The 72,089-nt window shown below is 46.5% G+C and overlaps 1 long non-coding RNA gene across 1 annotated transcript; it reads left to right on the top strand.

Moving 5' to 3' along the window:
* The first annotated feature begins 31,135 nt into the window (after window positions 1–31,135).
* Window positions 31,136–38,514, top strand: LOC115835405. Its single transcript, XR_004030368.1, has 3 exons — window positions 31,136–31,231; window positions 34,224–34,432; window positions 38,290–38,514. It is a non-coding gene; the product is annotated as an uncharacterized LOC115835405 (long non-coding RNA).
* The last annotated feature ends 33,575 nt before the right edge of the window (window positions 38,515–72,089 follow it).

Raw genomic sequence — 72,089 nt, forward strand, 5'->3', positions numbered from 1 at the left:
CTTTGCCCCACACTGTCCTGTGGTTCAGGCGAGTCCGCCTTCTTCCACTCCCCCATCTTCCTGGCAGTTGAGTCACAGTGATTTGTTTAGAGGATGAGCATGTGACCCAGCCAGGGCCAATGAGAGGCTTAGTTAGGATTTTTGCTGAACCTATTAGGAAAGGAATGTTCTCTTTCGCTGAAGTTGGGAAATTCAAGCCTAGAGGTGCTTGTGGCCATCTTGGCTTGCCCCAAAATGAAGCCAACAGAGGAAAAAAAGCTGAGTCAAGAAATAGGGGCCGGGCATGGTGGCTCATGCCTGTAATCCCAGCACTTTGGGAGGCTGAGGCGGGTGGATCCCTTGAGGTTAGGAGTTCAAGACCAGCCTGGCCAACATGGTGAAACCCTATCTCTACTGAAAATACAAAAATTAGCTGGGCTTGGTGGCGCATGCCTGTAGTCCCAGCTACTCAAGAGGAGGCTGAGGCAGGAGAATTGCTTGAACCCTGGAGGCAGAGGTTGCAGTGAGCCGAGATTGCGCCACTGCCCTCCAGCCTGGATGACAGAGCAAGACTCCATCTCAAAAAACAAAAACAGAAAAAGAAATAGGAATAAATTATGGACAACGTGGTGTTTGAGTAACTAAATATGAACATGTCTGAAGCAAGTGAACAGAAAGTATCTCTCTTTTGCTTAAGGTGATTTGAGTTAGATTGTTGTCCCTTGCACTGAAAAGAATCCCACCTAAAGCAGCTGTGGAAAGAAGTTGCCTACATTTTTCTTCATCAGTTTCAGCGTCATCAGCCAACATTCAAAGAACGAAAGAGCTGGACCAGCCAGTAGCTTTCAAGGAGCTCAAGGCTTCCTGATATAGAGGAGCTCCAAGCCTCAGAGGCGAAGAGATTTGCCTAAGACAGCCCAGCCCCTAACATTTTCACTCAGAACAAGATCACAAGTGGGAGACCCACCTACTCTATGTCTAAATATTTAAACATTACCAATCAAACTAACAAACCTTTTTTTTTTTTTTTTTTTTTGAAATGGAGTCTTGCTCTGTCACCCAGGCTGGAGTGCAGTGACGTGATCTCAGCTTACTGCAACCTCCACCTCCCGGGCTCAAGCGATTCTCCTGCCTCAGCCTCCCAAGTAGCTGGAATTACAGGTTCCCATTACCACACCCAGCTAATTATTTTGTATTTTTTTTAGTAGAGATGGGGTTTTACCATTTTGGCCAGGCTGGTCTCGAACTCCTGACCTCAGGTAATCTGCCCACCTTGGCCTTCCAAAGTGCTGGAATTACAGGCGTGAGCCACCATGCCTGGCTGAAACTAACAAACTTTTAAAGATCACATATCCTTCTACCTTGATACGTATGCACACCTTCATTTATGACCTAGAAGACCAGATCCAAGTTCTCAGGCTCCTTGGAATTTTTTCCTGGAACACGGTGGCATGGTGTGAGCCAGCTGCCAGCACATGATACCACCTCCTTTCCCATCCCACTCCCTCCAGCTCCATCTTGCACTGAGAAAGTCCTCACATGCACCTGGGTGCACATCTCGGCCCACAAGTCCAGGTTCTGCTGGCCCTCTCCCCGCAAAAAAGCTGCCCCTTCTTTAGCCTAAGGCTTCAGTATAGTCTGCCCTCAGGAGGATGGACCAAGCAAAGAACCTGGGCAGGTCCCAGAAATAGGCCCAGAACATTTGAGCAGGGAATCCTGGGTATCCAGAGAATGTTCTAAAATAGGGAGGCCCAGGCCTTGAGGGATACATTCCTTAGCCCGGCATTTCCCCCTAAGAAAGGAGCCACACCTGCAGGAGAGCAGATCCTTGAAAGTATGGGGCCAGAGCAGGGCTCCTCTTGCCAGGTTTAAGGGCAGTTCTAGGCTGAGGTCTGTTAAAGCAAACTAAACTTGGCCTGAGAAGGACTCTGTACTTCTGTATTTCAGTCCTTGTGGATGAACTGTAACCTAGCTAAATATGCAGACAAAATTGAAAACCCATCTTAGTAGTATGCACCTGTAACAATAGCTAAGTCTTGACCCATCCCAGCAGCCATACTTCAACCATTCATACACTGCTGAGTGTTCAAACTGTGTACAAATAAGGCATAAGCCAAACTGTAACCAATCCGATCATTTTGTACCTCACTTCCAATTTCTGTACATCATTTCCCTTTTTTCGTCTATAAATCTTCTTCCACCACGTGGCTGCACTGGAGTCTCTGTGAATCTGCTGTGATTCTGGGGGCTGCCCGATTCCCAAATCATTCACTGCTCAATTAAATTCCTTTAAATTTAATTTGGCTGAAGTTTTATCAGGTCACATACAAGTGGTGAGAACTTAGTTTGCAGGCTCCAAGCCATGTGCTGGTTTCTACCCTACTATTTCTATTTTTGTTTGACTACAGTTTCCATATTCTACATTTATATAGAACATTTAAGATCTGGCTTACGTTTGATTATGCAGGGGGCTACTGGGTTGCCAGGAACTTATTCTGTCAGGGAAAGGTGTTTGCATAGTACTTCTGATTGCATCTCTTATGACAAGGTGAGATTCTGTGGTCCCATTGGCTGAAGACATGTTTGTATTACAAATTCATTTTGATAGGAATGGTCCTGAATAGGCACAAGGTACACACCACACACTGTAAGACAGTCCTAAGGGCTAAGTAACTTGTAGAATTGCAACTCAATTTACTTCCTAATTTCTCAAAGCACTCTGAATGATGAATATGTAAACAAAAGTCTCTTTTATCGGCTCTGCTGGGAAAATATAGGCATCTGCAGCTATTTTCAAGATATTCATGCTTCAGGATTATTACAGATATATTACTGGGGGGAATAAGAGTTTAGAATGATGATAGACCTGTGGGATTCAACAAATAAAACTTGGAAGCTCATAAACAGTTTGGATGGTCTGAGTTGGAAGGTGTGACTTTTGTTTTTGCCATTGGGCAAACACTCTGAGTCTTATTAATGTAGAATGTTCTGGGCTGCAGTGGCCCTTGGAGATGGCCAAGTGCATCTTCCCTGTTACATTTATGGCAGGCCTGGGGCCAAGGACATCCAGTCAGCTCCCTACAGATCAAGACCAGCAGGTCTCAGGATCTCAACTACCTAGCCCACACCAATAAACCTGCCTTCCTAAAAAATTTCCAATGGACAGTGCTCAGAATGAGTAAATAAATAGGAAACTAGACAGCTGCTGTTTCTAAGTCCCCAGCTTTGTTACCTCCTGTAATCTGATCCTGCAGATATGCTTCCTGGTAGGACATATCCCAGGAGAGATTCTCCCTCACTCGGCGACAGCTCTTTTTTTTTTTTTTTTTTTTTTTTTTTTGAGATGAAGTCTCACTCTGTCATCCAGGCTGGAGTGCAGTGGCGCGATCTCAGCTCACTGCAAGCTCTGCCTCCTGGATTCACGTCATTCTCCTGTCTCAGCCTCCCGAGTAGCTGGGACTACAGGCACCCGCCACCGTGCCCGACCAATTTTTTTGTATTTTTTTTTTGGTAGAGACGGGGTTTCACTATGGTCTCAATCTCCTGACCTTGTGATCTGCCCGCCTCGGCCTCCCAAAGTGCATCTTTTCTTAACAGAACCCTAATGTCCTGTTTAACACGGGAAGTTGAAAAGGACCACATTAGCACCAAAGATAAACTACACAGAAATACCTCTAAGGAAATAAGCACCAGCCCCTTTTCTGCAGGGTTTGAGAGTACTGGGCAGCATTCTTACCCTGGAATAGCCTCTCAGAGTCAGGGCAGGCTTAAACCACTTCCAGTGTTTGAGGATTCTAATACAGTTATTTGTTTGTTTGTTTGTTTGTTTGTTTTTTGAGACGGAGTTTCGCTCTTTTTGCCCAGGCTGGAGTGCAATGACATGATCTCCGCTCACTGCAAACTCCACCTCCCAGGTTCAACCGATTCTCCTGCTTCAGCCTCCCGTGTAGCTGGGATTACAGGTGTGCGCAACCATGCCTGGCTAATTTTGTACTTCTAGTAGAGATGGGGTTTCACCATGTTGGCTAGGCTGTTCTTGAACTCCTGACCTTAGGTGATCCACCCACCTCAGGCTCCCAAAGTGCTGGGATTACAGGCGCAAGCCACTGCAAGTGGCCTTAGTATAGATTTGATATGAGGAAGAAATGCCAACCCAGAATTATAAAAACTATCATATCCAGGATATTAAATATTTACTTCAACCAACTATAATGCAACATAATTTTCTTGGTTCCCAGATAAGCGTATGATTTATTTTAAAATATTCAGACTGCATCAGAGTCAATACAGCTGTCATAACACACAAGTGTAAAAGTCCTAGTTAACTTTTTTTTTTTTTTCGATCTTATGGGTGGCTCTCTGTGACAGTATTCATAATCTCATTTGGAGGTGACTCCAAGCCTAAACTTGAGGCTGTTTCTGAATGGCAGGTCAATTCACACAGCCCTCTATCCCCACCCCGGGCTTTTGCCCCACTCTTAGACTCATACTGATCCCCGATTTGGGGGTGGGTGATCCGACCTCTGACCTGTGGTATTAGCTTCTGGAGACCCACATGGTCCCTCCAGACCAGGGCTGCTGTTACGCCAGTGGGTTTTCAGCACCTCTGTCTACAGGTACCCAGAAGTCTACTTAAAGAAAATCTTTGCTGCACCACCGTACCCACCGTACAGAATTCAGAAACAGCCCTGGTCATTTATTAACTCACTTTCTTTCTGCTCCTCCTCTTCTTTCTTTCTTTTTTCTTTTTTTTTTTTTTTTTTTTTTTTTTGAGATGGAGTCTCACTCTGTCGCCCAGGCTGGAGTGCAGTGGTGCAATCTCCACTCACTGAAACCTTCGCCTCCCAGGTTCAAGCAATTCTCCCGCCTCAGCCTCCCGAGTAGCTGGGACTACAGGCATGTGCCACCATACCCTGCTAATTTTTGTATTTTTAGTAGAGATGGGGTTTCACCATGTTGGTTAGGCTGCTCTCAAACTCCTGACCTCGTGATCTGCCCGCCTCGGCCTCTCAAAGTGCTGGGATTACAGGCATGAGCCACCGCGCCCGGCCACTCTTCTTACCCTTTTACCAAATCCATGCACCACACTCTTTCCTTCCCACCCCAGTTCTTTCCTAAGCTGCTACAGCGTTGCAAGCACTTGCTAAGTAATGGAGCTAGAATCCCATCAAAAGCAGCTGGGTTCTGCAGCAGTGCTCCACCCACGGAAGGAGACAATGAGTTTGTAAAGAGATCACCGCCATGCAGTTAGGTTAGTATGGAATTTTTTTTCTTGACTTTACTCTTTATCTCCCCATTAGACTCGAAGCTCCATGAGGATAAATGGCAGCTGTTTTGTTCTCTTCTGTCTCCCCACCACCTGGCTGGCACTTAGTACGTGCTCAGTAAATATTTATTTGTTGAATAAACCAACACTTCATAGACTTTTATATCCTGCTATTTCATTTGACGTTCTAGGAACTCAAAATGTCATTAAGTATTTTTCCATAGAATTATATGATCTTTGCGGCCAGGCACGGTGGCTCACGCCTGTAATTCCAGCACTTTGGGAGGCTGAGGTGGACGGATCACCTGAGGTCAGGAGTTCGAGACCAGCCTGGCCAACATGGTAAAACTCTGTCTCTACTTAAAATACAAAAATTAGCCTGGCGTGGTGGGGGGCACCTGTAATCCCAGCTACTGGGAAGGCTGAGGCAGGAAAATTGCTTGAACCCTGAAGGTGGAGGTTGCAGGGAGCCAAGATCATGCCATTGCACTCCAGCCTGGGGGACAAGAGCGAGACTTTGTCTGGAAAAAAAAAAAAAAAAAAGAATTATATGATCTTTGCACACATTAGCTTTAATGACCTCATGATGGCATTTCATTATATTTCCTCTATCAGTATTTTCCAAATTTGAAGATAAGAATAGCCTAAAGTGCCTTTTTAAAATATAGATTCCTGGGCACCATCCCACATGTACAGATTCAGAATTTCCCAGGGAGAGGGACTTGCATACATGGTAAGTACTTTGGGTGATTCCTATTGTCAGGAAAACCTGAGATGTTCCAAAATCTAGTGATTTATCAAGGCTTACTTAATCTACTTCTGTATAGTTGATTTCTTAAAAGTTTGCTTTTTAGCTTATGGAATGATTTCTTTAGGATTTATGCCACAAGTATAATTACTGGGTCAAATGCAGCGAATTACTTTCCAACAGGACTATACAAGTTTGCTGGCTGTGGGAGAGCACCTGTTTCACTCGCTTCAACAACAACGGCATTCACTACCTCTCAACCTTTGTTCCTCTTATATAACTATGTATCTACTTGCTTTCTTTTGCACTGATATAAGTCCTAAGACTGGACGTTTTTCTATGCTTGTATACTAAATGTATCTTCTCTTCTGAGAACTTTCTGACCCTGCTTCTTGCCTGTTTTATTCTTGGAGCCTTAATGTGTTTGTTTTCTAATTTTATGAACATTTTATATATGAGATAGCAATTCTTTGTTTTTCATATTTGTTGCAATATATCCCCCTTTGATGTTGTTGGCCTCTTAGTCTGTATTCTTTTTTGGACATGCAGAACCTACAGAGACACAGACAAACAGACACAGAAACATGCACAAACACACAAACGCATCTTTTCCTTTGTCACTCCTGTCACTTCCTTTGTTACTCCTGTCACTTCCTTTGTTCCTGTATCCCTCCGTGGACAGTCTCTAAGTGTCAGGCTAGACGTCAGGGCTGGAATTGTGAGCACGGGAGTAGAAATGGCAACACTCAGTAGCATTAAAGGCTAGAGACTGAACGATCTCATAGGAAGAAAACGCTAAAAGAGAAGGGGTAAAAAAAAATTCGAGACCCAAAAGGACTCCAACATATAGGGTTTGGGGCTCAGAGACAGGGGGAATTGGCCAAGAAGACTGAGAAAGACTGGCCAGAGAGGTAGGAGAAAAATCAGCAGCCTAGGTTATCATGTAAGTCAAGAGGGGACAATGTGAGGAAGAGGGATGTTCCAGAAAGAGTGTGTTTAGGGATAGACAGGCCTTCACTTTCTCTTCCATTTGTTCCACAGCGTTCAGTATTTAATTGTCTGATCCATCTGTAATTTTCTGGAGAGACCCTGTTTCTACTAAAAAATTAAAAATAAAAATAAATTAGCCAGACGTGATGGTGGCATGTCTGTAGTCCCAGCTACTTGAGAGGCTGAGGTAAGGGGATTGCTTGAACCCGGGAGGTCGAGGCTGCAGTGAGCTATGATTTGTGCCACTGCACTTCAGCCTGGGCAACAGAGCAAGCCCCTGTCTCAAAAAAAAAAAAATTGTTGTTTCCCTAATTGTGAAAGGATGTGGTTTCCTGAACAGACCTAGCTGTCTCTGCCTATCTCTCCCATTCTCATCAGATGCTTGATCCTTGCTTGAGTGCTTGAAATTAAAGTAGAACTGAGGAGAAAAAAATATGGACCATATTCATTTTTTTTTTACAATAAACTATTTTGGTTTTGTTTTGTTTTTTGAGATAAGGTCTTACTGTGCCACCCAGGCTGGAGTGCAGTGGTGCAATCTCAGCTCACTGCAGCCTCAACCTCCCTGGGTTCAAGTGATCCTCCCACCTCAGTCCCTGTAGCTGGGACTGCAGGCACACGCCACCACACCCAGCTAATTTTTGTTTTTGTGGTAAAGATGGGGTTTCACCATGTTACCAAGGCTGTTCTCAAACTCCTGGGCTCAAGTGATCTCATCAGTCTAAGCGATCTTAGATTCTTATAAGGAGCACACAACCTAGATCCCTTAGATGCACAGTTCACAATAGGGATTGTGCTCCTATGACAATCTAATGCCACCACTGATCTAACGGGAGGTGGAGTTCAGGTGGTAATGCTACAGGATCCTTGGGGTGTTGTTTTCCTAGCCAGAAACCTCTGTGGCCAGTGATGTTTTTGCCCCAGTTTTGCTCAGGCCTGCTGGGCCTGGCAGGCTGTACTAAGTTCACACTACTGGCCTGGGTCCCATGCCTGCCAAGGGTGAGTCAGGTGTGGAACAGTGAAGGGTGTGTGAGCGAGTATGGGGTCCGGCCACTGCTCAGTCAGGCATACCGGCTGCTGCCGTGGGGCAGGCAGCTACAGGTGCCAGCAGCACTCTCTGCAAGGTTGTGGCTGGACCAGGTGCACTGCAAGCCACTTCCCTGGCTGGCACTGGGGAATGCAGTGGCACCCAGAAGGTTGCAGACGCCAGGAACCACAGGATCCCAAAGAGGGTGTCATGGCTCTGGCTCAGGGAGCTCCCAGGTCTGGGATCCTGAAGGGCTGCAGCTCTTCTCTCCTTCTCTTCACCCACAGCGTGGCAAGCAAGGGACATGTTTCAGCCCTGTTTGTGTTACAGCAGCTCTTTTAGCCTCACCATTTGGTTGGTCCCGAGTTCTTGTCCTGCAACATGGAAGAATAAGGTATGCGAACAAGTGGAGGGTGAGCAAGACAAAGAAGAGCTTTACTGAGCAATAGAACAACTCAAAGAAGACTCGCAGCGGACAGCTCCTCTGTAGCTAGGGTGTCCTAACAAGTGTTTAGCTCCTAGCAGAGAGGGTAGCTCCTCTCTGCAGGCTGGTTGTCCTGTCGTCTGCAGTTCCCTGCTGAGAGGGTAGCTTCTTTCTGCAGCTGGCTATCCCAGTGTCTCTCCATCCTTTCCTCTGCTCTGGCTGAGCCCAGGGCTTTTATGGGCCTCAGAGGGGAGGAAGTGTGTGCTGATTTGTCCAATGGGCAGCCATGGATGAACCCAAAAATGGCAGCACAAGTCCTCACTCTGGTTCACCAGACTGGCAGCTGGGCCCACAGACTTCAGACCCTCCCTGGCCTAAAGGTGGGGCCTCACCAGGACCTGCCTCCTTCTGCCCAGGAGCTCGTCTGCCTGCTGTGCCTGGGAGGGCAGGGCTCCCATCTGCAAGAGGCCTGGGTCTGCAGCTGCCATTTGGGCAGCTGAAGTGGCACCCAGGGAGCTCCAGCCCCAACTCAGAAGGGGTGGGTCTCCCACTTGTCCCTGGTTCCCGCTGGCTTCATGGAGCACACAGCCCCACCTGCACGTTCCTGCTGCAGCCAGCATGATGGCAGCAGACACTCCAGATGACCTGCCATTACCATCAGTAATGCTTGCTTACCTGCCGCTCACCTCCTGTTCCTAACAGGCCACAGACCTGTACTGGTGCATGGCCCAGCGGTTGGGGAGCCCTGCTTCAAGGAACATCTCCGATCATGACACAGGCTCAGGGAGACACAGACCTGAGGCGAGGGAGAAGGTCTGACAGGCATTTGATTCAGGTGGCCCCATGGCTTTTTGAGTAAATATGTTCTGCTTTCCTACATCAGAGACTTCTCTAGGGACAGCTTCTCTCTTGGTGGAAAGGACAGGACTCTATCACCACGCCAGGTGGTTGTCACACTGTAAGACTCTTCATCTGTGCCCTGAGCTCAGACTTAGCAAGGCCAACAGATTTTGGTCAGTTTTGGGGTTTAATCACCCAACAAATGAAGCAAGTATATACCTAGGGACACCAAAAAATTCTCATAAAATAGTCAGATACTAGTTTAGAAAAACATGTAGTTATCATGGAGGGAATTAGAACTCTGTTGGACTTGCTTTCACTCAGTTTTGAGTTCAACAATGTTTAGTATTTTGGATTATACAGAGGGGTGGCTGGGGAAGGTACACTGTAATGTTTTCAGTATTCAGGACCTCTAAATATATTTTCCCTGCCTTGGTTGGAACTCATGTTTCTGAAGAGGCCTTGCTCTGCTCCTCTGCCATGGTATAGAAGTAAGAATTTGAGACAAGGCACTGTAATCCCAGTGCTCTGGGAGGCCAAGGCAGGAGGATCACGTGAGCCCAGGAATTTGAGGCTGCAGTGAGCTATGATCATGCCACTGACTCCAGCCTGGGCAACAGAGCTTGAGACCCTGTGTCTAAAAAAAAAAAATTAAATTAAATTAAATTAAATTTAAAAAGTAAGAACTTGAATTTAAGGCTTCAGCTAATATCCTAGCTTTGCTCAGGGGATCGATAATATGTACTTTGTAGAGTTTGAAGTAATCTAGGTAAGTAAAGCTTAACAATTGACATACAGAAGCTACTCAAACAATGAAAGCTGGGTTCAATTATCACTAAATAACTAGGCCTATAGTTTTCTTCCATTTCAGGGGTCAGCAAAGTCTTTCTGTAAAAGACCAGATAGTAAAATTTTTCAGCTTTGCAGCCATATGATCTCCCTGTTACAACTCCTCAACTCTGCTGGTATAGTGCAGAAGCTGCCGTAGACAATACATATGCACAACTGAATGTGGCTATATTCCAATAAAACTTTATTTATAGATATGGAGACTTGAATTTCATGTAAGTTTCACATTTCCCCCCACCAACCATTTAAAAATGTAAAACCCGTTATTTAGATCATAGGACATATAAAAACAAGCAGTGGAATAGATTTGGCTTGAAGGCTGTTGTTTGCCACCCTCTGTTCCATGCTAAAATCAGCTCTTCCTTACCAAAGGCAATTATCAATTTTTTTTTTTTTTTTTTTTTTTGAGACAGAATCTCACTCTGTTTCCCAGGCTGGAGTGCAGTGGCGCTATCTTGGTGCACCGCAGTCTTGACCTCCCAGGCTCAAGTGATCCTCCCACCTCAGTCTCTGAGTAGCTGGAACTATAGGCATGCACCACCACACCCGGCTACTTTTTTGGAGAGTTTTGCCATGTTGCCCAGGCTGGTCTTGAACTCCTGAGTTCAAGCAATCCTCCCACCTTGGCCTTCCAAAATGCTGGGATTAAAGGCATGAGCTACTGTGCCTGGCCTTTTTCACTCTTATAAAATATAAATTAAATACCGGAGTCTTTTCATTTTTAGAACTGCGGGGACAGTCAAGTGCCCAGAAATGCAATTGTTAATTTATTTGTGCTACCACTATCCCACATCTATGGAATATCATTTTGATTGAGCTCCTCTGGCCCCATGGGACACTAGAAGCAGTTTGTGGGGAGAAAGGGAGCAGTCCCTTTTGATTTCCCAGTGTACGTGCCCAAATGGAAGCACAGAGTTTCAAAGTCAGGCTTCTCTGCTTGCCAACTGTGTGGTGCTGGAGCAGCTCCTCAGTGTCCAAGTCTGCCATGCCGAGGCTCCCATCTCACCAGGTTGTTGCGAGGACTCAGTGAGACATGGCCCATACCATACCCAGCCCATGGCAGAGCTTCACATGCGCAGCAGAGACCATCCTGAGCATCCAGAGCAAACACCGCACGCGTAGTTTCTGGGTGTGCTGGTCCCTGGAGAAGGGCTCAGGGCTGGGAGGACTCAAGGATATCTTCAGCCCACGCAGAGAGGCAGTGTGGTTAGTTAAAGTGCTTTTCTGGCTTCCATGCAGCAGGTAGCAGGTTCTTATCTCCAACTCCTGAGTAGAGTTGCACAAAAAACTCCAATCTAACCAGCCAGCTCTTACCCATTAGTTCCTGAAAAGTCCCTGCCTCTCCCCAGCCACAGGAAAGAGACAATTTTGGGAGGAAAATCTTTCAGCTGCCTGAAGGAGTTCAATCCTCTTTGAGGCAGCTGTTCTCGTGTCTGCGGGTTGACTTCCGCATCTCACCTAGGGCGCACAGATGTTTGCACAGTTGCCAGTGTTCATTTACTGTTATACCTACACATAGCCATTATACCATGTTACAACATGGTTGTCACATGTGCCAGTGTTGGTGGTAGCATACTACTTCTCTGAATAGCTTTACCATTGTTGTCTTAACATTTCCCTACTGTTGAACATTAGGTTGGGTTTTTTTAGTGTCAAATGCAACGCAGTGATACTATCTTTGTGCCCATAGTCTTTTTATTCTGTTGAACTATTTCTTTCCTTTGGATGGACTCTAAGGAGTACTGCAGTGAGATCAGGCAGGGGGTGTCCCCCTGGCCCTCCTCGGGCTGCGTCCCTCCCACCTGGTGAGGAGTCTGCAGGCCAAGGGAACATGCCCACTGCAAATCCACATCCTCCCTTTTAGACCATTCTCCAGGTGCCTAGGACTCCCAGAAGTCCCTGCCCACTGGCCCCATGCTCATCTCCAGCGCCTGCCCAGCCCTGGTCCCTGAGTCTGTCCTCGCGAGATCCAGTCACACCACCAGTAGACACACTCGGATCTGAGGAGTGGCCACAGGCAGGGGGTAGTGGACAGAGTTTGGACGCATGGCCTAGGCTGTCCACACACATTCACGTGAGGCCCTCTCAATGCTGGACAGACTTAGGAATTGGAAAGACAGTGGGTCTGGGGGCCGGCAACTGGCTCTCCCCATGCCGTCATGTTCCAACACAGGACGCAGAGGCATCTGAGAATTTTTAGCTTGAGCCCTTCCAGGTGGTGGTGACAGTATATTTGCCAAGGCAGGAGGCTAGAACATATTTTCATTTAACAGTTTGTAACCTGATTTCTAACTTTAAACTACTTATACATATGGTATGTGAGGCTCCATTTATACCCTTGCCTGGAACCCTGCAAATCATTAAGAGGAGGTCTGGGTGAAAGGTTGTGACCATTTCTGCAGTCTCTTGCTGTGTCTATATTGCTACGTTGCTTTTCCAAATAGCTGTACTGGTTTACAGTTTATGAATGTACCAGTTTCAGCACACTCTCTCAGGCACTGGGGGTCACAGTTGCTGCCGATTCAGTAGGTGTGAAATCATTTGCCAACATTGTTTGACTCTACATTTCTTTGATCACCTGCAAGAATAATAAAAGCTACTTTTATTGAGCTCTTACTATGTATCAGGCAATCAGGCACTATGATAAGGCACTTTGCCAGTATTTTCTCATTTACTCTTCCCAGGAACCCCTTGAAGTATATATAATTAGGATTCCTATTTTAGAGATTGGAACACAGAGCTTGAAGGAATAAAGAAATTTGCCCAACATTGCAGTTAGTAATTGGGGCAGCCAGGATGAGAAACCAGGTACGTCCGACTTCAAAATCTGTGATTTTCAGTTATGTTACACATGCCTTGCATGTATCTATGTCTTAAATGTACTTACTTTTTGGTGATTGACTTTTAAAAAATTATTTTAAACTTTTAATTTTAGAGTAATTTTAGATTTACTGAAGAGTTACAAAGATGGCATATTCAATTCTTACATACCCTTTATCCAGCATTGCCTACTCTTAGCATCTTACACAATCATGGTACATTTGTCAAAACTAAGAAATTACTATTGATATAATACGCCTGGATGTGGTGGCACATGGCTGTAATCTCAGCACTTTGAGAGGCCAAGGTGGGTGCATCACTTGAGTCAAGAGTTCGAGACCAGCCTGGAAAACACAGCAAACCTTGTCTCTACCCCCTTTCCTCCACAAAAAATTAGTCAGGCATGGGGGTGTGCACCTGTGTAGTCCCAGCTACTTGGAGGCTGAGGTGGGAGGATCTCTTGAACCTGGGTAGTTGAGGCTGCTGAAATTATGCCACTGCACTCCAGCCTGTCTCAAAAAAAAAAGGGTATATTATTGTTATCTAAACTACAGATTTTATTTGGATTTTTGTGAATAGACTATAGTCTTTACCCTTTAACATGAAGAATTTCATGTTACTCTTAAAAATTTGAATAAGTTCTTTATATTTTATTTGATAAGAACCCAAACATAAGTCTCTCTGGTCATATATACTCCCTCAAATCCACTGTTAAATGCATCCTGTTTTCTGACCTTATTCCCTTTACTCTCCTCCTTTTCAAATCTTCCCTCTGTGTCCTCTAGAACAGCGGTCCCCAACTTTTTGGCACCAGGGACCGGTTTTGTGGAAGGCAATTTTTCCATGAACCGGGTTGGGGGCAGAGTGGGGATGGTTTCAGGATGAAACTCTTCCACCTCAGATCAACAGACATTAATTCGATTCTCATAAGGAGTGCGACACCTAGATCCCTCGCCAGTGCAGTTCACAGTAGGGTTTGCACTCCTATGAGAATCTAATGCCACCATTCATCTGACAGGAGGCAGAGCTCAGGCAGTAATACTTGCCTGCCACTCACCTCCTGCTGTGCAGCCAGTTCCTGACAGGCCATGGACCGGTACGGGTCCGTGGCCTGGGGGTCAGGGACCCCTGCTGTAGAACACACAATTTGTTCTGCAGTCAGATTCCTATGTACTACCTCAAGTGTTCAACAGCCGTATGTGGCTGGTGGCTACCATATTGAACAGCATCGATTACAGAACATCCCATCATCTCCAAGTGCTTTGAGACAGCACTAGTCTAGAGGAAACCTTGATATGTGCACACACACACAGTAAGGGGGCATCCTGTGGAGTGACCAGGAAGGTCACCTCACCACAACAGCTTTTGCTGAGCCATTGACACATAGGGCATTAGTGCTCTTGCCTGGGAGAAGGAAAAGGTTCTAGAGGAAGTTAAAGGGGATCCTGTGTTCCTAGACCCCTTCCACTCTCTATTTCAAACCTCTTAGGGAACAAAATGCAGGGCAAGACTCCGCCACCGTGACATTGGACAGGATTTCATTTCTTTCCCAGACAATAAGGCTTTCATTGTATTCCCATTATGCTGTACTTCTGATTTGTGGAGGGAAACCCCCATGTCTCATATGTTAAATCATCTCTATTTATTTAAGGCTGGGAAGGGGCCAAAAGCAGTGGGTCCATGAACAGAGTGTGACCACCACAGATGCCTGCCTGGAGAGCCCTCGTGGAGCCCATGCATTCCCTGTCGATTCCAAACACTCTTTGTTGGGTGACATTTGCACAGATGTTTTCAAATGTTCTGTGTCTTTGTCCCTGGAGCTTGATCTTAACCTCTGCTCACCTATCACCCCACCTGCTGAAGGTCTGCTCATTCAGGGCAGACACCTGACCACCGAGATGACAGCCCCCTTTAGCCAGTTATGACTGTGCTCAGGCATTGCCAAACCCTCCCCATTCCCTTTTTGGAAGCAATAAACAATGGTTAATGTCTGCAGAGTGTGTTGGATCAGAAAACCCCTGGGGCAGCAGCTAGATTCTTAATAAAAATTCACGACGGCCCATAGAAGCAGCAGCTTCTGTGAATGGAAGATTTCACATGAAAAAGACCTCAGAATTCTACTCAACAACAAATGCCATATGAGCCAAGAATGCTCACAATCTTAGGCTGAACAAATAGAAGGGAACATCTACATCAAGAGAGTAATTGTTCCACTATGTTTGGTGCTGGGAGGATCACACCAGTGCAGGGGCGGAAGCAACACTTCAGAGGGGTCTAGAGGGGAGGACTAGTCAGAAGGAAAATGGAAAAGATGGTCAGAAACCATTATCTTTGGATGTGGAAAACATCTTAGCTGAGATTGCTCTGGACAGAATAAGGATTCTAGAAAACCCATCAAACTGAAATTATGATGCGGTGGATATCAACCGACAGGACGCAATCTCGCAGCTTTAAACGTAAAGTTCTGCTTTTGCATTCCAAAAAGTGTACTTGTAAAAGTAGGTGCCTAAGAGTTTCAGATGACCACAAATTTATCATAAGGCAATGGCACAATTTGAAATGTTAAAAATAAAATAATATGCTGGGCGTGCTGGCACATGCCTATAGTCCCAGCTACTCAGGAGGTTGAGGTGGAGGATCACTTGAGCCCGAGAGGTTGAAGCTGCAGTGGGCTATGATTGTGCCACTGCAGTCTAGCCTGGGTGACAGAGAGAGACCCTGTCTCAAAAGATAAATAAATAAATAAATAAATAAATAAATAATAAATAAATAAATATTGTAGACCGGGTGTGGTGGCTCATGCCTGTAATCCCAGCACTTTGGGAGGCCAAGGCAGGTGGATCACTTGAAATCAGGAGTTCGAGACCAGCCTGGCCAACATGGTGAAACCTCATCTCCACTGAAAATACAAAAAAAAAAATTGCTGGACGTGGTGGCACCTGCTTGTAGTCTCAGCTACTGGGGATGCTGAGGCAAGAGAATTGCTTGATACCAGGAGGCGAAGGGTGCAGTGAGCCAAGATCGCACCACTGCACTCCAGCCTGGGTGACAGAGTGAGACTCCGTCTCGGAAAATAATAAATAAATTTTAAAAATTGTAAATGTCCATTACTGATATGGGATGAGCGGGGGCGGCTAACAGTGTCCCCTGTACCTCGCATTTGTCAACTACATCCAGAGAACACCGAAGACCAGTACTTAGTTCCAAGTACCGCCTTAAGAAAAGGGCTCAGAGGAGTGCTATCAGGGTGGTATGGGCTGGAAGTTTGAGTCTGGGGGAAAATTATCAAAGTATTGATAAGTCTCTGCAGATCTTTTAAAAGTCAAAGGGGGAGAGTAAATAGACAATTTGATTTAGACAATTAACTGCTCTTAATTGAGAGCTGAGCAGAGAAAAGAGACATTCCCCTCTTTTCTCCACGTTAGGGGCACTGTGCTAAAGGCACACATAAGTCCATTTCGTCCTTAGAATAGCCCCAGCAGGTAGGTGTATTATCCTCATTTCATACATGAGAAAGCTGTTTATTAAATATGAAGTCCGAGGCCATATAGCTTGTTAAGCGGCAGAACTAGGATTTCAACTAGGATTTGTCATTTGCCTGACACCTAAGTCCCCTTCCTCCAGGAAGTCTTCCCTGATTGTGCCTTAACCTCTCTCTCCCCTGTGTCATCTTTCCCCTCAGGCTCCTCTCCTTTCTCCTATACCAGTTTCTCCTCTGTCTCCATCCACTTGGTTCTGACCCCTTCTCCTCTCCCCTCCCTAGAACCCAACCAACTTTCATCTCTCTCTGTTGGTGAGCCCCAACATTTTCTCCATAGCTGGCCATTTGCCAATTCCCATTTCCACATTTTTACCCTTTAGTGCAGAATTTTATGACTGGTAGATGTACAAGTTATCCAGAAGGACTGAACAAATTAATCAGTACTTCTAGAACATCTAGAACATCTACTAGGCTCAGAGTGTCCAGAAAACAACCAACATTAAAAAAATAACAAAAAAATACCAGGCAATAATCATTTGATTGTTAAATAGTGTGCTCTATGCCAGATTGACTAGTATTCAGTCCCCGACTTCCAGGAACTCCCAGTCTATTGGGAGAAAAAAGACAAAAACGTGCTAACAAATAATTTCTGGTTTGTGGAAATTATTGTGGAGTGACACAATAAGGACACCAAGGGGGAAGAACGAAGGTTTGCAGAGATGCCAAGGATAATGTTCTGGAGGACTTTGAGAGGAGACAATATAGGGAGGGATTCCAGGCAAAGTCTCATTGGAAATAGAGGCTATGGAACTCTGGGCATGAGACCTGCATGTCTCAGAGATGTCAACACGAATGGGGTGATATCTGGTGTTAATCGCAGGATTCAAATTGTCAGCTAAGAACTAGTATGGGTGAGGAAGGGGTGGTGAGCATTGGGCATACGACCCCAGTCACTCGTGCCTGTTATTATTATTATTATTATTATTATTATTTTTGAGACGGATTCTCGCTCTGTCGCCAGGCTGGAGTGCAGTGGCGCAATCTCTGCTCACTGCAACCTCTGCCTCCCAGGTTCACGCCGTTCTCCTGCCTCAGCCGGAGTAGCTGGGACTACAGGCGCGTGCCACCACGCCTGGCTAATTTTTTGTATTTTTAGTATTTTTAGTTTCACCCTGTTAGCCAGGATGGTCTCCATCTCCTGACCTCGTGATCCACCTGCCTCAGCCTCCCAAAGTGCTGGGATTACAGGCGTAAGCCACCGCGTCCGGCCACTCGGGCCTGTTATTAATTAAAACCGTGTATTAGAATCAGAGCACACAGACCTTTTAGAGGGAATTTTGACAGTGCCTGCCGATTAGTTATAGATGCACATTTCATTCTAAGACTGTATATTATGGGAATACCCATTGTTCATTCCAGCACTTTTTTCTTTAATAGTGGAACATTGGAAACATGCAAATGCCTTCCAATAAGGAATGACTTGATAAATGATCAAACATTCATTCAATGGATTATAATGGAGCTGATAAAAGGAAATGAATTAAATATGGATGTATCAACTTGGAAAGATATCCATGATATGTGTTTTTTTAAAAACAATTGTTAATTAATATGTATAGAGGAATATCGTTATGTTTGTGTGTTCATTTAGAAAAGGATCTCAAAAGATAGGTCTCAAACTGTAAACAATGGTAGACTCTGCACCTGGGGAAGTGAAGTGGTGGGAGAGAGGGGAGACTTTTGCTTTTTACTGTATAGGCTTCTGGGTTACTTAAAGATTTTGCAATAAATGTGTAAAACTTTTGTAACATAAAAAAATAAAAATGAAAGAAATACGAAGATACTAGCCTGTAATTAAATTAAGTAAAATAAAATAAAATACCTGCTCCATTTCTTCTCCACAGGGGTCTCCCATCTGCTGAGTCTGAAGAGCCTGAACTGAGAGGAGATGAAGAGGCCGGAACTGCAGCAGGTGACGTCACTTCCTTGGTGCTTCCCATGGCTGAACTGTGGTGAGCAAAGCCAAGCCTTGCAGCCCCAATTGGAGAGGGCCAAGCAAGGAAAGCTAGCCCAGGCTGATGGATCGATTTTCTGTACTTAGACACGCCCCAATCCTTGTCCTTCCCTTTGCCAGGCAGCCCCCATTTCAATAACTGTCTCCCACACCCTCCATCCTTGTCCCAGGATGCCAAGCAGGCCTCTGTCTTTTCCCTCTGATGTCACTCTTGGGGCCTGGTCTCTCCATTACACTGGAAGCCTTTCTTTTTCTTCTTCTTCTTTTTTTTTTTTTTTTTGGAGATGGAGTCTCGCTCTGTCACCCAGGCTGGAGTGCAGTGGCACTATCTTGGCTCACTGCAAGTTCCACCTCCCAGGTTCAAGTGACCCTCCTTCCTCAGCCTCCCGAGTAGCTGGGACTACAGGTACCTGCTTCCATGCCCGGCTAATTTTTGTATTTTTAGTGGAGATGGGGTTTCACCATGTTGGCCAGGATGGTCTCCATCTCTTGACCTTGTGACCCACCCACTTCAACCTCCCAAACTGCTGGGATTACAGGCGTGAGCCACCGCGCCCAGCCCAGAAGCCTCTCTTCTTACCCTGCACAGATACACACAGAACATCAGAAGCTAGAACCACAGTATTAATGAGCTATTCACTGTATAAACACAAAGGCAAGTAACACATATACTGGAGCAGTGCCTGGGGATACACCATCTCGGAGCAACTACACACACTTAGGAAATGCACCAAAAAAATTAGGCTTCTTTTCTTAATGTTTTCCTTGTAGCTTCTTCCTGGAAAGCACAAAAGGGCCATCTCAGCTTTGGCCTGGACGTTCCTTTTGCCAAGTCTGTGTGGGAGAATCTGCTGCATGTGGACCTTTCTCTCCTCACTCCCAAGCTCAAGTCTTTCTTACTTGACTACTTATGGCTACATTAGAAATATAGTGGGTCTGGTTTGGGAGGCTGAGGCAGGAGGATCACCTGAGTTCAGGAGTTCGAGACCAGCCTGGCCAATATGGTGAAACCCCCCGTCTCTACTAAAAATACAAAAAATTAGCCTGGCATGGTGACAGGCACCTGTAATCCCAGCCACTTGGGAGACTGAGGCAGGAGAACCGCTTGAACTTGGGAGCCAGAGGTTGCAGTGAGCTGAGATCACACCACTGCACTCCAGCCTGGGCACAATAGAAAAATTATATCTATATATGGTCTGGGAGGAGCATGAAAAATACTTGAGATCACGTGTTGGCCCTTCTAACTAGGAAATATTCGTGTTAGTGTTTGCATCCATTCCTGGAGTCTTTTGCATGCCTTCCTCTCCTGCATTTTCTCATGACTCTATTCCTTCTTCTATGTCAATACCTCCTTTCTATACGACAGTTACTCTCTAGGCTTCTCTGTGAACTTGAATTTCTTTTCTTTTCCTTTTTTTAAGAATGTTTCAGTGGCTGGGCACGGTGGCTCACGCCTGTAATCCCAGCACTTTGGGAGGCCGAGGTGGGTGGATGACAAGGTCAGGAGTTCGAGACTAGCCTGGTCAATATGGTGAAACCCTGTCTCTACTAAAAATACAAAAATTGCCTGGGCATGGTGGCAGGTGCCTGTAGTCCCAGCTACTCTGCAGGCTGAGGCAGGAGATCGCTTGAACCTGGGAGGCGGAGGTTGCGGTGAGCCGAGATCGCGCCGCTGACTCCAGCCTGGGCGACAGAGCAAGACTCTGTCTCAAAAAAAAAAAAAAAAAAGTTTCAGTTAGACCATTTTAAACAAAACAAAGAGGGTCTCAAAATTCTCACCGACTAAAGTCACCCATTCCCATTAGTATTCAGATCTAGCTCCAAAGTCATCCCAGCCGATCAGCACTTAGAGCCTCACTAGTTATAATTCATTCACAACATTGACCACATGAAACTGGTTCTCAAATTTTCATCTCAGAACCTGCATTACACTCCTGAGTGACAATCGCAAAGCTCCACTTCTCCAGCAGGCGACCCTCAACAATGCTCTACCGCCTTGAAACTGTGAGGGAAACTGTCTTCCCACACCATTCCCCTGAGCAAGCACAGAAAATAGAAAGCCAGGGAAGAAAGGGAAGAACCAGTCTAGGAGCATTTGGGCATCTGGACGGAAAGGGAACCCGAAGCCCCAGGAGAGCAAAGGAACTCATCTGAAGTGAAAAGACTACACGAGAACCCATCTTCTACCTGGTCATCGAATACATGTCCACCTTCAGTGTCCAGCAGGAATGACAGACTGAACCCTCACTTCCCTTACCTGATGCCATGCTCACCTCCCTGTGCCTGAGCTCTTAGAAATTTGAGATGTGGCTGGGCGCGGTGGCTCACACCTGTAATCCCAGCACTTTGGGAGACCGAGGTGGGCAGATCACAAGGTCAGGAGTTCCAGACCAGCCTGGCCAACATGGTGAAACACCGTCTCTGCTAAAAATACAAAATTTAGCCGAGCGTGGTGGCATGTGCCTGTAATCCCAGCTACTTGGGAGGCTGAGGCAGGAGAATCGCTTGAACCCGGGAGGCGGAGGTTGCAGGGAGCCGAGACCGTGCCACTGCACCCCAGCCTGGGTGACAGAGCAAGACTCTGTCTCAAAAAAAAAAAAAAGGAAATTTGAGATGTAGTGTTCAGAATTCTCGCCTGTTTAGAGCTAGCTATGCAGCTGTTTAAGGTGTGGCCAAAGCTGCAAGTGAATAAAAAGGTTTCTGAGCAGCCAAGGTATTAATAAATGATACATAATTCATCCACTGAAGCTTAATACCCATATTCAAAGGCGAGCCTCCCAACCTCTCTCCCAGAGCCCATTCACTCTTGCATAACAGGCCCAGGCTGGGGTGCAGTGACGTTATCATGGCTCACTGCAGACTAAACCTCCTGGGCTCAAGCAATCCTCCCACCTCAGCCTCCTGAGTAGCTGGGAACACAGGCATACACCATGCCCAGCTTATTTTTTTTATTTTTTTATTTTTTTTAAGAGACAGGGTTTTACCGTGTTGCCCAGACTGATCTCAAACTCCTGAGTTCAGCAGTCCACCTGCCTCGGCCTCACAAAGTGCTGAGATTATAGGCCTGAGCCACTGCTCCCAGCCCCTTTTTAATTTTTTAATTACTAGGGGATATAATAGGTATATATATGGGGTACATTTGATTGTTTCTTTTGCTGTGCAGAAGCTTTAGAAACCTATCTTTTTGCTTCACCATTCTTAGCATGTGGCTTTCATCTTCAAAGTCAACTCATAATCACAAAATGGCTGCTGAAATACAAGTCATCACATCTAAATTCCAGTCAGCAGGCAGGAGGAAAGGGAAACAGCAAAAAGGCATTCTTCTCAATCCCTTTCAAACAGCTCTAACGGCGCTTTAATCAATTTTTCTTACATCTCATTTGCCATCTCTCTGTGCAAGAAGAATGGGAAATGTAGCTTATTACTTCCCCCAACAATACAGGGGTTCTGTTGGTAAAGAAGAAAAGAGATATTGGGAAGGCAACTACTATAACCAGACACCATGGATGATGTAGAGATAAGTAAGACACAGCTCTGCCTTGAAGGAGCTCAGGCTTTAGGGAGAATACTTTCCTTCCAAATGGTTAAAATAACAATTATGTCTCAAGACACGAACTTTCATCTAAATGAAGAGACGCAGTAATTTAGTGCAGCTCTTTCCCAGAAGGTTCATGACTGCTGAGACTTTTGCTGAGTTTGCTTTGTTTGTTTGTTTGTTTTATTTCCATCAGAATCACATTTCTGTCTATGCAATCTGCCCAGGCGCTGCTCCCATCCAGGGGCATTTACACTCCTCGTAACTCTGGGGTAGGAAATGGGAGAGTGTCTTGCTGATAGCAAATATCTACAGCAGTTCTCAGCCAGATTTCCCTGAAAGACAAATGGCATGCAGAGGCAGAAGGCATTGTATTCCTGTCTGTCTGCCCCACCGCCCCGCCCCATAGGCTGATCCTAATCTCAGTTAGGTTGTGAGCGTCAGTGGCTGTGTCTCTTCTTTTGTGGCAACTTTATAAAGAGAAGAATCCTCCACGAGGGGTGGGACCCTTTTAGTGTGCATTATGTGGCTCCAACTCCAGACACACGAGAGAAGCATTTTTCTCTCTCTGCCATTTTGAGTAAATTTGAGGTTTCCTTAGATAAGGTGAATGTGGTACACTTTGATGGTTTTCTGTCTCAGAGGAAAGGGATGGATTTTAAGCTGGTTTATTCTATTTCTATCTTGGCCAGGGGTAGGAATTTCCCTTGAGTAAGACAGGAATAGAGGAAACCAGCTTAGACTCCAACCCAAACCACCCGAACAAGGGGTGAACACCTCACTTCTGGCACATTGTACCCCTGCCATCCACCTGTGCCATCTGCCTCTGATTCATCAGGGCCATCCTGTAGGTTCAGTGATAGGTGGCCCTGGAGAAAGAGTAGAGTACCACAGACTGCCTGGGGCACATCAGTGAGAAGTGGGACCTGGGGACACAGGAGGAACATGAGCAGAGTCCAACCAGACACCCACACAACTTTGAGAATGAATCACACATCATTGCAGGTGCATCTGACCCCTTTTTCATTCATTCGTCTTTTACTGAGAGCACTCCTGCTGGGCAGCAGATCAGACATTAGACATACAAAGTCCCTGCCTTTGTGCAGTGGAGAAGAAGTTACAAGGAGAGCTTGGTGCCCAGCTCAGTCCCTCATGCCTTTAACCCCAGTACTAGGGGAGGCCGAGGCGGGAGGATCGCTTGAGCCCAGGAGTTTAAGACCAGCCTGGGCAACATAGCAAGACCCCTTCTCTAAAAAAAAAAAATTAAATTAGCCAGGTGTGATGATGCATGCCTGTGGTCCCAACTACTTGGGAGGCTGAGGTGGAAAGATCACTTCAGCCCAGGACATCAAGGCTGCAGTGAGCTATGATCGCACCACTGCACTCGAGCCTGGGCGACAAAGCAAGATCCTGTGTGGAAAAAAAAAAAAAGAGAGAGAGAGCTTGGTGGGAGCTCAAAGAGAAGCCCCACACTCAGACTGATGGTCACAGAAGCCTTTCTGGAAGAGATCTCCCAGACTGGGTTCTGAAGAATGGATGAGGCAAGCAGAGAAGGGAGTGAGACAGAGGTTTTGTGGGTCAGTTAGATTGGAGTCATGCCTCCAACCAGCTGAGAATATATGGATCTGGTCAGGAGAGAGTTGGGGAAATGTCCCAAATCCTACCTTCCTTTGCTGCACCCCATAGCTCTGCGGACAGAATGTGGTTGTCCCAGCAGTAAACACACACAAGTTTCCACTCATGAGCAGAAAGTGCCATAAGAAAGAATGAGATGCCTTAAAAAGACAGGGGGGCATTATCTTTGGAGGTTTTCTTATCACTTACAGCAGGGAAACAAATCATTTTCATATGCACTTCTTCAGGAAACCCTGATAGGTACTAACTGTATTTGACTCATAATAAATCAGAGGACAGGAGAGGGAAAGTGACTTTCTCAAGGTGACCCAGCCAAGTACTGACAAAGATGGAGCCAGGTTTTGGTTTTCCAATTCATGGGTCAGGCCCAACAAGGGAGTTTAACCTAGTGGTTAGTGAGTACATGGACTATGGAGTCAAGCGAATCCAGGCTTGAATCTCAGCTCTACTACCTACTGATCTCTCTGAGCCTCAGTCTTGTTGTCTGCAAATTTGGGATAATGATTCCACCTTCACACAGGGATGCTGTGAGGCTTGAGTGAGATAATACAAGTCCATAACGCACTTCAGACTGTGCCTGGTATTTGAAACTATTCCATTATTGTTGCTGTTATTCACTAAAACACCTGGAGGGGGCCCTGTTGAACAGCTAATCTTAGGAACACGGCATGAGGACTGGGAGTTAGAGGGAGGGCCAGTCAATGGAGTGCAGACTGTGGACTGGCTTTTTTTTTTTTTTTTTTTACCCCAAGCATCAAAAAAGCTGAGTTCATCCTCCCTCCAAAACTGAATGCAAACCAAGTCCTGGTCCACAACTGGGGGTTGAGGGAGAATTTAAACTACCCTCTAGTGGGCCTGACTGGTACTTGTGCCAGCGTAAGTGGATACAAGCTGGGCTGCTGGGTTTCGGACCCTTTGGGCTCAGTGACTCGGGCCACACTCGGGCCACACTTCCCAGTCCTGCTCTTCCTCCTCCCTTTCAGCACAATCCAGCCCCTCCAGGGGTCAGACTCTGTGGCCAGGAGTGGGGCAGCTTTTGGCAGGAGATCAGAGCCGTGGCCTCGGGCAGGGGCGTGGACAGGAGCAGGCAGAAGGGGTCCCAGCCATGGGCGAGGGAGGTGGGAGAGAGGGGGAGAGACATCCCTCTGGGGTCTGCAGAGCCAGTGCCCAGGCAGGCCGAAGGTCTGACTCAGCCTGGCTCCTTCTTCTGGGCCCTCATCACATGTTTGTGGTCTGGACCACAGGCCCCAGCGACGACAGTGTTTGACCATGGACTACACAGCAGACAACTCCTCCATTCCATTTCTGGTACAGTCCTGTAGGATTTCTTGAAATCTTGTTCATGTGGTTGCTATGGACCAGACACTCTTTCAGTTCTAAAGTTCAAATGTAGCTTTTTCTTTAGAAAAAAAAAAAAAAAAAAACTGCCACAATTCAAAGTGAATTTTTTTTTTCTATAAAAAGGAAAAACAAATAGTGCCTTTTTAAAAAACCATAGCCCAAACTGGAACACTGAAATATGAGACTGATATGTAAATATGCATACCCTCTCATAAAAATAGGGTGGTTTTGGTTTATTTACTTTCCCCCTTCATTTGTTGAATGTCATTGAAAATCCACCAAAAGCCATCCTGTAATGAGCAGAGTGAACGCAACACTATTCACACCTCTCCCTGTTTACAGCAGATAATTTTTTTTTTTTGAGACGAAGTCTCGCATTGTTGCTCGGGCTGGAGAGTAGTAGCGCGATCTTGGCTCACTGCAACCTCCGCCTCTCAGGTTCAAGCGATTCTCCTGCCTCAGCCTCCCAAGTAGCTGGGATTACAGGTGCCGGCCACCACGCCCGGCTATTTTTTTTTGTATTTTTAGAAGAGACAGGGTTTCACATGTTGGCCAGGCTGGTCTCGATCTCCTGACCTCATAATCCACCTACTTCGGCCTCCCAAAGCGTTGGGATTATAGGCGTGAGCCACCATGCCCAGCCAGCAGACAATTTTTAATACAGGGAATGGATATCGAGCCACTTACAGGGGCATGGTTTGTTGTTGCAAAAATTATCCAGTTACCCATTCTTTATTTTCTAGTAGGGAGGTGAATTTCCAAAGTCCCAAACAGCTGAAGTGGCCTGAGGGAGACAGTGCTCCAGGATCTACCAAAGGGTTTTGAACGAGGGGCACATGGGGAAGACTTGGAGGTCTGTATCCTCCTCAAAGAGGCGCTGTGATGGTGCTTCCCCCAGGTGGAAGCTGGGAACTGCCCCCTCAGAGGCGAGGCAACTGCATTGCAAGGGGTTCAGGTGCTGTTCCCCGCTTCTTCTCTGTGTGGTTCTGACCTGGTTATTTAACATTTCTGAGTCTCTGTCAAATGAGAATATTGCTATCCACTCAAAGGTGTGCTACAAGGACTAAATGAAAACATGCTTTTGCAGCCAAGGAGGAACGTGGATACTCACTGGGTTACCCATGGACAGGAGTGGCCCTCTGGTAGTTGGGACATTCATGTTTTTTAAATCTCAAACGGATTTGAAAACAGGAGCAAGAATAACCAAGAGCAGTGGTGAAATGAAGAAAAGGGAGCATCTTGTAGTGCCACCAAGAAAGAAAGTGATCACACACACAGAGAGAGAGAGACAGAGAGAGAGAGAGAGAGAGAGATATGGGGGTATGCAAAGGTGCAATGGAGCCCATTGAAAGAACCCCCCAGGGTCAAAGCAGGAACAATTTGAACAAATAAATCAATAAAGTTGCATTGGATTACAACCCAAAGCATACAATAAATACTCATGGGTCCATACCATATAAATACTTGACTGAATAAATTAATACATTTATTAACAATTTAATAAATTTAAGAATGTGCAAGAGACAAATTTCCCATGCAGACGAATTCTACAGAACCTCTGTGGATACTCCATTCTCTAAGAGGTACAGCATGATTCCCCACCTCGCAAGTGTGAGCTGTGTATGGGGGCTTCCTCCCAATGCATACAGCCAGGAAAGAGAGGCTAAAAGGAATGACTTGACAGAGGAGGAACCTGACACACATTCCCTCAGCCAGACGCTCCAGGCCAGCATCCACAGTGATAAATCATGCTGATAGCATGCAGCTTCATTGCAACAGGATGAAAATGACACTTTACCTCTGCCATCTTCCTCGAAAAAACCCATAACCCCAGTACGAGCAGGAGTAAAACATCAAATACATTCCAGCAGAGGGGCGGCCTACAAAATACCTGACCAGCAATCCTCAAAACTGTCAAGGTCTTCAAAAACAAGGCAAGTCTGAGAAGCTGTCACTACCACGAGGCGCCCAAGGACACCAGACGACCCAGTGTAATGTGGGATCCTGGATGGGATCCTGGGACATGAAAAGGACATTAGGTAAAAACAAAGCAAATCTGAATAAACTGTGCACTTTAGTTAATAATGATGTATCAATAGAACTGTATTAATTCTAACAAATGTACCATACTGGTATGTAAGATGTTAATAACAAGAGAAATTTGGTGAGAACACAAAGCAAGGTATATAGGAGTTGTCTTATCTGCTCAATTTTTCTGGAAACTTAAAACTGTTCTAAAAAACAAAATCCATTAATTAAAAGAAGAAGGAGGAGGCGAAGGAGGGTTCGTTCTTTCTTTTGACATGTCTCAATAAAGGGCTGGCCTGAGGGAGGCCGTGGCCAACATGCCAGGTGTGGTGGGCTCAGACGAGGGAAGATGGGGTATCCTTTTACACACCAACGTTGTGCAAAGGTGGGCAGACCTCTGAGGGGAGCCAGGGAAAGGAGTCTGCGTCAGTGACCCAAGTCCACAGACTGTTTGCCTCACGTTCAACATCAACGTACAAGGCGAAGCATTTTGGGATCGTTAAACGTAATTCAGCAAAGGAGGAAAATGTCTTTGCCATTTATAACCATAATGCTCTTCTAAGGAAGGGACATCCTGTCCTATAAAGATCCTTTTGTTCAGCCAAGCACCTCCATGGATTCAGATATGCCTGGAGCCAAATTTGGAAGATAACAGGGAAGACTGGAAGAAAAGAGAGAGGAAAAACCTAGCAAAGTGGCAGAAGGCCGGGGGCTCCACAGATGAAGGGCAGTGAGAAGCCCTCCTGGGAGACTGGCTGAAAGGGTTTCTGCAACAGGACTCAAAGTGGTGGCTTTAAGTCGTCTGCGCTCAGTTCCACCACGTGAACTTACTGGGTGGCCCACAGCTCATCAGTACATATTCTGCTGACACGACAGCCCAGGGCATCCGCATTTGTTGGGTTGGGAAAGGAAACAAGGCAAAGAGTTTATTTTGGTGCCTACTGGGGTAGAGATAAAGAAGCAACTGCAGGACACAGAGCAGGAAACAATAATTCAGTAGGTGAATTCACAGAAAGTGGTTATTGGGTGAATGGAGGTCCCCCGGGGGCCCTCTGGCACATCTTCGGGGAGAGTTGAGCCTTCCGTGTATCCTTCCTGGGAGGGTTTGCATCGATCGAATAGAGAGCAGAGGCCAGAAGATACCAGCTGATCTGGGCTGGAGGACGCCAACTCAGTGCAAGGGGGACTGGGTCCATGTGGTCAGCATGGCTGGGTATTCTATGTTCACATGGGCCTGTGGCTTTTCCAGAGAAGATAGGAGCCTGGAACTTGCAAATACACAGCTCTCAGAACAGGCCAGGTGTGTTGGCTCACACCTGCAATCCCAGCACTCTGGGAGGCCGAGGCAGGCAGATCACCTGAGATCAGGAGTTCAAGACCAGCCTGGCAAACATGGTGAAACCCTATCTCTACAAAAAATTAGCCACATGTGGTGGCGTGCACCTATAATCCCAGCTACTCTGGAGGCTGAGGTGGGAGAATCGCTTGAACCTGGGAGGCAGAGGTTGCAGTGAGCCGAGATCCCTCCACTGCACTCCGGGCTGGCCGACAGAGTGAGACTCAGTCTCAAAAAAAAAAACACAAAAAACGAAAAGAACAGGCCCTGCACCTAGTAGGTCTTCAGCACACCCTAGTTCCTCTCCCACCATAGCTCTGCCTAAAGAATGCACCAGCCTGGGTGGGCCCAGAGAACACGGTGCCGTGCTGTTCCTGTATCTGGGTGTGTGTTTGCTGTTGCTGACGATCAGCTCTCATGGGTAACAATTGAACACACTATTTACTAATTAACACCCCCCAGAAAACATCTGTTTTTCTTCTTTCTGGCTGATTTTCGAAAATGGAAATCACTAAGTAGCTAAACTGATCGTGTGTGTTGTGTGTGTGTTGGCGGGGTGGGGAGTAGGAGAGCAGGGAGGTACCCAAGAACAACTCGATTTAAAATCCCCACCACCACCTGCACCACACTGCCTGGCACATGATAACGGGCATAGGTTAGGCTTTCAGTAACTGGTGGCTATTGTTGCTGTTGTCGTTAGGAGCCACTGGAGGGTTGGGATGGGAAATGGCAGGGGACAAATGCCAATGCTTCCATGTCGAAAAGTTTATCGGATGGGCAGCAAGAAGGACGGCAGAGAGCTCTGGGAAAGAAGGGGCCCTAGAGAATCAACAGTGGTTCAGAGGGGGTGGAGGAGGATCCAGGGCAGATAGGAGTGAAGATGAGTTGGAAATGAGAGAGACCCATGATTAAGGGACAGGGTCTCCAGGTGGCTGAGAAAGGGAGCATTTGTAGTGTCTGGTGCCAACCACAAGGCACAGGTGTGGTCTTACCAGCTTCCAAAACAGCCCGGCGGGTCAGCATTTGGGTCACACTTCCTGAAGTTCAAAGCCCTCTTCATAGACTCTTCCCCTCCATGTACCTCTCTGTGCCTAATGACTTTTTACACATGTGGCCGCTAAGCCGGGGCCCCTGTCCTGCCATGGATGCAGTTGTCAGCATCAGGGCAGCACTCAGGCCCACCAAGGTATTTTCTGGATCCTAGCTCTGTCTTTCTGTATCTCATCCAGCCCTCAGGGAATCTGTGAACTCTGTCCGCTGACAGTCAAAGAGCACCTCGTTCTCTGCAATGAGTTATTTTAAAAGTTCCCCCAACTTTCAACTCCCAAGCAAAGAGGAGCCTGCCCTCCTGGGCTCATGTTGCTACTGTTCCCGAGACTGTGTGTTGCTGGGGTCAACTGCTGGTACCCGTCAGCTTGGTCCCCCTGCTCTGGGCCCACCTCACTCAATAAAGCCAGCTCTGGCAATCCTTTCCCAGAGGGGCTGCAGCTGAGTGCTCTCCACCAACCCAGCAATCAACATCCTCACGACTGTTTCCAGGGCCATGGGTCAGAGAACCTTCTTCCCTTTTCCATCCCAAGAATGCAAAGCCCTAATGGATCTTCTGGAAATTTTTTGGCTAGAGAGCTCTCCTTCCCACTTGTCCCCTGCACAAAAAAAAAAAAAAAAAAAAAAAAAAAAAAAAAAAAAAAAAAAAGCAACCCCATTAACCTTTGGGGTCAAATTGTCAGTAAGGAAAACTCAGGCATTAGAAATACAGTGCTAGGCCGGGCACGGTGGCTCAAGCCTGTAATCCCAGCACTTTGGGAGGCCGAGGCGGGCGGATCACGAGGTCAGGAGATCGAGACCACGGTGAAACCCCGTCTCTACTAAAAATACAAAAAAAAAAATTAGCCGGGCGTGGTGGCGGGCGCCTGTAGTCCCAGCTACTCGGGAGGCTGAGGCAGGAGAATGGCAGGAACCCGGGAGCCGGAGCTTGCAGTGAGCCGAGATCGCGCCACTGCACTCCAGCCTGGGGGACAGAGCGAGACTCCATCTCAAAAAAAAAAAAAAAAAAAAAAAAAAAAAAAAAAAAAAGAAATACAGTGCTAGTCTCCTCCTGGCTGCAATATGTGATATCTAGTATGTATCATGTAGGCCGGGCGCGGTGGCCACACCTGTAATCCCAGCACTTTGGGAGGCTGAGGTGGGAGCATCACTTGAGGTCAGGAGTTCAAGATCAGCCCGGGAAAAATGGTGAAAACCTGTCTTACTAAAAATACAAAAAAATTAGCCGGGTGTGGTGGCAGGCGCCTGTAATCCCAGCTAATGGGGAGGCTGACATAGGAGAATTGCTTGAACCTGGGAGGCAGAGGCTGCAGTGAGCCGAGATGGCACCACTGCACTCCAGCCAGCCTACAGAGCAAGACTCTGTCTCAGGAAAAAAAAAAAAAAAAAATATATATATATATATATATATATAGATGTGTGTGTGTGTGTGTGAGAGAGAGATGGATATGTAGTAATATCAGATATAATATGTAGCATATAATATATAATACGTAACATATAATATGTAACTGTGTGTGTGTGTGCACCCCAGGAACTGGCATATACTAGGTTCTCAACAAATGTAACAAGTATTATTTTTTAATTCAATCAAATATACTATACCACTTTTCTTTACAATAAAATTTTTCTACAACAAGAGACATTCCAGCTCCCTGTCAGATCTATTATTATGCACTTTACTCATCGTGAGGAGTTCTTAAGTTCTAATGAGGTAAGGACGTTCTACTTTAGTGAAAGAATGAAACTTCCTTACTGTTCACTAACCTACATCTCAATTACCTCCCAACATGTTTGCAGCATGTACCCTGTCAATGGTAGGCAAGAGGAAGGTGTGACCCACAAAGATCAAGGAATCTAAGCCGGCCAAGGTTTGCTTTTTTATAGCTCAAGCTTCCCAACATTTAAAAGGAAGGCGAGTGGGGTCTAACCCATAGCCCACACTGTTGGTCCTGCTCTTTGTTAGAGCATCAGTCTCACGTCCTCAATACACTCTGTACTTTTCCAAAACCACCACCACCTGAATATATTTTTTAGAACTTCTCTAACATTGAGCAATGGGGACACTGGGTATTGTCAGTTTTCTTAGATTTCAAAGGAAAGTTTCACGACATTCTCACAGGCAAAAAAGGGGAGCATGTGGAGGAGGTCAAAGTGATTTCAATTCCATGGTTAGAAAAATTACGAAAGAGATAAGAACATAAAGGATACAGTTCTGACCATGGAGTGTCCTTCAATCCTAATGATGGTGATGGAGGGTGGCATGGGAGTGGAATTGTCCATGGAAACACAGAGATTCTCAAGAGCATGGAGTAAGGGGCGGTGCTGGGACATCCAATCCAAGTTGCAATCTATAAGCCCGAAGCCTTGAGTCCCCTTTCCTTCAGTACCCAGATGTTCACATGTATGTAACAGGAATGATTCCATAATCCATGCTGGGAATACTAAGGGAACATGCTCCAACTTCTTTGAAAACCCAAGGAGTGTCAGTCTGCAGGAAGGGGTGCCAAAGAGCTGAAAAGAAAGATCCCCTACCCACCTGCCATTCTTCACTTGGGAAGGCCGATCCTGCCAGGAAGGAAGGGAAAGGACCCAGCAGAGTCCTTCTCCTGATCTTGTCTCAAAAAATAAATGGAGGTCGGGCATGGTGGCTCACGCCTGTAATCCCAGCACTTTGGGAGGCCGAGGAAGGCGGATCACCTGAGGTCAGGAGTTCGAGACCAGCCTGGCCGTCTCTACTAAAAATACAAAAATTAGCCGGGTGTGATGGTACAAGTCAAAAAAAAAAAAAAAAGAAACGGGATCCCGGAATCCTGAGTGGGGAGCAGATCTTAAGCTCATGTTGCCTCCAAATTGGTGCTTTGTAATCTGCTTTTGTAGCACGCACCATTGAGAACATCTCCCTATGTCCATAAATGTACATCTGCAACATGATTTTTAATTGTATGAATGTGCCATATTTTATTTAATCAATCCGCTAATAGCAGACACAGAGTTCCTCCTAATTTTTCACTATAATATATAGTGCTGCCAAAAGTCTGACGAAAATATCTTTGCCCATTTGTCTGATTAATTCCTTAAGACAAACTACAAATGGAATTACTAGATAGGCACATTGATAAGACTACATTTAAAAGACCGTATTGCTTAATTTCCCTCCAGGAAAGGCATAGCATCTTACAATTGCATCAGTGACATAGGAGAATGCCTGTTCTCCCCAGATTCACTGAATGGGACTTACCATTTAAGACAAAATTGCTTGCCCAGGTTTTTCAAAGTGTATATGCGTATGTCCTTTGATACACGAACTGCTCTTTTAGGAAACTACCCTAAGGAAACATTCATATGAGTTTACAAAGATATATGAACAAAGGCATGAATGCAACAGTGTGGTGAATAACTAGCCAGTTTCTGCTATAGAGTCCCTTTGGTTACTGGCTGAGAGATATCCCATCTAAATCCTGTTACCTTGTCTTTATCAAGGATAGCACTAGTTTTCCCACTTCCTCATATTAGTATCATTAGTGTCATTATTATTAGTATGTAGATCTTCATTCTTTTCCCCACCCTCCATATTCAGATACCAAATAGCAATGTTTTCATTGAAATACCATTGGTATGCTTTGCACAGCCCTGCATTCCTGGGACGACCACCCTCACAGCCTTTGACCCCAGGCTCCCTTATTCAATCAATCAGACATCACTGGCAAATCAATCTTTCTTTTTTTTTTTTTTTTTTTCAGATGGAGTCTTGCTGTTTCACCCAGGCTGGAGTGCAGTGGCACTGTCTCGGCTCACTGCAAGCTCCGCCTCCCGGGTTCACGCCATTCTCCTACCTCAGCTTCCCGAGTAGCTGGGACTACAGGTGCCCGCCACTGCACTCGGCTAATTTTTTTTTTTTTTTTTTTTTTGTATTTTTAGTAGAGACGGGGTTTCACCGTGTTAGCCAGGATGGTCTCGATCTCCTGACCTCGTGATCCGCCTGCCTTGGACTCCCAAAGTGCTGAGATTACAAGCGTGAGCCACCGCACCCGGCCACAGATCAATCTTTCTTAAAAGCAGCTTGTAACACATCACATCTTGGCTCAAAAACTTTTAGAGATTCCCTGTTTTTCACCATATGAAGTCACTGTCCTGGTTCTCCATTAACATTACTCTCTCTCCCTAACCCTTCCCCAGCCCTCCTTCCTCAGGCCCCAAGATTAGCATCTAAGAAGCCAGCATCCAATCTGTTAGCAAACAAACCACACCTATGAACAACCTTGGCTCTCCCTCTCTCCCCGTCTCGTTTCCTCCCACCTACACTCCTGGCCCTAGCCATTCTGGAAAGACCTGGAATACTTAGAGCATCTGAAGATCTGAAATGCAGGAAGGGAAGGCACTATGAAAAGCAGACATCCAATTCTGGGTGAGGCTTGACCTCCCTATCCTTGGTGCCCAAACTTATCTTCATCCACTCAGCTTAGTTTCAGATTTCATTTCCTCACTCTGATAGTCCACCAATGAGAAATTCATGTAGATGGGTCACAAATGTTCTTTTACATGTAAATACTTTCCAGAGGGTTAAGGTATGAAGAACTGAGAATGAAGCTGTTAGCTCAATCAGAGCTGGCTTCAAACTCTGAGCAGCTATCCCGTGGACTTGGGGACTGGTGAGGGTGTGCTGGGGTGCGTGGTGGGCGAAGAGTAAGGTTGCCTTTGCACAGCATGGAAGACCTAAGGGATATGATAGGGTGGGGGAGAGGAAGGAGCCCCCCAAAAGGGGTGGGGGAGGGGAAGGAGCCACCCAAAAGAAAGAGCATAGAAAGCACAGCAAAAGGATGCCAAAACTTATTTTGCTTACATCAAAATTTCACTTTGCAGGTTAAGCATGAATCAAGGAAAGGAAACAGAGATCCTCTTCCTAGTCCTCTTTCCTCTCTTTTCTCCCCTGGGTACCAGGAGTGCGACAGAGTGGGCCAGCTCAGGCAGCTGCAGGTCCCGGCCAGTGCTCTTCCTCACCCAGGCCGTGCAGCATCAACACAGTCACCATAGAACTCCTCTTAAGACATGCAAAGGAATTTTCCAACCCAGTTGAGTGCACTTTGCCCAAGTGTGCGGTGAAAAAGTTAAATGACACTTTGTGAAAGGGATCCTTAAGCTACAAAAACTTTTTTCCCCCATCACACCAAGCACTTGGTTTTGTCCTTGTAGGTGCAAAAGGGGCTGGAGTCATTTGATGAATTCTGAATGTTCTAAGGCTGCTTTTCTGGAAGGGTAAACAGAGAACCTTTTAGATGCCAAGACCTTTTAGAATAATGACCCCATGAGCAATCTCGGTTTATTTCAGAAGAGGAAACTGAGGTGCAAAGGATTGAAGTAACCTTCCAGAGGGTACACAGCTGGTGAGACAAAGTCTGGGCTGGGTCCCAAGCCTGCCTGACTCCGGACTCCCACACCCCACAGTGATACCAGAATCACCCTGAAAATGGGAAACACGCTGCAGCTGCTGTCCTGATTCCAGCTCCTGACCAGGAGAACTAGATTGACCAGGAAGCCAATGAAGCTAAGTTTCAGGGCCCTCTGCCTGCCCAAGGCCTCTCCCAAGGCCCTGCACCAAAATTTCTATTTGTGACTTTGTTTTCTTAGAAAAAAACTCCTCAATTATGTGAATCTCAGGCCCTACAAACACCTGGATCCACCTCTGCTGACAAGGAACTCCTTAGAGGACTTGAGTTTTAGAAGGACAAGCTCCAAAAGCACTTCTAGATAGCCTCCAGAAAACTGCTGGTTCTGACTCTTTTTGGAACTAGGTACAGAAGACCCCAGGCAGATGGACTGGCCTTTGGGGATTAAGGGAGACTTTCCAGAACAGCTCAATTGATCTCTGGTGCCTGACCTTTGAACATCCAGTTTATAAACACATCCAAAGTGGTTTCTTTCCTGTCTTCATTTGGGACCTTCTGTAGACTCCAAATCCCATTTGCATGACCCAGGCCCATCGATAACCTCCTCCCATTCAGTCCATTCTCTTGTGGGACCAGAAGCCTAAGGGGCATCTCCAGGTCAAGGAAAGTGGGCTGGGGAATGTGCAGAGGGAGGGACAGCAGGAGGAGAGAAAGATGTGTCTAAAGATCTGGAGTCAGAGATCATCATGTGTTGTGGACATTGGAATGAATTTGGTGTGAAGGAAGCTGAGACTGAGACTGGAGGGGCTATGTCTTAGCCCATTTGGACTGCAATAGCAAAAATGCCATAAACTGGATGGTTAATAAGCAACAGAAATTTCTTTTTTTTTTTTTTGAGACAGAGTGTCGCTCTGTCGCCCAGGCTGGAGTGCAGTGGCACCATCTCAGCTCACTGCAACCTCCGCCTCCCAGGTTCAAGCCATTCTCCTGCCTCAGCCTCTCAGGTAGCTGGGACTACAGGTGCCCATCACCATGCCTGGCTAATTTTTTTGTATTTTTAGTAGAGTTGGGGTTTCACTGTGTTAGCCAGGATGGTCTCAATCTCCTGACCTCGTGATCCGCCCACCTCGGCCTCCCAAAGTGCTGGCATTGCAGGCATGAGCCACCATGCCCAGCCCAGAAATTTATTTCTTACAGTTCTAAAGGCTGAAAAGTCCAAGAGCAAGACACCAGCAGATCCAGTGTCTGGTGAGAGCCCACTCTCTGATTCACAGAAGGCTTCTTACTGTGCTGAAAAGGCAAGTGAGCTTTCTTGGGCCTCTTTGATAAGGGCACTAACTCTATTCGTGAGGGTGGAGTCCTCATGACCTAATTATTTCCCAAAGGCCCTACCCCTTAATACTATCACGTTGGGGTTTAGGATGTCAGCATAGGAAATTTGGGGAGGTGGGGCGGGAGGGTGGGGGGTCCCAGACAGCAATCTGGCAGAGGGTAGAATATGAAGGGACTTTTACACCACATTCAGGGGGATGTCAACTTTATCCCCCAAAATGAGGAGCAGCTTAAGCAAGGGAATGATATAAAGTAGTCCTCCCTTATCTGTGGTTTTGGTTACCCTTGGTTCGCTGAGGTCCAACAATATTCAGTGAAAAATTCCATAAATAAACAACTTATACGTTTTAAATTGCATGCCGTTCTTAGTAGTGTGATGAAATCTCACGCCACCCAGCTCCATCCTGCCCGGGATGTGAATCATCCTTTTGTCCATCGTATTCCTGCTGTAGACATGACTCAACCCGCCCATCACTTAGCAGCCGTCTGGGTTATCAGATTGACTGTCATAGCAGCACAGTGCTTGTGTTCAAGTAACCCTTATTTTACTTCATGATGGCCCCAAAGTGCAAGAGTAGGGATGCTGGTGATTCGGATATGCCAGAAAGCGGCTGCAAAGTGCTTCCTGTAAGCGAAAAGCTGAAAGTTCTCAATGTAATAAGGAAAGAAAAAGAAATCTCATGCTGAGGTTACTGAGATCTATGGTAAGAATGAATCTTCCGTTTGTGAAATCGTGGACAGTGTATTGTGTTACTTGTTCTGTTCTGGTATTAGTTGTTGTTACTCTCTTACTGTGCCTAATTTATAAATTAAACTTTATCTTAGGGAGGTTTGTATGTATAGGAAAAAATATGGTGTACGTAAGGTTCAGGACATCCACTGGGGGGTCTTGGAGTGTATCCTCTGTGGATAAGGGAAGACTATGGTACTATTTTATTTCTCATTTTGAGAAGACCACCCTGGCTACAGAATGGAGACTGTGGTTCAGTAAAGAACGTGGCCGTGCCCTGCACTGTGATAATGCTGACCTGCATCCAGGCAGAGGCAAGGTGACGGGAAAAGTGGATGGATCGGAGCACACTCTCACCACTGTGACCCCTGGAGGTTTTTTTTTATTTTTTTTTTAATTTTTTAATTTTTTTATTTTTTTTGTCTGTTTCTCTTTTTTTTATTTTATTTTATTTTTTATTATTATACTTTAGGTTTTAGGATACATGTGCACAATGTGCAGGTTTGTTACATATGTATCCATGTGCCATGTTTTGCTGCCCCCATTAACTCGTCGTTTAGCATTAGGTGTATCTCCTAATGCTGTCCCTCCCCCCTCCCCCCAGACCCCTGGAGTTTTTTGTGTTGAGAGGGATTCCAGGAACCAGTGTGTGGCTGGAGGGTGGCCAGTGGGGGAAGTTCCACCTGCTGTCTCTACCTTCCCCTTCTCCCTTTAACCCGGGTGGCTCTTCTTTGATATGTTCTGTGTGTTCGGGTACCACGCAAGTTTCTGTTTGAGAAGGAAAAGCCTATTTCTCAAAATAAGTTTGGAAAAACTATTGGTTTGGGGGAATATTCAGGAGACAGACTAGAAAGGACTTGGTGATTGTGGATGAGCAAGGGAGGGGAGGTGGGAAGAATGACGGGGAGGAAGGGGGTGCCATTCACTGAGTGGGGAAATGCTACAAGAGGATCCAGATTGGTGGGGTCAGGAGGGTGATGTGGAGTCAGTTCCAGACTTTTGCCCTGCAGGACTTCCAGTCCTCCAGTAAGTGTCGGAATACACTGCCTGCTGGGCAAGGGGACCAGAGTGACGAGAGTTCACGGGTGGTGCTGGGGCAGGAGGATCTCGCGTGCCAGGGGGATGTGTAGTGGTAAGCTCCCTCCAGGGCCTCCTGAAGAACTCACATTTGGCCCCCAGGGGGAGTGGCCCTTGGGCTCTGGCTGCCAGAGGCATCCCAGCCAACTGGGAAACTTCAACAGCTTCAGGTGGGTGAGAGAATGTAGTCTCCTTTCCTCCACTGCCTCTACTCTCTGTCCTGACCTTGACCACTCAGAGGCAGAGGTGAGCAGAGGAGGAGGGTAAAAGCAGAACATGCCATCTCCATCCCCTCCCACCTCCTTCCAGCCTAGGCCGGGCCAAGGCCAGGTCAACGAGATGAGCTCTCCGTTAGATAGGAAATCAACACTGCAATCTAGACCAGGTGTTTTAATATTTACAGGTAGTCAGGGAGTTTTGAGATCTTCCAAGATGCTATCAAGGAACTGAAAAGTGCTGTCCAGCTACAGTGAGGGCTTTTTAAAGGCAGTTCCATGTCTATACCCCACTGAGTTCAGACGTCCAATGAACCACTGACATTGTTACACATGCGTATTGTGGACAACTGGAGAAAACACTTGTCTGCAGGAAGATGAAATTAAAATCAAGTGTGATCCTACCACCGAAAGATAAGTGTTACTGATATTTTTTGTTAATAACATTCCAGTTTTTTATGTGGTTTTCAGGTAGCTTTTTATTTTCATGTGATTTCAAACTTGGAGCAAGTTTCCAAGATGAGTCCAAGGAGCTCTCATATGCTCCTCACCCAGATCCACCAACTGGCCACATTTTGTCCCATTTGCTTTATTATTCCTTCTACCTCTCTCTCTCTAAAGTATTATTATATGTTAAATATATCTTAATATAATTATAGTTATGTTAAATATATCTTAATATAGTTACAAATAATTATGTTAAATATATCTTAATGTAATTATGTTAAATGTTATGAATATTAAAATTATAATTTAAATAATATTCTAATATAGACAGACATTTAGTTTCTGAACCATTTGGGACCACGCTGGAAGCATCATTTTCCTTTACACCATTTTCCTTCAGTGCCAGAGGGGACCAGAGCAGTGAGAGGTTGTGGGGGGATCCTGGGCCAGGAGCATCCCCATTTCCTAGAATAAGATAGTTCTCTTAAATAACTACAGTGCCAACATAGGAATCAGGAAATTTAGCATTGACACCATTAACTACTGCACAGCCCATAAACAAATTATATCAATTGTTCCAATAATTTGTTTTTGTTTGTTTGTTTTGTTTTTTTAGACGGAGTTTCACTCTTGCTGCCCAGGCTGGAGTGCAATGGCTCAATCTCAGCTCACTGCAGCTTCCACCTCCCAGGTTCAAGCGATTCTCCTGCCTCAGCCTCCTGAGTAGCTAGGATTACAGGCATGTGCCACCATGCCTGGCTAATTTCGTATTTTTAGTAGAAACAGGGTTTCTCCATGTTGGTCAGGATGGTCTCGACCTCCTGACCTCAGGTGATCCGCCCTCCTCAGCCTCCCAAAGTGCTGGGATTACAAGCGTGAGCCACCGCGCCAGGCCCCAGTAATGTTCTTCATAGCAATTTTATTTCCTGGCTGAGCATCCAGGCCAGCGTCCCCCATTGCATTGACTTTTCAGGTCTCTTTAGTCTCCCTTAATCTGGGATTGTTCCTCAGTCTTTCTCTTCCGTGACCTTAGCATTTTTAGAGAATATAGTCCAGTTATTTTACAAGATGCCCCTCAACTGGGGATTGTCTGACATTTCCTCATTATTAGATCCAGGTGTTGCATTTTGGGAATACAAAATCCTGAGAAGTGATGTTGTTTTCTCAGCACGTCATAGCAGGATGCAGATGAAGTGGGCCTGCCCCACCACAGGTGGTGCTTATGTTCACCATTTGGTTAAGGACACATTTTTTTTTTTTTTTTTTTTTTGAGACAGGGTCTCGTTCTATTGCTCAGGCTGGAGTGAAGTGGTGCAATCATGGCTCACTGCAGCCTCAAACTCCTGGGCTCAAGCAATCCTCCTGCCTCAGCTTCTTGAGTAGCTGGGACCACAGGCATGTGCCACCACACCTGGCTAATTTTTTGTGTGTGCGTAAAGACGGGGTTTCCCTATATTGCCCAGGCTGGTCTCGAACTCCTGGGCTCAAGTGATCCTCCCACCTAAGCCTCCCAAAGTGCTGGGATTACCAGCATAAGCCACTGTACTCAGCTGAAGGACAGATATTTTTTAAGAAAATTCAGATCACACTGAATATGCTGTTTTATTAACTCCTTTTTCACTTACACTATTATAAAAATTTGGCAGGTTTTAAATATTCTTATAAAGCATCATTTTTTTCTTCTTTTTTGAGACAGAGTGTCTCCCAGGCTAGAGTAAAGATTTCAGCTCACTGCAGCCTCGACCTCCTGGGCTCAAGCGAACCTGCTGGCCTCAGGCCCCCTGAGTAGCTGGGACTACAGATATATGCCACCATGCCCTGCTAATTTTTTGTATAGACAGGGTTTCACCACGTTACTCAGGCTGTAGCATCATTTTAATAGCTGCCTAATTTCCATGGTGCACACACTGTGTTTACTAATTATAACTCCTATTGTTTTGTCAAATTTCAACATTTTGTCACGTTTTACTACCATTAACAATGTTGCACAGAACATTTTTATAGATAATTCTTTATGTCCATCAAAGATTATTTCCCAAGGGTAAATTCCTAGAACTGGAATTGGTAGTCAAAGGTTACGCTTTTCTCTTTTTTTTTTTGAGATGAGTCTCACCCTGTCGCCCAGGCTGGAGTGCACTGGCACGATCTCAGCTTACTGCAGCCTCCGCCTCCCGGGTTCAAGCAATTCTTCTGCCTCAGCCTCCCGAGTAGCTGGGACTACAGACGCCCACCACCATGCCCAGTTAATTTTTGTATTTTTAGTAGAGATGGGGTTTCACCATATTGGCCAAGTTGGTCTCAAACTCCTGACTTCATGATCCGCCCGCCTGGGCCTCCCAAAGTGCTGGGATTACAGGCGTGAGCCACAGCACCTGGCCCTGGTTATGCATATTTTTAAGGCTAAAAAGTGCCATTAATAGGGCCCTGCCTCAAAAGCATTGTTCAAATTTCCGCTCCCCATCTTAGTGTATGCAAGGGCCCATTTTGCCATCTGCCTCCCTCTAACATAGGGTTTGGTCATTTTCCAGAATCTTTTGTTGCTTTAATTAGTGTTTCTTTAATTAGAAAATTTGACTTTTTTTCCATATATTTTGAGCCATTTATGTAACTCCTTTTCTTGAGTTTCCTATTTATATCCTTCGCTTATCTTTCTGTTGAGTTTTCCTCTTTTGTTAAAACATATGTAGATTTCATAGTTACCACTGTATGAAAACTTTGTAAATTCAGCTTTGAGTTCTTTGCTGACTAAAGAGTTCTGTGCTTTTTGTTTTATTTTGTTTTAATTTCCAAATAGCATTTCCTTTACTGGATTTGTAATTAATTTTTCAAGTTGTGTCTTCTAGAAAAAGAGCAGGACCTGGAAGCAGGAGAGTTGAAAGGTCAAGAGCACATGCTTTGGGGTGAGGCAGACCTGCTGCTGAGTCCTGGCTCTGCTAGGGGACTTTGGTAGGGGCGGGGGGCCCACATCACTGGGGCTCCGTTTTCTCATCTGTAAAGTAGGAGATAATAGTAGGGTCCTGGTGAAGACTAAATGAGACACTGTGTGCAAAGGGCCTGCTGCACCGCCCTCAGTCAGCGTTGCTTGTGACGGTTGTTTCGTTATTGTCACTCAGTTGCCTGAGGGGAACATTCAGAGAGACTTATCGGCAGGACGTGTACAAAGAGGACAGAAGAGCAGATGCAGCCTCCAAGAGTGAGCTGCTGAGGACGAGAGGTGGGTTTCTCAGGGAAGCTTGAGGGTGGGCCAGGTCCGTGGCTTGCTGTGCAGTGTCTAACGCTGGCATGCTGCAATGATCCTGCTGGACGATTAGTCACAGGACTGACACTGCTCTCAACCCTGCTAGGCTTGAAGTTAGGGTGTCTGAGTGGATACACAGTTGTCATTTGGATGGGTTCACTTTCTACGCTGCACAGATGGCATTGTCCTTTGGCGATATTCAACAGCTTCTTAAGGTTCCTAGACGTAGATCTGCAGCTGTGGACTTGGTGTTTTAACCTAAGTCAGTAAGCACTTATGGGCCTCTAAGTGGGGAATGAACTTGGAAAACACTGAACCTAGTGTGCAGCACATAGTAGGTACTCATCTGCAAGGCACCTCCCTTTCTCCCTCCCTCTCTCCCTCCTCGCCCTCTTCCTCAGGGACACAGCCGATGACCTGAAAGAGCGTGAGCCAACGTCTGTCCCAGCTCTGGTCCTGCTTTGTGCCTGCCCTGTGATACTGGGGAAGTTGCTCATCCCTGGACTTCTCCTTTCTCCTCCATAAAACATGGCTTTGGGAGCAACTTGCTCTCCAAGGGCCATTCCAACTCTAGCATTATAATTTTGTCATATGGGATTTGGCATAATTGGTTATCTCTGAACACTTACACTTTTTTTTTTTTTTTTTTTTGAGACAGAGTCTCGCTCTGTCGCTCAGGCTGGAGTGCAGTGGCCCGATCTCGGCTCACTGCAAGCTCCACCTCCCAGGTTCACGCCATTCTCCTGCCTCAGCCTCCCGAGTAGCTACAAACTACAGGCGCCGGCCACCAGGCCCAGCTAATTTTTTTTTTGTATTTTTAATAGAGACAGGGTTTCACCATGTTAGCCAGGATGGTCTTGATCTCCTGACCTCGTGATTGGCCCGCCTCGGCCTCCCAAAGTGCTGGAACACTTACACTTTTAAGGTATTCGTACACATACACGAACCAAAACGAGAGGCAGGAGGTGCAAACAGCCCCACGCACAAATGCTCTGGGGTGTTTAGGAGAAACCCCGCACCTTGAACGTCTTTTCTCACCCAACCTTCTTTCCAGAACTTCCTTCCCTCCTGGCTAAATGTCCTGTAGAAGCGCTAATGTGTCCATGTGCCCCTGGAAGCCAGACTTTCCCTGGAAGCACAGCTGTACTAGCTAACTACTCATAAGACACTAACTATGCTGATGTTGATGGAAAGGGCTGAATTCTTTGAAGCCTCGTGGTGGAAATTTAAAGAAAATAATGTGAGAGCGTCACAGATAACTGCACGTTCACCACCACAAATGGTACCATCCCAGAGACAAATATGTAATAGTTCAGGACTTGGGAAAATGGCCCAGGATCGAGCCATGCTAAGAATGGGAGCAATTTGGCTGATACATAGCTGCCCTGTGGTCCAGCAGGGGGAAAAAAAAAGGTTCTAATTACCCAGCCGCAAGCCTGTATTTAGATGTAAAAGGGAGGAAATAGCTGAGCTCTGTTCTAGTCACAGACATGCCAAACGGGTCAAGAGAAAAGCCTTCTGCCCAGACCACTGCTGAGCCCACGGCTGGCCTGGGCCCAGGCTGCCCAGCCGATGAGCCTCAGATGGACCTACAGAAGGCCACAGCGGCCCCACTTTATCCTCTGCCTATTTTCCCAGGACATTGGCCTCAGACAATTTCCTCCTCAAAGTTTCTTCACTTTCTTTGGTGTCCTGTCTCATGCAAATCTGTTGGGGATGGAAGGAATTAAGGACAGGAAGATCAGATGACAACCCCTGCCTCCTCAGTGATTAAAAAAACCAGAGCTCATCCATATGGCAGTGGCATTTCTGACCTGATCCAGCATTCCTCCCTCACCCTGTGCTTTCTGAAACTCTCATGCATCTTTGAATGTCACCTGCTGCCATGAGGTCAGCATGGATGAGGGTCAGCGTGGATCTCCGGTTCTACTAGGCTGCCAAAGTAGCAGAGACAAGCTTCAATCCTGAGATATTTAGGACCTGACAAATACCCCATCTCAAGAACTTGCAGAAACCTCAGCATGGACAGCCTGCAGTGAAAGGATGCTTACTTCCTAGGAAGGGCATTTCTGCTTGGGAAATGCTCAGCTGTGCCTCAGTTTCCCTTAGTCTTCCTCTGAGCTGCAGGTGCTTGAGACTGAGAGGCTTTCCACACTTCCCAGAAGGGGCAGACTTGATGGTGCTTCCTATCTCCACGCAAAACAACTACTGCAGATCCTCACCTCAGACGGTGCTGATAGAAACACCCACACCTGCTCGCAGCGGGTCTGGGCTTTCCTAGTCAATTATTTTGCCTTCAGGGTGTAGAGGTAGGAGAATGAAACAAAGATTGCACAGCCCTGGCGAAAAGAAAAGGAGAAATTCAGGGAGGAGGAATGAGGGATCCTCTTTCTTGTGTGTGGGTGTTAGCTTGCCTCCCAACCACACTGACACTTGCTGTGCCATTGATTTGACTTTTCTCCTATCTTAACTATAACAAATCATTAAAAAATCAGTTTATCAAAATATAAAACGGAAATATATGTGCTTGTGATATTTTCCCCTTCCCACAGCCTAGCAAAGCAAATCCCATCTCTGGTCACTGTCCCCCTGCCCTTCCTTCCTTGGGAGCTCCTGGGTCTGCTATCTTGGTTCCTGAGCTTCTTCTCTTCTGACAAAACATGATTCTGCCCGGGTTCATGTTAATCTCCTGCCTCAGCCTCCCGAGCAGCTGGGACTGCAGGCGCCCGCCACCACGCCTGGCTAATTTTTTTATTTTTAGTAGAGACGGGATTTCATCGTGTTAGCCAGGATGGTCTCGATCTCCTGACCTCGTGATCCGCCCACCTCGGCCTCCCAAAGTGCTGGGATTACAGGCGTGAACCACTGCGCCCGGCCAAGCTGATTTATTAAATACTTAATTGCATTTAGAAAGGGGCAGGAAAATTGTTTATAGGGGAAAAAGAAGAGATTGAGAGTGGGAGTGGGAAGAGAAGGGAGAGAGTGACAGGCCAACCGGAGCTGGGTTCAGAGAGAGTTTCTCTTTTGTGCTGAGGTGAGAAATTGAGAAAGAAAGAGAGGCAATTTTTTTTTTTTACACGGAGTCTCGCTCTGTCACCCAGGCTGGAGGAAAGACAGACACTTTAAGGTGGCTTTGGGATGTGACAGTCGTGAAGAGCCATAGTAGTGGGAAAACAGGATGTGTGGGTTGTGAACCTCTCCTTGAACAATCTGTGAGGGTTCTCAGTAAAGATCTGGAAAGAAAGCTCAGTCCCTGACCAATAATGCTCATCAAAAGCCACCTCCAGAAAAATATTTAAAATGATCTCCTGGCAACCTCCCATGTCTCTGAATTCCCAGTAGGTTAAGTCCCATCTCAGAGTATACTCATCTCTTCAAAAGTGACCCATGGCCTTGTGGCATTGGGCTGGGGCTGGGTTGAGCAAAGGAGGCCTGCTCCCTGCATGCTCCACCAGTTCCTCATGACCTGGGTAACACATCCAGGAGAGCTGAGCCTCCAGAAAGTGTGTCCTCAGTGAGCTTTGGAACCACTGTTAGGCGGATCAGGAATAAGAGCAACAACAGTAATAATAAAGGGCGCTTATGATGTGCTAGGCATTGGGCTAAAGGCTTTACTCTCAGATCTCAGTCCTTACAAAAGCCTGGAGGCAGGGATATTATCTCCTCTTACAATGAGGAAATTAGGGCTCAGAGATGTTGAGTGGGTTGTCCAAGTTCACCCAGCTTGTAGAAGGTGACATCAGGATTCAGACATTGAACTCTCTGACCCTAGTTTCCAATTTTTTATTCATTTTGACACAGGAGCACACTCATCCCATATCTATTTCTTGGTATGACAGATGAGGAGGCCCAGGCACACGGAGATTAAATCACAGTCCCACGGTTACACAATCAATGATTGGTGGAGATTGGACTAGAACCTCTGCTTCTTGGCTTCCTATTTGCTCTTTTATCACAGAACCCTCCTCTTCCTATCCCCTGCCTGAGAGGTTGGCCTAAGGCTTGAGAGCTCTGATTGGATGGGCAGGGAATAGGGTGGGACTGTGGAGCAGGATTTACCCCCGGGGATGAGCAGCCCAGAGAATGTGGGCTCAGTGGCAGGGAGGGATTGAGATGTGCCCAGATTGTCTTGGTTTCTCCCGGACTTTTCCAGTTTTAGCACTGAAAATCCTGCTTTCCAGGAAACCTATCAGTCCCAGGCAAACTGGGACTGTTGGTCCCTCTACCAGGGCCTGAGCTGGCAGCAGCTTCGTGGTCTTCGGGACTGAGGTCAAGGCTTTTCATAACTGAGGGGTCTTTAGAGCCCCAAGACCTGACTTGGGACAGCCAATGAGATACCAAAAGGCTGCCAGGCCTTGGCTGGAGGGGTCAGTCATCCAGGTCAGACCACAGTGATAAGAATCTTCAGGGCTGGTGGGCATTTTAAGCAGCATTTAGTTCAACCTATCATTTGACAGATGGGGACCCTGAAGTGCTAAAACCTCTCCTGAGATTCTGCAGCATAGGAGGTGTAAGAGTGGGAGTAGGTCTCCAGGGAAGCCAAATCCTCTGCTTTGCTTAACATGTCACATGGCTTTTCTTAACTTCGTCATGTGTCTAGAGTAGTGATTCTGAAAGTGGGGTCCCTGGACCAGCAGCATCGGCATCACCTAGGAGCTTATCAGAAATGCAAAGTCTCTGGCCCAGACCCACTGAATTGGAAGCTTTCGGAGTGGAGCCCGGAGCTCTGTGTTTTAATAAGTTCTACAGGTGATTCTGATGCAGGGTCAAATTTAAGAATCGCCACTCCTAAGGCATGGGTTTTCCAGAAGACTGACCTCCTCTGATATGGTTTGTCTGTGTCCCTACCCAAATCTCATCTTGAGTTGTAGCTCCCATAATTCCCACATGTTGTGGGAGGGACTTGGTGGGAGATAATTGAATCATGGAGGTGGTTTCCCCCATACTGTTCTCATGGTAGTGAGTAAGTCTCACAAGATCTGCTGGTTTTATAAGGGAAAACCCCTTTCATTTGGCTCTCCTTTTCTCTTTGCCTGCCACCATGTAAGACGTGCCTTTTGCTTTCCACAATGATTGTGAGGCCTTCCCAGCCATGTGGAATTGTGAGTCCATTAAACCTTTTTCTTTATAAATTACCTAGTCTCTGGCATGTCTTTATCAGCAGCGTGAAAACAGACTAGTACATTCTCAATGGCAGTATTGTAAGTTTTCATCCTTTTCCCCATGTCCAGCATGGGACCCTGCTAGGGTCTGAATGTTTGTGTCCCCACAAAATTCGTTTGTGGAAATACTAACCTTCAAGGTGATGATATGAGAAAGTGGGGCCTTTGCGAGGTGAGTAGGTGGTGAGAGTGGAGCACTCAGGAATGAGATTAGTGCCCTTATAAAGGAAGCCCCAGAAAGACCCTCGTCCCTTCTATCATGTGAATTTACAGTGAAAAGATGGCCATCTATAAGCCAGGAAGAGGGCCCTCATCAGACATCAAATCCACCAGTGCCTTGATGTTGGATTTCCCAGCCTCCAGAACTGTGAGAAATAACTTCCCATTGTTTATAAGCCACCCAGTCTCAGGTATTTTGTTATTGCAGCCTGAACAGACTAAGACAGACTTGGCAGTTGCAGGAATAGGCTGTGGTCTGAGGGCCCTGGGCACTTGAAGAGAGTGGCCTCCCTTGTAATCCCAGCACTTTGGGAGGCCAAGGAGGGCAGATCACGAGGTCAAGAGATCAAGACCATCCTGGCCAACATGGTGAAACCCTGTCTTTACTAAAAATACAAAAATTAGCTGGGCGCAGTGGCATGCCCCTGTAGTCCCAGCTACTTGGGAGACTGAGGCAGGAGAATTGTTTGAACCCGGGAGGCAGAGGTTGCAGTGAGCCGAGCTCACACCACTGCCCTCCAGCCTGGTGACAGAGCAAGACTCTGTCTCAAAAAAAAAAAAAAAAAAAGTGACCTCCCTGAGGGGAGAGGAGGCAGGGCCCATTCTCCAAAAGGGGCATCTGTTCTGTGACTGCTCTTTATGACCAAGTGGAGATTGTTAGGAGAGCACAGAAAAGAGGCTAGAGGAAGTGGAGGAACTCAGAGACAGTAGAGAAAGCAGGCAGAGGATGGAAGCTGTCCCAAGTGATCAGATCCCAACCCAGCCAGGCCTGACCCCTGACTGTTTCATGCCCTGCTGTGAGAGCTCCTGAAGCTACTGTCCTCAGTAAGTGTCACCTGAACAAATTGACCACCAGGGAACATTACTGAAAGCAGCTTGCCCAAACAGATCAATATTTAATTTCTAATGAGCAATTTTCAATTAGATCCTTGATTTGACTGATGTCTCATCATTCGCCTGTAACCACTGCAGGTCTTTTGCTCCCCTCGGTGGCCAAAATGCAGCCGATGTTACAGCCATGATAACCTGAGTGTTCTATCCCGTAGTCTCAGCCAAATCGAAAGGCTTAGGGCAGCGCTTCTAAACGAGGGTGAGTTTGCCCTCAAGGGGATGTTCCACAGTGTCTGGGGATATTTTTGTTTGGCACAGCCAAGGGGTGTTACTGGCACATAGCGAGTAGAGTTCAGGGATGCCGCCAAACAGCCTACAATGCACCAGGAGAGCCCCACAACAAAGAATTATCACCCCGAAATGTCCACAGTGCTGAGGTTGAGAGGCACCGCCTTAAGGCCTCCTCTGTTTGTCAATCACAGTTAACCTCCGTGATCGTCTCCCTGATCGTCTCCAACCGCACGCACTCTTAGAAGCATCCCCGCTCAGGCCACACCCACACTCACATGCTCACATGCACACACACCCCTGCACAGCATTCATCACCTACAATAATGCAGTCCCAACCCTGCAACTGTTTTTGTTTTGTTTTGTTTGTTTTTGAGACGGAGTCTCGCTCTGTCGCCCAGGCTGGAGTGCAGTGGCGCGATCTCGGCTCCCTGAAAGCTCCGCCTCCCCGATTCACGCCATTCTCCTGCCTCAGCCTCCCGAGTAGCTGGGACTACAGGCTCCCGCCACCACGCCCAAGCTAATTATTAGCCCAAGCTAAAAAATTAGCCAAGCTATTTTTCTGTATTTTTAGTAAAGACGGGGTTTCACCGTGTTAGCCAGGATGGTCTCTATCTCCTGACCTCGTGATCCGCCCACCTCGGCCTCCCAAAGTGCTGGGATTACAGGCATGAGCCACAGCCCCCAGCTTCACTGACAATTATTTTAAATCATGCTTTACCAATCAGGCACACACACGAGGAGGATCTGGAGAGGGTTTAATGACAGGGACTATTTACAAAGGTGTGGGCAGAATTAAGGGACATTAACCAGGATGACGAAGCACCCCAGAGCTAACTGTTAGAAGTCAAAGCTACCCTGAGGGTTAGGGACAAGAAGGAGCAGGCACTAGAACCAGGAGAGGGTCACCTGACTGGAGCTGTGGCCTTGGGAAAAGAAACACAGAGGTTGCCAGGTGACAGCCTTGCAGGTAGGGAGCTGCGGGAATAACCACCATGGCCTCGCTCTCCTCCTGCCCTCTGATGTACTGTGGGTGCCTCCCACTGGCTGAGCCCAAGAAAACAGAAGGTAGAGAAACCTCATGATGCTGCCCACACAGGCAAGCCTCCTGGGGCTCAGAGCAGGTAGAGAAGGGCACAGAGAGATCATGTGGGGCAAACAGGGGGTCTCCAGTGCCCCACCTTCCTCCCTGCTACCCAATCCTAGAGTACAGAACCTATATCAGAATTGTCCCCGAATCCATGACAAGCCCAGGACCTTGTATCATATAACAGATTATTAATAAATATTTGAGGAATGAATCATTTATCATTAGCTGATGTGCATGTCTGCTGATGAATTTTCAGACATTTTGTGGAATTCGGTCACTCAGAATATTCTAAGAATGTTCCCAGCACCACAGGAAAACGTGCCAGCCAAGGCCCCCTGACATGGCTGGGAAAAGCAGCTTGTCATATTTCCCAACTCCACACACCAATTTCTCACTGATCTATCACTTTGTCGTTCAAAACAAACAATAGAAAGTAAGGAGCAGCGATTTTCTCAGCTTCAAGTAATCAAAGAAAACACCAAGGAAAGGAATCGACAACAGGGGTATCAATTTTTTGTAAGTGAAATATAACCAAACTGAAATGAAAGGGGGAACAGTGACTGCAAAACGTATCTGCATTAGAAATGATCATGGGTTTACATCCACATAATTCTTATAAACATGTAAGGAAACAGCTAGAGCTTAAGAGAGAAGTGATCTACTCTGGCACTACTGGCTACCATTTATTGAGCATTTACTATATGCTGGGAACCGTCTAAGTGCTTTATGTATTTTATCTCAAATCTCACAGCTAGTGTTTGAACTATAAACCATCATCATTTCCACTTTACAGATGTTGAAACTGAAGTACTGGGAAGTTAAGCAAATTGCTCAGGTTCTTCTATCCAGAATTTAAATCCAGATCTGCTTAGTCAAATCCAGTTCTCACTAGAAAATAGATAGTTAAGAGTCAAAACACGAATCACCATAAAAACTCAGATTCAATGACTGTACAAGTGCCATTTTAACCTACAAAATGAGCAACAACCTTATTTAAAAAGTATTATGAGGAACTTCCACTGCTGAGGAGGCACTGGTGAAAGGTATACTTCCATAGCTGGTGCCATGAATGATGCTTTCGTATAAATGACTCAGAAGCACCTAGGAGTGGCTTCCTCCAAAGGATTGGGGTGAGGGTGGGGCAGAGCATCCATCAGCTGACTGGGTTTATCAGAGACAGGATACAGTTCTGCTGAAGACTTGGGACTGTGTGCCTCAGGGTCTAGAGCCCAGACAGAGGGCACTGCTGCATTAAGAGCTGTTCCCTTTCCCAGAAGGCTGGCTTCATCTGCTCCCAAGCCAGGCTTTCACTGACCTGGCCATGGCTGGTCCCAGGGGTGACAGACATTGAGCAGGTGGAGTGAGGTAGCAGGGGTGGAGGAGCCGCCTTGAGAGCATTACACCCCACCACAGGCTGGAGAAGTTCCCTGCCAGGAATGCCAGGCACTGCAAGGGGCCTCTAACCTTCCCCATCTGGACTTCTGGAAGCAACACAGGGGCTGAGTACATCCACTCCCTCTCTGTTAACTCCCCGCTTGATGCTGCCTCTTTTTCTTTCTTCCTTTCTCTCTGTCTGTCTCTCTCTCTTTTTTTTTTTTTTTTTTTTTTTTTTTTTTTTTTTTTTTTTTTTTGAGATGGAGTCTTGCTCAGTCACCCAGGCTGGAGTGCAGTGACGTGATCTCAATTCACTGCAACTTCCCCGTCCCGGGTTCAAGCAATTCTTGTGCCTCAGCCTCCCCAGCAGCTGAGACCACAGGCATACACCATCACACTCGGCTAATTTTTGTATTTTTTAGTAGAGAAGCGGTTTCACCATGTTGGCCAGGCTGGTCTCGAACTCCTGACCTCAAATGATCTGCCTGCCTCAGCCTCCCAAAGCGCTGGGATTACAGGCGTGAGCTACCATGCCAGGCCTGTGTCACCCCTTTATTCAGCAGACTACTGTGTTTCAATTCCACCTCTGCCACTTTCACTCTATTCGGTCTCAGGCAGGTCACTTAAACTCTCATCTCCCTCCTCTGCAAGCATGAGTGCCTGCCTCACAGTTCTTTTTTTTTTTTTTTTTTTGAGGTGGAGTCTCGCTATGTCGTCCAGGCTGGAGTGCATGGCACGATCTCAGCTAACTACAACATCCATCTCCCGGGTTTAAGTGATTCTCCTCCCTCAGGCTCCTGAGTAGCTGGGACTACAGGCGTGTGCCACCATGCCTGGCTAATTTTTGTATTTTTAGGAGAGACGGGGTTTCATCGTGTTGGCCAGGCTGGTCTCAAACTCCTGACCTCAGGTGATCTGCCCGCCTCGGCCTCCCAAAGTGCTTGGATTACAGGTGTGAGCCACCACGCCTGGCCCTGCCTCACAGTTCTATCATGAAATAACATACATGAAGTGTTTAGCAAGGGCCTAACACATTACAGGGACTTTATAAGTACCAGTTTCCTCTCCCACCCCGTCCTTATTTTTATCCTGTCAACAAATTAGGGTGAAAGCACCTCTCGTAGGTCTTCATTTTATGTGATAAGGCCCACCTTTTTGGGGCTTTAACTTCCCTCACGTTTTTCTGATAGGGCCAAGTGGCTGTTGCTGGCAGCTGCTTCCAGCTCATGAAGTCAGCCAGGCGCTGGGCAGGGCAGTACGGCAGGGCTCCACCAGAGGGGAACAGAGAGCTGGGGCTGGGGCTGGGGCTGGGGCTGCACAGGTGAACCTCAGCAGCAGAAAGGAGGCAGATGTGGCACATGGGTTGGGGGAGATCTCCGGGCTCTATCATTAGAGGCTGAAGGTTTGGGGGTGTGGACTGGTGTCACTCAACTGAGGACCCCAGAGGCAAAGTCTTACATGAGGGCGAGTCTTGAGTTAAACAGGAAGTATTCCAGGGAGTCTAGGAGAAACCTTCTTTAGACCAGGGAATGATCACAATAGCTGCTATTGATTGAACACGTTGCTCTAGTAAGGATATGACCTTGGGGGATCTTAAGTCAGTATATTTTTATCCAGGGTGATGGCTGGTGCCAAGCCTAGTAGACCCCAGCCCTAAAGTTATTCTAGAACGTAGAGAAGATACCCTAGCTGTCAAAGGGATTGCAGCCTAGGGAAGGGAAGGGAAGGGCATTGAGTAAGAGGAGATTCTTCCAGACGGGAAGGGGAAATAGAAATCCTGCTATTTCCCCTTGATGGACCATGGAAGGGAGAGGGACAGAGGAGGAGAAGCAATGGCTGAGACACAGGCATCGTGGCTTCCTCAGCCAAAGTCCCAGGATGTGGTGGGGTGGGGTGAGGATGTCTTTTCTTTTTTTTTTTTAAGACGGAGTCTTGCTGTGTCACCCAGGCTGGAGTGCAGTGGTGCAATCTCTGTTCACTGCAAGCTCCGCCTCCCGTGCTCACGCCATTCTCCTGCCTCAGCCTCCCGAGTAGCTGGGTCTACAGGTGCCTGCCACCGTGCCCAGCTAATTTTTTGTCTTTTTAGTAGAGACAGGGTTTCACCGTGTTAGCCACAATGGTCTCGATCTCCTGACCTCGTGATCTGCCTGCCTCGGCCTCCCAAAGTGCTGGATTACAGGTGTAAGCCACTGCGCCTGGCTTAGGATGTCTTGAGGTGACGCCACCAGTGGAGGGGCTTGTGCATGTCGTCTGGGCTGGGACTCTGGGTAGAGACCCCCTTGTATAGAGCTGCCATGTTTACATGGAGCAGCCAGAATCAAATGGAGACCCGACCGGGTGGGGTGGAGAGGTCTGGGTTAGAGCTCCACAGCTTTTTCTTGGCATGGAAAGGGCCAGAAGAGCCAGTGGAAGGGACCTGCCATGCTAAGGGGCGAGGTGACCCCATGATGAAGGCCACAGTGTGTTTAACTTAGTAAGGCTCAGGTGGAGGGAGCATCTGAGGCTCAGCAGGCTGAGCAGAGCAGTGAAGAGCTGGGATAGGGGCAAGTCGGCGAGGGAAGAAGACAAATGTCAGGTTCATCTCCATACTCTGGGAAAGAAAAGCCAGAAGTAGCCCATGGACCAGGCATCCCTGCCTCTACCTCCTGCACCTTCTCCAGTTCCAGCCACTCCCGTTCCCCCTTCACTGCAGCCACATCAGACTCCAGCCCTCAGTGCTGCCTTGCTGCCTTCGGCCACAGGCCTCTGCACCTCCCTTCTCTCCTCCTATCACACTCAGCTTCCTAGATTTTCTTGGCTTGGTCATTTTCCTCTCTCCCATACTCTCTTTTATAATGCCACTCATTTTCGTTGGTTGTAACTTCTGCATTTATCTTTGCAGTTCTTTAACACCTGCTTCCTCGACAAGATTTTAAGCTCCACAGGGGCAGGGGCTGTGCCTGTTTTCTCTCATCATTGTGTGCCCAGCCCCCAGCACAGACACTGGCAAGCTATAGATCCTCAATCAGTATTTGTTGAATGACTGGATAAACAAGTAGCGGAATAAATGAACGGATGAATGATCTGTGACAGTTTCTTTGCAGGGCAACGAATTCTCCATTCATTTTCAGGGATGCATCTAGCACCGAAGGTTGGGGAGGCCAGAACAGTACCTGTGCGGGCTCCAGCCCTCAGAGAAGAGAGCCGGTCTTTCCCCACGTCATGCTTGTTCTGCCTTTACCTCAAAGTTAGGGCAGCATTTACTTTTTCAGATAAAGAAACTGAGGATTTCCAGGGTCTTTGAGTTTTGTTTTTACTTTTCATTATGAACATTTTCAGCATACAGGAAAAGTAAGGAGAACTGTGTAATATCCTTTGGAGAGGATGTACTTCAAAATAAATTATCGGCTTGGTGCGGTGGCTCACGCCTGTAATCCCAGCATTTCGAGGCTGATGTGGGTAGATTACTTGAGGTCAAGAGTTCGAGACCAGCCTGGCCAACATGGCGAAGCCCCGTCTCTACAAAAATACAAAAAAATTAGCCGGCTTGGTGGCGCACGCCTGTAATCCCAGCTACTTGGGAGGCTGAGGCAGGAGAATTGCTTGCACCTGGGAGGCAGAGGCTGCCGTGAGCCAAGATCACGCCACTGCACTCCAGCCTGGGCAACAGAGCAGGACTCCAACTCAAAATAAATAAATAAATAAATAAAGTAAATTATCATTATCATGACAATTTACCCCCAAATACTTCAATTTGCACCTCTAAAAAATAAGCATACTTCCCTACTCCACTAAAATACTGTTATCACTCCTAACAAAATTAACTGCAATTTACTTTTTTTTTTTTTTTTTTGAGACAGAGTCTCACTCTGTCACCCAGGCTAAAGTGCAGTGGTGCGATCTCGTCTCACTGCAACCTCTGCCTCCTGGGTTCAAGCAATTCTCCTGTCTCAGCCTCCTGAGAAGCCAGGACTACAGGCGCGTGCCACCACGTCCAGCTAATTTTTTTTATTTTTAGTAAAGACGGGTTTTCACCATATTGGCCAGGCTGGTCTGGAACTTCTGACCTCAGGTGACCCGCTTGCCTCAGCCTCCCAAAGTGCTGGGATTACAGGCGTGAGCCACCGCACCCGGTCAATTTTCTTAATATCATCTATCTTGGTTTGTTTGTGCTGCTATAACAAAATATCTGACACTAGGTAATTTATGAAGAACAAACATTTATTTTCTCATAGCTCTGGAGGCTGGGAAGTCCAAGATCAAGGTGCCAGCAGGTTTGTGTCTGGTGAGGGCTGCTGTCTGCTTCCAAGTCCTCCTGAGGGGTGGAACGCTGCATCCTAACACAGCAGAAGGCTGAAGGGCAAAAGGGATAAACTCTCTCCATCAGACTCCTTTATAGGGGCACCTACTCCCATTCATGACTCAACCGCCTCCTAAAGGCCACATCTCTTACTACTGTTGCATTGGGGTTTATGTTTCAACATCAATTTTAGGAGAGACAAAAACATTCAAACCATAGTATCATCTAATACATCTAATACTCAGGCCCTATTCACATTTCCCCAGTGGTGTCTAAAATGTCTTCTCCAGTTGGTTTCCTGGATGCAGGATCCAATCAACATTCTCACCCAGAGCAGTGCATTTTAAAAACCATCTCAAATGTCTTAATTCAGACCATATGTTTCCCAGTGTGGAACACAGACAGAACCAGACGTCTCCCATTTACATTTCAGCAACCTCAGTCCTTTTTCAAAACTGCCTTGTGCGGTGCGGTGAGCAGGTCCAGGAATGAACGGCCACAAAGCCTAGATATGCAGTGACGCAGAGCTCTGCAGACACTCCAGGCGCCCAAGGCAGCCACACAGAGCAGGCGACATGCAAGCTGCACTGCAGAGAAGCAGAGAGATGAGCCACAAAGAAAGTATTTTCTCCTTCTACGTTTCCGTCCTGGAGACCTCCCCGTTATTCTAGATGGCGCTGCCCCCAGGCAGGGCCCAAGAGGCAACAGTGTGAGTCCAACCCTTGGAAAGCCATCCACTTGAGGGATAAAGTCCCTTCTCCATCCAGCTTTTAGTCCTCAGGCAGCTCTGCAGGCTCAGCCCTGCCCGGCCTTCTTGCTGGAGGCCTGGGGCCAGGCAGAGAGGGCTGCAGACACAGGCAGGTGCCACCACAGTGTTCTGGTGTCAGGGTTGGAGCTGTTCATGACTAGCTGTGCCAGGAAAGTTTTTTGTTTTTTAACTTGATGGAAATGTTGTGGTTTTCACATTGTCTTGGGACAAACAGGAGCTTGGTTTACAGTCCTGAAGTATGTATCTGCTGAATTCTCCTTTAGTTGATTCTCTTGGGTTTCCAAGTTATGCCTTTTCCCCTTGGGCAGCCGAGGGAGCACAGCTTCTCCACTCAGCCCCTCTCTGGTTCCCTTGCCTCCACTGTCAGGAAATTCCACCCTAAGTACCCTAACCCTCTCCCTGTGATGATGGGATTTGGACAGACTGATGGGCATAGGACTCTTCCCAGTCGCTCTCTGTGCTCCAGAAAAGCTGAAGGCAGACTGGAAACATATTAAATACCTGTAGGAGCCCCACTCACCGGGTGAGGACAGAGGCGGCCATCCACAAGGCCACGATTCCACTTCTGCCCCCCAGCACCTCCATGCCCTTCAGGACAGAGCGCCAGGAAGCCTGTGGGAATCGAACAGGATGGGAAAGCCCCTCTGCCCCCTCCTCCCACCCCATTTAGATCCAGATACTTCCTCGTCACAGGGGGCCTGTCCTGTGCATTGCAGGATGTTTAGCAGCTCCCCAGACTGTACCCACTGGATGCCAGTGTATTTCCGGACATTGCCAAATGTCCCCTGGAGGACAAAATCATCACCAGTTGAGTGCTCCTGTTCTGAGTCTTAAACAAAGGATGCATTTGTAAAGCCAGGAAAGTTCCAGGACCACTCACACCAGCTGAGTGGAGGAGTGTTGGGAGAACCTCATGCCAGGCATTCTCAGTGTCTTGTTCGTCTTGTTCTGTGGAAGGGAAATGCAGAGCAGCTGCCAGGCCAGGTCTGTCTTTAGCCCTCCACTTCCCTCTATTCACATAGGGGAAGCTGTGCCAGAGCCGGGCTTATGATCTGGAGGAAACAATACCGTCACTGAGATAGGATTGACGAGGCATTTTCCTCCTGGAAGCGCTGATCCATGAATCATTTCCAAGCAAACCACCCACGGCATCCCCATTCCCTCTACTCTCTCCTCCTCCCTTCTTACTTATATCCTACCTCCCCCAGCCGACATCTAGCCTAGGCCTCCAACTCTCTCCAGCCCTGGGCTTGACCTCACACTGGACAGTTTCTCTGGCCACAGCTAGAATAGCCATGAGTTGCACCCGCGGGCCCTCCCACCACACTTACTGCTCTGTCACCTCCTTCTCATTTCCCCAGAGGGTCTGCAGCGGGCTGAGAGCCTTGCATTAGAAAGCCAAAGGGCCTGGGTCTGAATCTGAACTTTACCAGTCACCGGGCAGGAAATTCAAGTCATGCATGTAAACCCCTTAGCACAGTGCCCGGCACACGGAGCAGTTTGTACGTGTCAGAATGGGTTTTTCTCCCTCCCCCTTCCCTCTTCATCTATCTGGGATAGTGAGGCAGCCCCTTCCTTAAGGGGCACAGGAAGTACCCGCAGGACTGTGAACCTGGTTATGTCTGCAAATGCCACCCCAAGGCCACTCTCCTCTCCCCAACCATTGCAGGATCCACAGCAGGCCTTATGGCCTTATCCCTTCCTCTGCTACCCGGGCCTCACCAAGCAGCCTAGACTCACTTGCCGCCTCCCGCCCCACACCCTGGCTTCCATGACCACCCTGTCATCTCTGGCCTCACCCTCAGCTCCACCTGCCAAGTGCACCTTATTTAACCTCTCTGTATCTAGTTTCCTCAAATGTAAGGTGAGCGCCCACGTCAGACAATTGTCAAGAGGCATTAGAATGATTGGCATATAGTAAATTATTAATGATTTTGGAGTATTGTTAAATGCTTGGTAGAGTGCCTAACGCCTATGGGCTCAATGCATGGCAGCTGCTATTATTGTGTGAGTTCTCTGATTTGCCAAGAGCTAGGGCAGCCAGGGCTTTTGGAGCCAGCCTTTTATGTGGACACACAACCCATGGGGAAGACTCTCCTAAGATGACCTGAGCGAATTACAAACTTCATGTGTTACAGCAAGTAATGTGTTTTCTGGTGTCTTCAACCACTTGACCCGGCTGCCTCGACCATGGGTGCAGCCAAAATCTTAGAGAACCAAATTAAAAACAGAGTGAATTCAAGGAGGAATAATTACTTTCTACCCCAATTTTAAAAGTTCAACTTTATAGATAAAGATAAGGAGAGAAAAACCAATAGTCAAATAATCAATAATGCTTGCCCCTCTGTGTCTGTGTGTTTTCCAGGTGAGAACAAGAATTTGTAATTATAGAAAGATTTGATCATTTTCCTATTTGGTGAAAGATGGCAGCCCCAACATCCTAACCTATGGGGAGGCAAAGTCTGAGGCCAGGCTGCATATGGCTGAGGCCTCACCTGGACCACTCTGGATGCCAGCATCCATGCCACCTGCCATGGTTCATGACATCCATTCCTTGGAACACTGGGGAGTAGACTCAATTGACGAGTGTTAGGATCGGGCAACTGAGAGGCTCCCAAGGGCCCTCTTTGATACAAGAACATAAATGATGAGACATCCCAGGTCTCTCTGATGCTAGCTGTGTGAGCAAGTTTATGAACCAATCTGTGCTTTGGTTTTCCCATCTATCAGAAGAGGTTATCTGGGAGTTATGGTGACATTTAACAGAGGCAATCCATGTAAAAAATAAAGTGCTTAGAATGGTATAGGGCATAGGGTAGGAGCTCAAAAATAATATTTATTATCAATATTACCAGTCTTATCATAAAAGAGCTGAATCGTAATGTGGCAGAGTAAATACACTTTGTGTGAGACAGGCACATATCTCAGAAAGACTCTCTATAATATTAGGTAACATCAGCATGCTCTTTTCATCTCTGTCCCCGCCAAAACTGTGTGAGGGTATCAGTTCTCTAAGATCTATATTTCTTCTACATAAGTAATGTTAAAATTCAGAGGGAAGGTAACCAAGGGTCACTATGTTTTATTTTTTTAAATTTTTTCGAGATGGAGTTTAACTTTTGTTGCCTAGATCACCTCAAGTGATTCTGCCTGCCTCGGTCTCCCAAAGTGTTGGGATTACAGGCGTGAGCCACCGTGCCTGGCCAGGTCTCTACATTTAATGAGAGAATTGTGTGTGTGTGTGTGTGTGTGTGTGTGTGTATTTTCCCCAAGTGGTAAGATTTGGAAAGTGTACCATTTGTGTAAGGTGAACTTTGCCAGGCCACACTATCAGGGGGAAACAGAAAGAATCCCATCCCTCTGCCTCCTGCCCATCTGCTATTGCATGACCTTTAGTTCTTGGAAAGGGGGCCATGATTTTCGCTCAGTTCTCTCACAGTATCTTAGAGGTGAGTCCCTCAAGGTATAAAAATGGAGCTGTGTTCTCTAGAGCACATGGTGTGTTGAGACCAAGCTGTGCTCTGGGCAGGCATGGAAGAGGTGGCTTCTACTCTCTCTTGGGCTGCCCTTTGTATTAGAGGAAGGAAACTTCACTGTCTCATTTCCCAGGGGCTCAGAGATTTCGTAAGATAGCTTTTCAGTGTGTGCTTGCAGCCTGCAACGAGTTCATGGAAGGTTGGGCCAGGAGACAGATTTGAAAGGCAAATCCCAGATGAGCTCATGAGAATCAGCAAGAGAGATGGCCGGCCTGTCCCCAGTTTCTGACCTGTTAGGTCTGAGGTGGGGCTGAGACTATGCCTTTCTGACCAGCTGTCAGGTTATGCTGCGGCTGCTGATCAGGAGACTCCAGCGTCTTTGGAGAACCCCTGGCCTAGGACTTTATTATTGCATCAAAGTGTCTGCCCAAGTTCTCTTTCTAGAGAAGACCTTGGGATCTGGGGCGCATGCATGCAAGGCACCTTAATTACCCTCATTCTTGCAGATGCAGAGAGCTTGATGAGGAGTCAGCAGCCAACTAAACTGGCTGCTTGAATCCTACAGCTGGTGACAGTGGAACTGGATATAGTGTGCATGTATGTGATTCTCGGAAACCAGGAAAGGAGATGGTGCGTTCCAGGGAGACGCTGAGGGTGTCACCCAGTCGGGATCTACAGCTGTTGATTTTCAGATGTGCTCCACAGACCCCCTAGGGGTTCCATGGATGCCGCCAGGAGCAGCCGACTACTTTTGGGCCCAGGTTTGAGGGTCGTAAAACAGGGCAATTCCACTTTGACAACTTTTACGTTGGAACATCCATGTTAGGTTTCTTCTGGAGAAAGCACTTTGGCTAAGTCAATCGGAATGGCCCGGAACTAGGTAGCCTCCATGTGTGCCCATTTTAGGAAAGAGCAGACATCACTTAGCTTTCCATATGGAAGGGGGTGGAGGTGGCTTAAGTTGACACAGGGAAACGAGGAGGACAGGGTCTTGTCTGTGCACCCAGGCGTCCTGGAAACCTAGGGGAAGAAGAGTCACCAGGCGCCAGGATTGGGAGTGCAGCATGACCAAGTTGCTGGGAGGCAAAAGTGAAACATGTTTAGGGTTAAAGGAGGCCAGAGGACTCAGTAGCAGGAGCTGAGCACACAGCTTCAGTCTAGTGACTTAACAACTCTCTCCACCTCCGCCTCTCCCGGGGGCGCTTCTCTTTTCTCCCCCTTTCTGTCTTCCAACTGGCTAATTATCACTAGGCTTCCCCATTCCAATTCCCGGGAAACATGGCCAGGGCCTGTCATCAGCTTTCCTTGGTCTTTTTACTCGTGGCACAATCCTGTGGCTCAGAATGCAACCACTCCCATGCCAGGAGAACCCTGGGGCTCCCAACCCCAGCAGAGGCTGCAGAGGGGCCACAGATTCCCTTGGAAGGGCAGCAGGTGATATAGGCAACTAGGATGTTCTGTCTGTGAGGGTTCCCAGGCACCGTGACTGACCTGCCTGAAGGCCTGGCTGGCATTGTGCTGGCCTACCCAGGACATTCAACTGTTTGCTTGCCAGGCTCTCAAGGCCTTCTTCCTCTTGATGCAGTTCCAACAATGTCCCTACGTACCACAGCCTATTTCACATGCAGACGCCCGTGCACACACCCCCCTGAGCCGCTGGTTGGTGGGATCCATAACCGATGGTGCGGGACTACATTATTATTATTATTATTTTTTTTTTTTTTTTTTTTTGAGACGGAGTCGGGCTCTGTCGCCCAGGCTGGAGTGCAGTGGCACAATCTCGGCTCACTGCAAGCTCCACCTCCCGGGTTCACGCCATTCTCCTGCCTCAGCCTCTCCGAGTAGCTGGGACTACAGGCGCCCGCCACCACGCTTGGCTAATTTTTTTTTTTTTTTTTTTTTTGTATTTTTAGTAGAGACGGGGTTTCACTGTGGTCTCGATCTCCTGACCTCGTGATCCGCCCGCCTCGGCCTCCCAAAGTGCTGGGATTACAAGCGTGAGCCACCGCGCCCGGCCTCCATTATTATTTTATCTTATATAGTCATGCGCTGCATAATGACGTTTTGGTCAACAATGAAGTGTATATACACCATGGTAGTCCCATGAGATCATAATGGAGCTAAAAAATCCCTGTCACCTAGTGATGCCACAGCCATTATAACATCACAGTCCAATACATTACCTTGTCTATGTTTAGATTCACAAATACTTACCTTTGTGTTATAACTGCCTACAGTATTCAGTACAGTAACATGCTGTACAGGTTTGTGCCTAGGAGCAATGGGCCACACCATATAGCCTAGGTGTATAGCAGGCTATACCATCAAGGTTTGTCTCAGTACATGCTATGATGTTTATACAATGATGAAATTACCTAAGGACGCATTTCTCAGAATGTATCCCCATTATTTTTTTATTTTTATTTTTAATTTTTTTTTGAGATGGAGTCTCACTCTGTTGCCCAGGCTGGAGTGCAGTGGCGCGATCTCGGCTCCCTGCAAGCTCTGCCTCCCGGGTTTGAGCCATTCTCCTGCCTCAGCCTCTTGAGTAGCTAGGACTACAGGCACCTGCTCACCACAATGCCCAGCTAATTTTTTGTATTTTTAGTAGAGACGGAGTTTCACTGTATTAGCCAGGATGATCTCCATCTCCTGAGCTCATGATCCACCCACCTCGGCCTCCCAAAGTGCTGGGATTACAGGCGTGAGCCACCGCACCTGGCTGTACCCCCATTATTAAGTGATGCACGACTATATGATTCTGATTACCAAAGAAATACATGTTGGATGTGCAAAAGTAAAACTGTATAGAAAAAAATTATGTAGAAAGAAAAAGTGCTTCCTAATTAAATCCACAGTTGATAAATTCAACAGGTTTGTGAATATATCTTCAGAGTTTTTCTAGGCATTTACTTATTTACTATTTTTTAGAGGTGGGGTCTCACTATGTTGCCCAGGCTAGAGTGCTGTGGCTATTCCCAGGTGTGATCATAGGCACACAACCAGCCTCAAACTCCAGGCCTCAGGTGATCCTCCTACCACAGTCTCCTGAGTAGCTGGGACTGTAGGCATGCACCACTGCACCCAGCTTCTAAGCATTTAACAATACGTGCATATATTATAAATACATAATAAAAATGAATTCAAAGAAAATATAGTTTGTAACTTGGCTTTATACATTTCAATATATCTTTAAATTCTGTATCATTAAGTAGAGATCTTCCATCTTTCTGATGGCTATTAGTGATCCACTGTTCAAATGTATCATAGTTTAAGCAATTCTCCACTGAGAGACATTGGAATTTTTCCATTTGGGGGCTAATATACACAGCCTGGTTTGGATATATTTGTGTTGTGTACATGGTTTGTAGGAGAGATTGCTAAAAAGATGGCTAGGTTAAAGCGTATGACTATCTTACATTTTAACACATATTACCGAATTGGGCAGGGCCTCTTCCCAATGCTGCTTGTCAGAGTCAGAGCCTACAGTTGCCAGCAATGTCCAGCTCCTCTCTAGCTCCCTTGATATCATGTCCAGTTGTTAATCCTCACCTTGCTGCTTCCTATGGATGGACTCGATGGACATTTAGCCAATGCTACCACCATATTATAAAAAATAATAACAGTTGGTGGGGGTGGTCTCCTTAGAATCCGGAGCTACAGATACAGCAAGGAGCCAGATTAAGCTGTTCAGAACGGATGCCAAAACTCCTATCTTATATTTGCTTTGGAAATTGAGATTCCTTTTAATGGTTAAAGTTGCAGGTCTGAAAATATTTTGATCATTACAAGTGAACCAGACTAAACTTTTCAGGGCACTGCATAGAGCAAATACAAAACCAAGAGCGTGATCCCCAAATACACTTTCTACAAGCTGCTATTTTAAAATGTTAATTTGTCTCACTAAATCCTAGTAACTGATTTTGAAGAGCCTGGACAGAGTCAGATCTGAGTTAGCAACCGGGCTCAGTGGGGCAAAGACTGCTGGTTAGCTAATGACCATGCTGCCCTTCTCCCCTCTGATGAACTCTAAAATGGACATGTTTCCCAACCTACCTTGCCCACCCTAACCGGGGCAGCTAATGGAATGTCAATTAAAGTTGTTGGTGGGGCTTCTGGAAGACTTTACAAGGGTTGCCTCAGCTGAAGACAACCTTTTTGCCCTTCCTACCCAAAATATGGAAGTAAAGTTGAGGGCTCCAGTAGCCACCACAAATCACGAGCAAACCTGAGGATGGAAGCCCTCTGTAGGGCAGTGTATCAGAAAGACAGAAAGAACCTGGGTCCCTGATGACCGTGTAGTCGGTCACCCTACCAGTTTTGAACAACCTCTGCCAGATTTCTCTTATGTAAGAGGAACAAACGTCTTGCTGAAGACTCTTACTTGGGTTTTTTTCTATGCAGTTGAACAGAGTTCTAAGTGACATATTTCTCTGCTTACTAGGTTGTGTGACCCTAGGAAAGGTAACTCCATCTCTTTGGGCTTCAATTTCTGGAGATTGGGTAATAAACAGCGGCCACTTAGTGGGATGGTTGTGATAAATGAGAGGACATGTACTTAGGGCAGTGGTTCTCCAAGTTGGTCCCACATTAGAGTTACCTGTGGAGCTCTTAATCTCTTGATGCCCAGGCCATACCCAAAAACTCATTAAATCAGAAATTCTGGCAGTAAAATCCAGGCATCAGTGATTTTTAAAGCTCCACAGGTCATTCAAATCTGCAGCCAAATTTGAGCTGCACGGGTTTAGGAGGCCTCAGGTTGTTTATTGCCAAGGTGCAGGCTTGCTTGGGCTTGCCTGATAGGTTGGTGGGGCAGGACCTAAAAAAGTCTATTTGTTGGGGATTCTGAGGAACCTTCTGGGAGAAACAGATACAATGAGAAGGTGGCAAACAATTGGTTGAGTAACAGAAGGGGTCAATAATTTTGAGTATAGCTGATGATACTATTTGAATCTGTCCCAAGTTGGGCTGTAAGGACACCTCTCTGGATTCAAATAGAGAGCGGGTGCCAAGACGCCAATTCACCCAAAACTCCATAAATCCTTGCAACACAGGGCCCACTGCCTTGAGACTTCACCAACATAATGCAAAGGGGAAAAGACAAAAAAAAAAAAGTCCATTTCCACAGCTCTGGCAGCAGCATGGGATAGCAAAAGCTGGTAGGGACTGGGGTGCAGGTGAGAAATAGTGAAGAAGCCACAGGTTGGCGAGGGGTAGGAGCAGTGGTGCCCCTTTAGAACAGTGCCCAGAGAAAGCAGATTTGATCATGAGCCTATGTGAGACACCCTCGGGAGCCCCCTGAAATATTTGGGAGTGGCAGGAAGGGGCTGGAGGTCCTACATTAACAGGGCCATTAGGCCAGTGATCTTGTCAGACTGGCAAATTCAGGTTACATATGCGTAGGGCTCCTTACACATTACTTAGGAAATCTTAACCTTTTCAGGGGAGGAAATCAGCTCTCAAAAAGACAAGCCCAGAGACCAGGAGGTCTCAGACTTGACAGTACTTCTGCCTTTTTCAGAGAAAGATTTGACCAGTGATCACCACTTTTTCTGTATCAAACTCCATTCCAAATGCTAAATCCTATTAATTTGGAAGAACTGGGGGTGGGATTGGCAATTAAAAAAAAATACTTCAAAGCCTCTGAAAACAGCCAAATGAATTCACCTGTAACTGACATTCCCAAAAGTGAAGTTGTCTGAATAAAAGAAAATGCCTTTGAAAGAAAAAGTATATGAAATGAAGTGTGTATTTTCAATGATCTCACATGAAACACATGACAGAAAAATTCTCCCAGCACTGATTTTTCCAGATATTTTCTTAAAAAAAAAAAAAAAAGATAAAAGAAGGGAGGGGGGTATAAAAACTCACAACTAGACAGCTCATAAGGTCACTTTTTTTTTTTTTTGAATTAGGGCGAATAAAAAAGGAAACATCTAAATCTGATGTTCAAACAACCTTTTCTGTTTGATCCAATCCTTTCTCCTTAAAAGTACTTTTATAAGTGCCCCAGATCTCTGAGCTGGTAAAGACACTCCGTTCCTCCCTTTCTGGTCCCTACCGGGTTTGAAAGGCAAACAGCTCCTTCCTCTGTCCATCAACATTCTGCCCAGAATGAACACTATATGGATGCTCTTTAAAAAATTAAATAGATTTTTTTTTGTGAGTTCTCTCACCTTTAGTTTGAGAATCCCAATCCTAAAATAACCGTGTATACATTCAGAAAGACTTAAGAATTTCTATATCTACTGTGAAGTGGAAGAAAATTAATTACCCAAATGATGCCTTGCAAATTTTACTTAACATGAGACTCAAGATGAATAGTGTGCATTTTTATCTGTAAATCACGAAGTAGTTAAACATTTCAAAAAGGAAATATATTATTTAAATGTCAACTGAAATCTCAGCAGTGGTTCTCAGACTGGAGCATGTGTCAGAGTTACTTGGAGGGCTTGTTAAAACACAGCTTGCTGGGCCCACACCCAGAATTTGATTCGGGAGGTCTGAGGTGAAGGCTGAGAATCTGCATGACTCACAGGCTCCCAGATGATGCCGATGTTGCTGGTCAGGGGATTGCACTTTGAGAACCCTGCTTTATAACTTGTCCACACTAAGACTTTTCCCTCAGTAAGCGTGACATACTGGGAGAAACACTGGAATGGGAGCCAGGAGACCCGTGTTTTTGATGTGGTTTTTACCTGACTACATGTATATTCGTAGCCTAGTCACTACACTTCTGCTAGGATTTGCTGAGTAAGGCACAGAATGGTAGGAAAATCTTTACGCTCAAGGGGCTTTCAAATAAGTAGATGGGGTAAGATCCGTACACAAATCACTACTACACTTATCATACCATAAAATAGATAAAAATAATATGGGTTTCAGATAAAGATAAACTCAAGTTTGGTTAGCCACAGGGAAGGTGACATCCTAATGAAGATCGCACTAGAGACAGATTTTGAAAGATGAAGAGGAGAAGGGCAAGGGTCTGGGGACAATGAACCACCAGACATTTTTGGGCAGACAGGTGGCATGATCAAAGGCGTTATATTGGTCAAGAATCTTCATTACTTGTGATGGACACTCAACTCAAATGGATTTAAACAAACAAAAGGGGAACTTATTGTCTCATGAAACTAAAAGTCCAGAGGTAAGGTACAGAATTCAGATGCTCAAAACAATGCTATCAGAAATTGGTCCCTCCTCATCTCTCAGCTCTACTTTCCTATGCTAGCTTCCTTCTCTAGTAGGATCATGTCATGTGACAAAGATGGCTGCCAGCAGCCCAGGTGTTTTTACTGACATAGCAGTTTTAATAAAAAACTGTGGTACAGCTGGGTGCAGTGGCTCATGCCTGTAATCCCAGCACTTTGGAGGCCTAGGCGGGGAGTTCACCTGAGGTCAGGAGTTCGAGACCACCCTGGCCAACATGGTGAACCCCTATCTCTACTAAAAATACAAAAATGAGCTGGGTGTGGTGGCAGGCGCCTGTAGTCCCAGCTACTCGGGAGGCTGAGGCAGGAGAATCACTTGAACCCGGGAGGCAGAGTTTGCAATGAGCCGAGACTGCACCATTGCACTCCAGCCTGGGTGACAGAGCGAGACTCCTTCTCAAAGAAAACAAAAACAAAAACAAAACAAAAACAAAAAACCGAAACTGTGGTGCTTTTTTCCCAAAAACCCTGAGGCTGACACTCACTGGACCATCTTGGGTCACATGTCCATTTCTTTGAGGCCAAGGGACTTGAATGACTGTCCAAGCCTGGATCATATGCAGGTGTGGTATGGTCAAAACCACGCAAACCTCATGGACTGAGTAGATGATGTGATTTCCTGAAAGCAAAGCAGGGTGCTGTTTCCAAAGGGTCTCCCCTCCTGCCTACTGCACAGGAGAAAACTTAAGAGTTACTGTAGATATGAATAACCCAAACCTAGGATCCAACAGGTATCGAGGGGTCCCTATTTAACAAAATGTCCCTCCCACCTCTCAAGTCCTTTGCCAATGGACTTCGTACAACTTGGCATCGGTTCCTTGGAGTCTGGTCTAGGGCAGCTCCCTGGCCTTTGTCCCCCTCTTACTGCCTCTCTTCTCTATAGCAGCAGACATCCTGCAGGGGGAACTGTTCAGTTTGGGGGTGGGGTGGGCATGTGCAGAGGCAAGCTCCTCTAGACTAGGCTTTGAAAGCCATTTCTGATGTATCGGTTGCCTCTAAATGTCCAATCAGGCCAGGGCAGGGGCTGTTCATCCACTGTACAGATTTACCCCCTCAGCCTTGAAGCCCACTGTCACCTTCCTAGAAGGCTCTGGTCCTTTCCTATCCCTGTGGATGCTGCTCATCAGGTTCCTCCTGCTGGGCTCAATACACTGGGCACCAGGCTGCCTGTGCTGTCCCACGTGGTGGGTGCCCTGGGGGCTGTTCTTGAGTGACTACAGCACCCACACTTACTACCTTTCTATGAACTGCCTCCTCTATGGCTCCCTGGCCCTCCTGCTCTTTGAAAGGAGGGAGGGGCCACAGTGGCAGAGGTATTGAAGAGGTGGCAGGGGACTGAGAGTAAGATTTGGCTCTGGCAATGAAGGCAACAGGTGCCTCCAGGAAAGTCAGTGTGGGGAGATGGCTGTGTTGAGTGGGCGTGGCTGGATGGGGAAGATGAAGTTCAGTGTGTTGGTGAGTCTTTGGACAGACTGGTATTAGGGTCCAGGCTGAATGAAGAGCAAAGAAAATGAAGCCAAAAGGGGGTAAAAAGGTGAGAGAAATGGTGGGCTGGCAGTTGTGGGAAGACAGGTGAGAATGGAGCACAGTGGAGTTTAAACTTTCCAGGTCTGAGGCAAGGTAGCCGTGGGTACCTTGAGTACCAGAGTAGCCGTGGGTGCTGCTGCTGAAGCAGAGGGGAGGGAGGGAGTTGGGGGCAGGGTTGTTTCAGGAACTGAGAATGCCAGGGAGGGCCATGCAGACAAGAAATTGTTTCTTGTTCAACACTTGCTAGGTCAAGCCCACATGGTGCTGCTAAGCACTTCCCAGAAGCTCCTCTTTCAGCTGTCACCAGTGACTGTTGGGGATTCACAAGGAATGAATGAAGGGCAGCTGGCAGCCCTGTGTGTATGTGGACTGGCATGGGGTGGGCAGGCTTATTTGCTTTGTTTTGAGTAGCAGGGCCACTGTCCAAAAGTCAACTGCCTTGGGGTCCTCAGGTAGCCAGTCCCACTTGCTATGCCTTGGGGACAGACAGCTCCTAATCTGACAAGGGCATTGACTATAGTGTAAAATCTGACCTCTAGGAAACGCAATGGAATAGAGTGTGGGCCATCCTCCTTCCCAGGCCTAGACTGTTCAAGACCGGCTGGATAGGAAGGCATCATTACAGAAAAATAAAGTAAATATGTGGTTTGAATTTTTGCCACACTAGATTAACTGATTCTTTAATTGGTCTGAATTCATATACCTTCTCAGTGCATTTGCACTGCCTAATAACTGTAATAAACACAGCAACAACAATTATTTTTAATATATTGGGCACCATATACCAGGTACTGTGTCCAAACACAGATTATTTCAGTTACTCCTCCCCACAACCCCTAACATATGGGGAATTATCCCCCACCTTACATATGAGGTACGTAAGTTTTAAAGAGATTGGGCTGCCCTGCATTGGCTAGAAGTGACAGAACCCAGGACTCTCTGGCTTCTCAACTCTTGCCTCCTTGTACCTGATTCCATTGCTATACAGTACAACATCAGGGCTTTGTGGCTCAACTGGAATGTTTTCCTCAAAAAGACAACAGAAATAATTCTTTGGAAAAAATTCTACAATTTGAAAATAGTGGAATTTGTAAATTAATAAATAAAAATTCAAGATCATTGATTCTGCAAAAATGTAGAAGCTGCGGCTGAGGTAAAAAGGCATTTAAAACTGCACATTAAAGGTTGATTCTTTCGATGAGATCACAGTGAAATCTGGGACAGGAGAATTAGAGCTGTTAACGCCTTTTTGCCATCAACTTGAATCATACAAAATAATCTTAGGTATAGGCAGATCCAAAGACCTGGCAGAGATGTGTAAAACCCACAGGCTACATGTAATTCCCCAAGCCAAACAATCCCAGCCCTTGAGGGTGGTGAGGGTGAGGTGGACCAAGGGAGGACCTGTGGGGCTGAATCCAGTGGCCTGGCTCTCTGGAATTTCCCCAGTAAGGCCAGAAGGCCCAGAGGACCTGTGGCTGGTAAGAAATCCCATCCCCATTATTCACAATCAAGTCTCTGCGCCTCACCTCTTGGCCCAGGGATGTCCAAGTTGGTAGGGCCAGGCCCTTTCTAGTGTTTCTGGGGAACCTATATTTCTGTTCCTCCCCCTCACTCCCTCTCACCCCTCTTCTGTGGTAGGAGCTACCTTGGCTCCCGAAAGGCTACTGCAAATGGCTCTGCTTGTGACCTGCAAGACAGATGTGCCGCAGAGTGGAAAACCTTCCCACTGTTTATTCCTAAAACTAGAAGATGCCCTCTGGGTTGCAGGCTCTGTATACATAAAACAGGATCAAAAGAAGGTCTTAGTGCTTCCATGGTCTGTTTCATGCGTTCAGGCTGACATTCATAATCTTGTTTTTAGAAGCTGATCTAAATTATTGTCTTTGGCCAGGTGCAGTGGCTCATGCCTGTAATCTCAGCACTTTGGGAAACTGAGGTGGGCGGATCACTTGAGCTCAGGCATTTGAGACCAGCCTGGGCAATGTGGCAAAACCCTGTCTCTGCAAGTAATATAAAAGTTGGCCGGCTATGGTGGTGTATGCCTGTAGTCCCAGCTACTAGGGAGGCTGAGATGAGAGGATCACTTGAGCCTGGGAGGTCTAGGCTGCAGTAGGCTGTGATGGCACCACTGCCCTCTAGCCTGGGCAACAGAGAGAGCCCTTGTCTCAATAAACAAACAAACAAACAAACAAACAAATTCTTGTCTTTATTTTAATGATTTTTTTTTTCTAGCTCAGCAAGTGTATAATGTTCTTTGCCTTAATAAGCCTGGGCAACAGAGAGAGATCTTGTCTCAATAAATAAATAAATAAATTCTTGTTTTTATTTTAATGAATTTTTTTCTAGCTCAGAAAGTGTATAACGTTCTTTGCCTTAATAAGAAAGGAAGAGTTTGACTACTTGACAACGGAAGACCTTCTAATTCCCAGATTTGATAATCTATTCACCTGAAGGGCTTTGACTCCTGGGACAAGCTCGCCATAGCTCTGAGCCTTATTTGGCTGTTCTAAGGTAGAAGAAAAGAGATCTTTTACATCCAGATCCCTATTCTCAGCTCCAAGTACAAGGTTAACCTCATTTCTGAATTCCATTATTTTTCTAAACTTACTGGTCAATAAAACTGAGTCAGTCCAGATAATGATTTTGTACCTTGGACACTGGTAGCTTTATCTAAGTTCAAGGCACAGAAATAAAAATAAAGATGCCCCCAAGTCCTCCTCCACCATAGTGAATATTCAGCGTCTACTGATAACTTCTCTGATCCTAACATGTATCAGGCAATAATCATGGGAATCCTTGTGTGATGCACTACAGCAGAGCTTACCAAGAGGTATGACGGAATGAAAAATGGGACCGTGGGCTGTGAACTTAACTTTCGCCAGGCTCTAATGAATTTCCTTACCCCTGTTTCGTACAACAAGTGTGAGGATCAAATACATATAAAAAGTCCCTGACCTGGGGTTCGAGACCAGCCTGAATAGCATAGTAAAACCCCATCTCTACTAAAAATATAAAAAATTAGCTGGGCATGGTGGTGCGCACCTATAATCCCAGCTACTCAGGAGGTTGAGGCAGAAGAATTGCCCTCTCCGGTGCCAGGCATTCTTCACAAAAGTCCCAATAGAAGGGAATTTCCCTTCCAGTCTGTGGAAAATCTGACACAGGAAAACAGGCTCTTCACAGCCTCCCAATCAGAGGGCAATGGTGATCGTCTCCATGCTGCTTGCAGCTCATCTTCCAGTGGGGGCTGGAGCCCAGGCCCTTCCAGCCTCTCCTCCCCTCACCCACCGACTCCAGGGATGGCTGGGAAAAGGCATTATGTTGGTGTTGCCTATGCCTGTCCCCTGAGCAGAAGGATAGCTGCCTCTGGACCTCAATGCAAAGAATTCTCCAGGAGTGAGCGCCCTGGTTTTGTGGCTTCCTCAACCTAGCCTTCCTCACTGTCTCTGAAGCCTATCTATAAATGAGTGTACCAAGCCAGCCCTCTGTAAGAACAGGAACACTCTCACTTCTACTTGTGGACTGACAACATTTTGGTTGACTTCTACTGAATTCAACAAACAGAGGGTAGGGTTTGGACATGGCATTGGGCACAGTAAAAACACAGTCTTACTATGCTGTCACAGAAGGGGACAGGGTTTCAATGACTGAGGTCTCGTCATGAATTACACAATAAGGTAGATTATGTAGATGGTAGATTGGCTCTATCCCTTGGTCTGCCTCTTTGTGGCCACTTTCCTGCTCATTATTATCTCCCTCAAACATGGAGAAGGAAGAAAGACAATCTATCAACTCGACATGTCACTTTCCCCACACTGGCACATCTGTCAGGGCCCAATAGACTGCAGAAAGAGCAACTTTTCCTCCAACTTTTTCTGGGTTATGCCTCTTTTCTCTATTAAATGCAAAATTTGCTGATCTAAGTATACATTTTATAGCACATCTGGCAGTTTGAATGATGTTATTTACAAATGCTATAAATCGAAGTGCTAGTTTTTCCTATGTTATCAAAGTTTTCAAATAAACCAATAGATGATATAACTCTCCTAAACTAACTCATATATTATTATC

Source organism: Nomascus leucogenys, chromosome 6, assembly GCF_006542625.1.
Source record: "Nomascus leucogenys isolate Asia chromosome 6, Asia_NLE_v1, whole genome shotgun sequence".
In the NCBI taxonomy this organism is placed as follows: domain Eukaryota; kingdom Metazoa; phylum Chordata; class Mammalia; order Primates; family Hylobatidae; genus Nomascus; species Nomascus leucogenys.